Source organism: Choloepus didactylus, chromosome 22 (assembly GCF_015220235.1).
Source record: "Choloepus didactylus isolate mChoDid1 chromosome 22, mChoDid1.pri, whole genome shotgun sequence".
Lineage (NCBI taxonomy): Eukaryota > Metazoa > Chordata > Mammalia > Pilosa > Megalonychidae > Choloepus > Choloepus didactylus.
Window position 1 is genome coordinate 27,111,328 of NC_051328.1, and position 72,089 is coordinate 27,183,416.

Sequence of the window (72,089 nt, forward strand, 5' to 3'; positions counted from 1 at the left end):
TTTTCCGTTATTTTTTTTCACCATATATTAGTTTTGCCTGTCCTAGAACTTGTGTAAACTGATTTATATAGTGTGTGCTCTGTTGTGTCCAACTCCTTTTTGTCAGCTTGTCTATGAGAGTCATCCATGTTGTTCCAAGTGTCAGTCAGTATGGTGGCTCCTCAAAAAGTTAAATACAGAATTACCATATGACTCAGAAATTCCATTCCTAGTACATACCCAAAGAAATTGAAAACAGGAACTCAAAAAAAAATTTTTTTTCTGGAGAAAAATTCCCAGATTGTGAATTTCTAAAACTGCATTTTGTTCTCTCCCTTCATGCAGGTATTGGTAAAGTGCAGCCTTTGGGTGATTCCTGCAGTGTCTGACCTTTTATCTGCCCTTGCTGAGTTAATGACTGTGTCCTGGTGACTACATTGGGCATGTCTGGGAGAGGTAACTCAGATTCTTGTACACCAATGTTCTTAACAGCATTATGCACAATAGACAGAAGACAGAAACAACCCAAGTATCCGTCAGTAGATGACTGGATAAACAAAATGTGATACATCCACACAATGGAATATTATTCCAGTGTAAGTAGAAATGAAGTTCTGAGACATAACAAAACATGGATGAAGCTTGAAAACATTATCCTCAATGAAATAATAAACAAGGCATATACATAGAAATACTGTATGATTTCACTTATATTAAATATCTAGAAATAGCAAATTTATAGAAGCAGAAAGTAAATTAGAGATTATCAGAAGAAGGGAAAGGGGGAATTGTTGCTTGGTCAGTATTGAGTATTTATAAATTTTGGAGATTTTTAAACAAAATCAAACAAAAAAAATGTTTCCAAAATAGTTGCACCATCTTACCTATCTACCAACAATGTATGAGAGTTCTGGTTGTTCCAAATCCTCACTAACATTTATTTTTTTTTAATTTTGCCATTCTAGTGAGTATGTGGGTATGCAGTGCTATGCTATTTATTCTGCATTCCCTGACAACTATAATGCTTTTAAGCACTTTTTCATGTGTTTGATAGCCATTCATATATCTTGCTTTGTGAAGTGTCAGTTCAAGTCTTTAGCCTTTTTAAAGAAATTGAGTAATTATAATCTCTGTATTTGTAGGTATTCTTTGTATACTCTGATACAAGTTCTTTGTCAGATACATGGTTTTCAAATATTTTTTCCCAGTCTGTGGCTTGCCTTTTCATTTAATTAAAGGTGTCTTTTGTAAATTTTAATGAAGTCTTCTTTTATAATTATTGCTTCTGTGTCTCATGAAATATTTACATACCCCCACCCCCAGCCTGTAGAGATATTTCCCACTGGTTGCTTCTTAGACGCTTTATAATTTTAGCTTTTAGGTTTATCTCCATAATTCAGAACCTTCAAATACCTTTTGCAAATTTTTTTTGTCTAGAATTTATCATTGATATCTGCAGAATTGTTTTCCTGATATCATTTACTGCACGATGAACTGAAGTGGAACCCCTCTAGACCTAATTTTTACCATTTTATAAAGTAGCATTGATTTAGATCAACCTATTCCTAATATTTTCCTTTTTGTTTGTTTCTTTGTTTTTACATGCCATTTCTTCTTGCATCTTGTACCTTCTTTTTGGGATCATTGGCCTTCTTCCTAAGGTACATCCCTTAAGAATTATTCAGTGAGTTGTGCTGTTTGAAATGTCTTTATTGTACCTTCATTCTTTAAAGATAATTTCCTGAGAATACAATTATAGGTTTAAAATTATTTTCTTTCAGAATTTTAAATATATTCTGTCTCCTCTATCTGACTTCCATTGTTGTAATGGAGAAGTCAGATATCAGTCTTTTCTTTCATGGTAAATTCTCATTCTCTATGGTTGCTCTTAAGATCATTCTTCATGCTTGGTGTTTTGCAGATTCAGTTTGGTAAGGTATGATGTATGTGTGGATTTCTTTATATTTATTCTACCTACAATTAGTGTACATCCAGATTCTCGGGTTCAAGTATTCCATCATTTCTGGAATTTTTCAATGATTATCTCCTTGAATGTTGAGATTTCTTAATCTTTTTATTATTACTTCTAAAGCTAAGAATACATAGATATTAGACTGTCTCTCTCCTCTATGTATCACAATTTCCTTTTCATATTTTCAACCTCTGTTTCTCTCTTGGCTTCATTCTGGCTAATTTCTTTAATTTTATCTTCTATTTCACCAATTCTCTCCTAATCTCATTCCTATAAACTTTAGATTTTTTTTTTAAATAGAAGATCCAGTTGAATCTTTTAAAAAATCTGTCTGGTCATATTTTGTAGTCATAAAAAATTTGTGGCTCATATGTTCTGTTTCCTCCTTTATTTCTTTATACATATTAAACATACTTATTTTATATTCTAAATTATATAATTCCAATATTTGAAATACTATATTTCTTTATCAGATTTTTCCCTTTGTTATTTCTGCCAGCTTTTGCTCATAGCATTTGGTTTCCTCATGGGTTTTGTGGTTTATCTTGTTATTTTTTCATCACAAGCTCATGCAAACTGGAACTTGTTCTGAGCAAATTTTATGAGGCCGGGATGGAGGATGTATTCTCCTAGAATAGATTTGCGTTTTTTCCTGCCAGGTGCCTGGAAAGAACTGTCAAACAAGGGTTACTTAAATTTCTTAGCTTGTTTTTTTTTCAGTCCTTATACATAGTGTGATTTCAATCCCCATACTTGCATGACTGCTAATTTGTGATTATGGAATTAGGGTAATTTTATATTCCAGTTTGCCTGAGAGAGTCCCATTTAATGCCTTTTCCTGCTGTAATTTTTAATAGTGACCCCCTTCCACTTTCAGAAGATTCCCTGTTTGGGTTATATGTCAAACTATTAGGAATACTAAAAGGAAAGAGTTTTTGTTTCTTCCAAACATAACCAAGGTTAGATGGAGGTTTCCTTATTTCTCCCTTCACAAGCCAGAATTTCTAGTGCATCCTTTCATTTAGAGTGTAATCATCTATAATCCAGATTTTAATTTGGGATTTCCATTCCAGCGTCTCTAAAAAGAAGCTTTAGGTTTCTGGGGATTGGCAGATGCCCTCAGGGCAGTTGCTGGCTTTAGCGTGTTTACCTCTATGAATTCATGCTTTAGCTTAGTTTTTGTCTAAGGATTTCCCTTATTTTAATGTGAGTTCAACTATATATTTAAAAGGTTGCCATAAATAATTTATCCAGAAAATCGAGTTGTTTGTTTGCAGGAAGACACCCCCCCTCCCCGCTGCTCCTGAACAAAATCCCTGGAATCTTCATAAATAATGACCTAACTACGTGTGGAATTGGAAGAGCCAATTACTCTAGAGTTGAGGTAGCCCAGGAACTTCAAAGAGGATGCCTACTTGAGATCTCTCACTTGTCCCTCTTTGTTGAAAATAAAAGGACAATTTACTTGAAGGAAAAACATTTTTTTTTAATTTTTGTGTGTGTGGTATGTTTTATATTCTCCAGATAGAAATAGAGAACATAAAGTATAATCACTTTTATTTTCCTAACAAAAGAAATACACAGGTGCTTGCTTGGAAGATAAAAGATACTATTTAAGGAAACTGAGGCACAGAGAGGCTAAATAACTTACTCATGGCCCACTACCAGTAAGTGATGGAGCTGATATTGGAACCCACAACCAACATTTCTCTAACATTCATGCCCTTTACTGCAATCTCATCTGCCCCTTAGCACAATTATACACATTCCTCTACCTCATCACCTTAAAATGTATGCTTATGAGGGAGAGTACTGCTACAATGATATCTTTTAGAGCTTTCTTAGTATAATGGGGGTTGAGAAATATCTAACAGCCACTCACTAAAGCATATAAAAGGATATAAAGGGATAGAGGAGAAAAAAAAAGAGAATGCCTTATAATAGATTATTACTATGGGGAAATACAGAACTTTTAATCCTAATCATGAATGTGTTTCATTTCTCCATCACTTTTGTCATTGTTCCGTATCCATGGAAGCCTCTTCCCTCTTGGTTTACCTGACAATTTCTTATTTATCCTTTTAATACATCTCAAATATTGTTTCCATTTTTTTAAGTCTCCCACAAATCCCATCTTCCCCATTAGCTTGCTTAGACAGGATTAATGACTCACTCATCTGTATTGCCATATATTTTTATGTCTTTATTATAACACATCAGTTTTTTTATGTAGAATCATAATAAATCACAACTTTTGTAGGTCACAAATGGTTGAATTTTGGGAACATCATTCAGTTCAACCAAAATGTGTATTTTTTATATCCCCCTAGATTTGGGGGCAGGGGTCCATTACCTTTGTTTCTTTAATTTAGTGCCTGCTCATAGGCTCAAAAAATAATTGTTGAATTGAATGAATGCCCATACCCCAGGGGCAATATTAAAAATATGAAACATCTACATCTACTGTGTGGGCCATGAACACATTAAATGATATAGTTGTGCCCATACTATCAGTTATACAACAGCTAGTCTGCCAAGGATATATACAGAATAAGAATTTGGGGGTTGTGGTGAACTACAAACTGGAGTTCTGACCAAATACATTAATTACTTGAGACTTCTCTATAGCAGTGCCACCAACTCTCAGTTTCTAGTGACAGAGGACTTAGGACCTTCTGAAGTACTGTAACTGGTTCTATCTTTGAGCAACACCATTCCTAGAAAATTCTTCCTTCCCTAGACACTAAAATCTATCTTCCTTTAACTTCCAGGCACAGAGCCTAATTATATGCTTAAGGACTTTAGCATGTCTTATTCCTCTCTTAGATGACAGCTCTTCATATATTTGAATATAACTGTCATATTTGACCCCAAGTCATTTCCTCTAAAAACCAAATATCCTCTGTTTCTTTTTTTTGTTTTAATTAAATTCAGTTTTATTGAGATATATTCACATGCCATACAATCATCCATGGTGTACAATCAGCTGTTCACAGCACCATCATACAATTATTCATCAATCGCCTCAATCTATTTTTGAACATTTTCCTTACACCAGAAAGAATCAGAATAAGAATAAAAAATAAAAGTAAAAAAGAACACCCAAATCATCCCCCCATCCCACCCTATTTTTCATTTAGGTTTTGTCCCCATTATTCTACTCATCCATCCATACACTGGATAAGGGGAGTGTGATACACAAGGTTTTCACAATCACACTGTCACCCCTTGTAAGCTACATTGTTATAAAATAGTCTTCAAGAATCAGGGCTACTGGGTTGGAGTTTGATAATTTCAGGTATTTACTTCTAGCTATTCCAATTCATTAAAACCTAAAAAAGGTGATCTATATAGTGCATAAGAATGCCCACCAGAATGACCTCTCGACTCCATTTGGAATCTCTCAGGCACTGAAACTTTATTTTGTTTCACTTCACATCCCCCTTTTGGTCAAGAAGATGTTCTCAATCCATGATGCCAGGTCCAGATTCATTCCCAGGAGTCATATCCTGCATTGCCAAGGAGACTTACACCCCTGGGAGTCGGTTCCCACATAGGGGGAAGGCAGTGAGTTCACCTGCCAGGTTGGCTTAGCTAGAGAGAGAGGGCCACATCTGAGCAACAAAGAGGCACTCAGGGGGAGACTCTTAGGCATAATTATAAGCAGGTTTAGCCTCTCCTTTGCAGTAGTGAGCTTCATAAGGGCAAGCCCCAAGATAGAGGGCTCGGCATACCAAGCCGTCAGTCCTCAATGTTTATGAGAACATCAACAATAATCCAGGTGAGGAAGCCCAACACTTCCACATTTTCCCCAATCTCCTCTGGGGGGCCCTGCATATATATTTTTATTCTCTGCCCAAATTACTTTAGGATGTGTCTCTATTTCACACTAACCTATACAAACCTACCATATCTCACTTCCTATTCAAAGTTCCATGTAATTGTGTTGTTTGAACAAACTGACTGAAGACGTTATATTGTTTAGAAAATATAGATCCTGCACCAAATAAACATCTCTTCCCTTGGTCTCACATGGAAGTTGAAGTTTTAAAACACACTCAGTTCCAACCTTTACCCTTTGGCCCGATTTGCCCTAGTCCTAACCAGATCTGCTTCATTCATATCTCTAATTGAACTCTGGACCCTTTTCCAGCTCTTTTTTTTTTTTTTTTTTTTTAACAGTTGCTGTATGTGGTAATACTGACATTCACATCTGCTGAGCTCTAGCTCTTGCGTTTCAGGTGTCACACAGACACCCAATGTTCTGGAGACCAATCAAGTTATACACAAAGGGATCAGCATCCCAGAGTTTGGAGGTAGCCATTACAATTCAGGAATAGATTTGACTGCTGTAAGAGCTTACAATCTAGGGACCATTACAGTAATCATTCCCCTGATAGGCTGTGCTCTAAGATTCAATTCTGAGTTTACGCATCATAGTTAGTCCATATTGGTGACGCATTATAGTGTTTGCCTTTGTTTCTGGCATGCTTCACTCAAAATGCTGTCTACAGGATCCATTCACCTCATTGCGTGCCTCATAGCTTCACTCCTTCTCATAGGTGCTCAATATTCCATTGTATGCATACACCACAGTTCACCATTCTGTTCCTCAGTAGATGTTCACTTAGGCCACCTCCACCCATTGCAAATCATGAATACTGCCTCCATAAACACCAGTGTGCAAATGTCCATTAATGTCTGTTCTCAGATCTTCCAAGTACATACCCCATAATGGGGTTGCAGGACCTTATGTCCCCCACATACTTATCTTCTTGTGAAACCACCACACTGACCTCCAGAAAAGCTACACCATTCTGCCTCCTCATCAACAGTAAATAGGTACATCTTTCTCTCCATGTTTTCCCCAGCACTTTTACCCCTATTTATAATTTTTCCTGTAATTTTATAGAGATATATTCACATATTATACAATTATCTACAGTGTACAGTCAGTTCATGGTATCATCATATAGTTGTACATTTATCACCACAGTCAGCACTTGAACATACTGATTACTATGAAAAAAAGTTTTCTTCTTTTTTAGTGAATAATAAAAAAGGTAATAAAAAGAAAAATAAAATGACATACAATACAATATAATAGTAAGGACAGAAAACACCACCACTACCAAGAATTGCATATCCCTCCCTTATATCCCCCTCTCATACACATTTAGCTTTGGTATATTGCCTTTGTTACATTTAATGGATACATATTACAATGCTACTGTTAACCATAGACTCCAGTTTGCTTTGATTATGTTTTTTTCCAAATACCTTCCCTTTTTCAACACTCTGCATGGTTGACATTCATTTGTTCTCCCACACGTAAAAACATTTTTATATTTGTACATTTAGTAACAGTCATTGGCCACTCCAGTTTTTGCCAAGTTACACATTCCCAGTCTTTATCATCTTTCTTTGTCTCTGCTGTCACACAATCCCCTATCCCACCTGTTTCAGCTTGACTCACAGACATCTTTGTTCAGTGTACTCACAATATTGTGCTACCATCACACAGTATTATGCTATCTCTTTCTGGATCTATACAGTCAATCCTGCTGAACATTCTGTGGTCCTTCAGCATCAAAGGCCTGATCTCTACCCTTTTTCTGTCTCCTGATAGCCTGTGTTATCAGCTTTTAACTCTCAAAGTTTGCTCATTAATGTTAGTTCATATTAGTGAGACCATATAGTATTTTTCCATTTCTTTCTGGCTAACTTCACTCAACATAATGTCCTCAAGGTTCATCCACATTATCATATGTTCCATGTCTTTGTTCTGTCTTACAGCTGCATAATATTCCATCTTGTGCATATACCACAGTTTGTTTATCCACTCATCCGTTGATGGACATTCGGACTGTTTCCATCTCTTAGCAATCGTGAACAATGCCACAATAAACATCAGTTTACAAATGTCCGTTCGTGTCTTAACTTTCAGTTCCTCTGAGTATATACCTAGCAACGGAATAGCTGGGTCATATGGCACATCTATATGGCTTCCTGAAGAACCTTCACACTGTCTTCCAGTGTGGTTGCACCATTCTGCATTCCCACCAACAATGAATAAGTGTGCCTCTTTCTCCACATCCTCTCCAGCACTTGTAATTTTCTGTTTTTTGATTAATGGCCATTCTAGTAGGTGTGAGATGATATCTTGTTGTGGTTTTGATTTGTATTTCCCTAATAGCCAGTGAAGTTGAGCATTTTTTCATATGTTTTTGAGCCATTTGTATTTCCTCTTCAGAAAAGTGTCTGTCCATGTCTTTTGCCCATTTTTTAATTGGATTGTTTGTTTTCCTGTTGTTGGGTTGTAGGATCCTTTTGTATGTTTGGGATATTAAAACCTTATCTGATAAGTGGTTTCCAAATATTATCTCCTGTTGTGTGGGCTGCCTTTTTACTTTCTGAGAAAGTCCTTTGATGTTTAATTTTGAGGAGATCCTATTTGTCTATTTGTTCTTTGGTTGCTCGCACCTTGAGTGTGAGGTCTAGGAAACCACCTCCTATCATAAGATATTTAAGATATCGCCCTACATTTTCTTCTAAGAGTCTTAGGGTCTTAGCACTAACGTTTAGGTCTTTGATTCATTGCTAGTTAATTTTTGTATAAGGTGTGAGATAGGAGTCCTCTTTCCTTCTTTTGGAAATGGATATCCAATTCTCCAAACACCATTTATTGAAGAGGCTGCTGTGCAAGTTGCTTTGGCTTGACTGCCTTATCAAAGATCAATTGTCTTTAGATGCAAGGGTCTATTTCTGAGCACTCAATTTGATTCCATTGTTTGGTATATCAATTCTTATGCCAGTACCATGCTGTTTAGACCACTTTTACATTTTTAATGTGTTTCAAAGTCAGGTAGTGCGAGACATCCCACTTTGTTCCTCTTTCTCAAGATATTTTTGGCTGTTCGGGTTACCTTGCCCTTCCAAATAAGTTTGATTATTGGTTTTCTATTTCTGCAAAGTAAGTTGTTGGGATTTTAATTGGTATTGCATTGAACCTATAAATCAGTTTAGGTAAAATTGCCATCTTAACTATATTTAGTCTTCCAATCCATGGACATGGTATATTCCTCCATTTTTTAAGGTCCTGTTCTATTTCTTTTAGCAGTTTCTTGTAGTTTTCTGTGTGAAGGTCTTTTGTGTCCTTGGTTAAGTTTATTCCTAAATACTTGATTCTTTTGGTTGCTATTGTAAATGGAATTTTTTTTCTTGACTTCCTCCTCTTGTTGCACATTACTTGTGTATAGGAACCCTACAGATTTTTGCATGTTGATCTTGTAGCCTGCCACTTTGCTGTATTCATTGACTAGTTCTAATAGTTTGCTGTAGATTTTTCTGGATTTTCTGCATATAGAATCATGTCATCTGCAAATAGTGAAAGTTTTACTTCTTCCTCTCCAATTTGGATGAATTTTATTTCTTTTTCTTACCTAATTGCTCTAGCTAGAACTTCCAGCACAATGTTGAATAACAATGGTGACAATGGGCATCCTTGTCTTGTTCCTGATCTTGGAGGGGAAGCTTTCAATCTTTCCCCCATTGAGTATGATGTTAGCTGTGGGTTTTTCATATATTGCCTTTATCATATTGAGAAAGTTCCCTTCTCTTCCTATCCTTTGAGGTCTTTTCATCAAGAAAGGATGTTGAATTTTGTCAAATGCCTTTTCTCCATCGACTGAGATGATCATGTGGTTCTTCTGCTTTGATTTATTAATGTGGTGTATTACATTAATTTATTTTCTTGTGTTGAACCAGTCTTGCGTACCTGGAATAAATCCTACCTAGTCATGATGTATAATTCTTTTGATGTGCTGCTGGATTTGATTTGCAAGTATTTTGTTGAGGATTTTTGCATCTATATTCATTAAAGAGATTCATCTATAATTTTCTTTTTTTGTAGTATCTTTGTCCAATTTTGGTATTAGGCTGATGTTGGCTTCACAGTATGAGTTAGGTAGCTTGTCCTCTTCTTCAATTTTTTGAAGAGTTTGAGCATGATTGGTACTAATTCTTTGTTGAATCCTTGGTAGAATTCACATGTGAAGCCATCTGGTCCTGGGCTTTTCTTTTGGGGGAGCTTTTTGATGGCTGACACAATCTCTTTACTTGTGATTGGTTTATTGAGGTCATCTGTTTCTTCTTGAGTCAATTTTGGTTGTTTATGCTTTTCTAGGAAGTTGTCCACTTTGTCTAAGTTGTCTAGTTTATTAGCATATAGTTGCTCATAGTATCTTATCATTATCTCCTTTATTTCTGCAGGGTCAATAGTTATGTCTCCTTTCCCATTTCTGATTGTATTTGTTTGCATCAGCACTCGCTCTCTCTCTCTCTCTCTCTCTCTCTCTCTCTCTCTCTCTCTCTCTCTGTTAGCCTAGTGGTCCATCAATTTTATTGATTTTTTCAAAGAACCAACTTCTGGTTTTGTTGATTCTCTCTATTGTTTTCCTGTTCTCAGTTTCATTTATTTCTGCTCTAATCTTTGTTATTTCTTCCCTTCTGTTTGCTTTGTGGTTAGTTTGCTGTTCTTTCTCTAGATCCTCCAGGTGAACAGTTGCTTCTTCAATTTTTGCTCTCTCTTCTCTTTTAATGTGGGCATTTAGGGCAATAAATTTCCCTCTCAGCACCACCTTTGCTGCATCCCATAAATTTTGATATGCTACATTTTTGTTGTCATTTGCCTTAAGGTATTTACTAATTTCTCTTGTAATTTCTTCCTTTACCCACTGGTTTTCTAAGGCGGTGTTGTTTAGCCTCCATATATCTGTGAATTTAATGACCATCTGCCTGTTACTTATTTCCAACTTCATTCCACTATAGTCCGAGAAAGTGTTTTGTATAATATCAGTATTTTTAAATTTGTTGAGACTTGCTTTGTGACCCAACATGTGGTCTATCCTAGAGAATGTTCCATGAGCACTTGAGAAAAATGTGTATTCTGCTAATGTGGAGTTCTATAAATGTCTGTCAAGTCTAGTTCATTTATCATACAATTCCACATCTCCATTTCTTTATTGATCCTCTGTCTAGATGTTCTGTCCATTGTTGAGAACAGTGTATTGAAGTCTCCAACTATTACTGTAGAGGTATCTACTTCTCCTTTCAGTGTTATCAGTGTTTGCCTCATGAATTTTGGTGTACTCTGGGTTGGTGCATAAATATTTATGATTGTTATGTTTTCTTGATGAATTGACCCTTTTATTAATATACAGTGTCCTTCTTTGTCTCTTTTGTTTTACTTTTGAAGTCTAATTTGTCTGATATTAATATAGCTACTCCCACTTTTGTCTGTTTGTTGTTTGCATGAAATATCTTTTTCCAACCTTCCACTTTCAGCCTATTTTTGTCCTTGTGTCTAAAGAGAGTTTTTGTAGACAGCATATAGATGGGTCCTGTTTTTTAATCCATTCTGCCAGTCTGTGTCTTTGTATTGGGGAGTTTAATACATTAACATTTAATGTTATTACTGTAGGGGCAGTACTGTCTTCTACCATTTTGTCTTTTGGATTTTATATGTCATATCTTATTTTTTCCTCTCTCTCCTTTCATCCTTCCTGATAATATTCATTTCTACACTCTTCTCCAACCCTCTCTCTCCAGTCTTTTCCTATCAGCCTGTAGCACTCCCTTTAGTATTTCCTATAATGCCAGTCTCTTATTCTCAAACATTCTCAGTGTCTTTTTGTCTGAAACTATCTTAATCTCTCCCTCATTTTTGAAGGACAGTTTTGCTGGATATAGAATTCTTGATTGGCAATTCTTCTCTTTCAGTATGTTAAATATATTATACCACTGTCTTCTTGGCTCCATGGTTTCTACAGAGAAATCTGTACATAGTTTTATGGAGCTTCCCTTGTATGTGATGGATTGCTTTTCTCTTGCTGATTTCAGAATTCTCTCTTTGTCTTTGACATTGGACAATCTGATCAGTAAGTGTCTTGGAGTACATCTATTGGGGTCTATTCTGTTTGGAGTGTGGTGTACTTTCTGAATGTCTAATTTTCTGCCTTTCATAAGAATTGGTAAATTTTCAGTTAATATTTATTCTATTATTCTTTCTGCCCCTTTCCCCCTCTCTTTTCCCTCTGGGACACCCATAACACATATGTTTCTGTGTTTCATGTTGTCACTCAGCTCCCTAAGATCCTGCTCATATTTTTCCATTCTTTTCACTGCTCTTTCATGTGTGTGACTTCAGATGTCTGATCTTCCAATTCACTGATCCTTTCCTCTGCCTATTCAAATCTACTGTTGTATCCCTCCATACATCCATTGTCTTTTTCATTTCCTCCATTGTGCCCTTCATTCCCATATGTTCTGTCATTTGTTTTTTCAAGTTTATGAATTCTTTCTTATGGTCATCCAGTATCCTTCTAATATCCTTCATGTCTTTTGCTATGTCTTCCTTCAGTTAATTGACTTGATTTTTGAATTGATTAGGTTTATTTGAACATCTCCAATTAGTTCTTCCTTCAGCTCATTGAGTTAATTTAGCAATAATTGCTTCAACTCCTGTATCTCAATTTAACTATTAGTTTGTTCCTCTGGCTGACCCATGAGGAAAACAGGACTTCCCCATCCTTCAGCTCCATATAAAGCATGGTTTGACAGCCTGCTGCACATGACACAATGTGATACACTAAGGGATTTCCCATGGTACAAAATGAGAATATAAGCTCAGTTCTGGGAGCCATGCTAGAGAAGGTACAGGCTAGATAACTAACAGCTAGATCTATGACTCTTAACCCTGGCTGTGCATCAGAACTGCCTGTAGAACTTTTTAAAAACACAATGTCTGAGACCTATGCCAGCCCTACTGATTATGACAAGTGAGATGTGGGGTCTTGGAAAAGGGTGTGGGTTATAGCATAAAGTAGTGGTCAAGACTGCATGTGCTGACTGTTAAAAAAGCTGAAAAAAGATCAGACTTCAGTTAGAGATATGAATGAAGCTGATCTGGTTAGGACTAAGGCAAATCATACTAACAGGTAAAGGACAATATTGACTGTGTTTTAAAACTTCAACTTCTCTTTGAGATGAAGGGAAGAAATGTTTATTTGGTGCAAAGATTTATATTTTCTGTAGCACACTATCTAATTTAACTCATATGTTCAGTTTATTTGAACACCATAATTACATGGAACCTTGAATAAGGAAAGAGATTTTGTTGGTTAGTACAGGTTAGTGTGATGCCATGATACATCCCAAAGTAATTTAGGTAGAGAATAAGAGTATTTGCAAAGTCCCCTTGAGGGACTGGGGAAAATGTGGAGATATTAAACTTCCCTACCTGGGGAATTCCTGATATTCTTGCAAGCATTGGGAACTACAAATTTACTGGTCAAGCCCCCAATCTTGGGGCTTGCCCTTATGAAACTTTTTCCTGCAAAAGAGAAGCTAAGCCTACTTATAATTATACCTAAGAGTCACCCCCAGAGAACCTCTTTTGTTGCTCAGATGTGGTCTCTCTCTCTAAGCGAACTTGGCAGATGGACTCAGTCCTCCCCCCTATGTGGGACATGTCACCCAGGGGTATAAATCTCCCTGGCAACGTGGGACATGACTCCTGGGGATAAGCCTGGCCCTGGCATTGTGGGATTGAGAAAGTCTTCTTGTACCAAAAGGGAGAAGAGAAGTAAAACAAAATAAAGTTTCAGTGGCTCAGAGATTTCAAATAGAGTTGAGAAGTCATTCTGTTGACAATTCTTATGTATTATATAGATACCCCTTTTTAGTTTTTAGGGTATTAGAATAGCTAGAAGAAAATACCTGAAAGTGTTTAACTGTAATCCAGTAGCCTTGATTCTTGAAGTTGATTGTATAACTATATAGCTTTTATGGTGTGATTGTGTAATTCTGAAAACCTTGCAACTGACACTCCCCTTATCCAGTGTACAGACAGATGAGTAAGAAAATAAAGACAAAAAAATAAATAAATAATTGGGGGGGATAAGGGGTATGAGATGTTTTGGGTGTTCTTTTAAAATTTTTATTCTTTCTTTTTTTGGAATAAAGAAAATGTTCAAACTGATTGTGGGTGATGAATGCAGAACTATATTATGAAACAGTGAACCATTGATTGTACACTTCGGATGATTATCGGGTATGTCAATATATCTCAATAAAATTGCATTAAAAATACTGCCCCTCCCCCCCCCCCAAATAAAAGAGTGCATGCTCTGGAGCCAGACTGCTTGGATTCAAATCTAGATGCATGTAAATTGCTCAAGCTCTCTATAGCTTCTCATCTCTAAAAAGGTTTAGCCACTTCAAAGGGATGTTGTGAGAATTAAATGTGTTGCTCTAACAACCTAGGACAGTTCCTATCACTTAGTAAGCACTAAATCAATATTATCTATTATTATCTATTTGTATGTAAATATCTACTGCTGGTTTTCATTCACAGGCTGAGAAAGCACTGGTATAGGCCTTGGTTTGACAACGTAGTCACCTGGGTCGAGGAGCAGAGAGCAAGATGATCCTCATATCTTTTTCAAGCAAGAATTCTTAATTCCAAATTCCCTCCTTTCCCATTTATTTATCACCACAGTGGATCCACGCAGGCTTCAGATCTCAATTAGTCATCAGGATAAAACTGCCACTGGAGCAATGCCTGTCTCTTTCCCCTCACTACTTTCACAGAATGCTCTGGATCAGTGCTTCTCATACCTTTGTATCTTACAAGCCTTTTAATAAGGGGATAAACCAATATAGAGTTGCCAAACTTTCATTTTGCCAAGCAAGAGCATTTAAAAGTTGTAATCACATCCCCATATCATAATAAAAGACATTTAACACTAAAGAAGTAGGTCAATTATCATCTCAGGATATGAGATATGACCTCCCTCTTTATGATTTTATCTTGTTTAATTGCTTATCTTTTTTTAATTAAGTATGGGGAAAATGTATTGTTAGTAACCTCATCACTTCCTTTGCTTGAACCTTACTTTAAATTATGGCATGGGCACAGAGAGCCTTTAAATTTGGTAAATTCTAACTGAAAAGGAAAAAAAGAAAAAGAATACCACTTGATTTACAGCTAAGTTTTGGCATATTTATGTTTCTGTGGCTTTACTTTTATTTACTAAATTGGGTTTGTTTTGATATATTTTAATAGAAAATTTATGTAGCTGTAATTTAGAATGAAAATAGCATATTTTCCTCTCCACATATTTCTCATTTTAGCTGTTGAAATTCTGCCGATTAGGCACTGTGAAAGTATGTCAGTAGTTAATGCTAATAGAGACACCGGAGCATTCTCTCCACTCTTAATCTGTGGATAATGGAAGGCCCATCTCTTTAGTACACACAGAAGAAAGAATAGGAAAAATACTGGCTATGACACCAAATGAATTGCCTTCCTCCCACACTACTGTGCCCTTATAACCTAGGGCATGTAGAGCATGCTGGCAGCCATCGTGTTACAGATTTAAAAGTGCTGGAATCTCTCAGTCCTGTAGTGGGTTGCCTGATGGATTGGTGAGTAATGTACTTGAAGAGTGCATTACTGAGCTCTAGACTAATGGCCACCTCTTGCCCATGGCCTTTGTGGTAGATCATTCATTGCGCTGGCTGTTCCAAGGCTGATTAATCCCCTGGGAACACATCCCACTGCAGGTCTCAGTGTGGATTACGCCAAAGTGGGAATGATCTGGTGCACTGGGGACAACACAACTTTGAATTCAAGAATCCTCATTTTAGAAGATGAAATTGGCTTGCCAATCAGTAACGATATATGGCAAATCTTATGTTAATTCAAGATATATCCTGTAAAATAAATGCAACTATTGCTAATTTTCAGGTTTTAAATTCTGCGATGATGAAAAACAATAAAGGACATATCTACAATGTCAACTTAATATATCACTCATCTAAGGAGGCATCACATCACAACATAACTGTATATTGCATTTTATTTAGATTTTCTTTTTCTCAGATGGTTTGCTAATTCCAGAATAACAAATATGAAGTGTCTATACTTTCTACCTATAGAGTAATGTTGACTTTCCCCAGAAAGGCTTACAGTATAATATTTTCTATGAAGAGCCACAAATGGAATTTGATGATAGGATTTTATTCAATGCAAATGTATGATGTAACATTTACTTTTGATTTAGTACAGAAATTTGTCTTGTGTATTTCTTACTGATGAAAAACAGAAAAAAAACACCTTAATATATAGTCTAAGTAGAGGTCTGCACAAATTATAGATTTGCTACATTATTATTAATTATAATTAGCACATTAAAGTAATAATAACACAATAAATATCTTAGGTCTGTCTGGTGCTTTAATTAACACAAGGATATCACGTTTCTTCAAGTTCGATATCCTGAAATTGAGGGTGTGAAGTAAGAAACAAAAAACAAAAGCAAGTAATAGAAAAGGACATATAACTCAGGATTAAGTACAGACTATAATTCTAGGAGAATTTGGAGAAGAGGGATGTCAATCATGACTGCAAGAATAAAAAATATCATTGGGAATAGAAAAGGTAGAACTGTTTCTTAAAGGCTAGAATTAGAGTAGACAGTGGAGAGGTTAGAGTATCCCAGGTCAGTAAAATAGCATGAGCAAAAACTAAAGGATGTATCCTTTTCAGTGCATAATGTCAAGAAATTCATAATCTTGATTTGTCTTATTCCTAGTGATATTAACTTACATATTAAAATAATATTTCTTGTGGAATATTATAATATTTTTATTGTGGAATATAACATATATACATAGAAGTGACAACTTTCCAAGTGCAATTCAACAAGTAGTTAGCAAATTTCAAAGAATGTTATGGGTTCAGTTCCACAGTTTCAGTTATTTCCTTATTGTGAAATATAACATATATGCATAAAGGTAATAACTTTCAAAGTACAATTTAGCAAGTAGTTATATAGGAAATTTCCAAAAATTTTATGAGTTACAGCCCCATAGTTTCAGCTATTTCCTTGTTGTGAAATATAACATATATACAAAAAAATGATAACTTTCAAATTACAATTGAACAACAGCTATAGATTAAGTAGCTCTTAATTAATAGTGCATATCACAGCAAGTCTTTTATGATACTGTAACAAAAAAATGGTACATGATGCAATGGCTTAAGATTTCAGGCCTGCATGATTTGGGCATTCATCTGAGACTTAGGAGACTTGGTTATGGTCTCCTAAGTCTGAAAGAACAAGCTGTGTGACCTTGCTGAGCAATCTGGGCCTCTGTTGGGCTGGAAATAATCAATAAGGTTTCTGGTAGTATTGACTTTCCATGACTCTATGCTAGATAAAACTAAATGCTGGCAGGAAACAAGAGCCATCTTGGGCATCATCCTGCTGATAAATTTAAGTTTAAGTAATAAGATGTTCGTTACATAACAAGGAAATACAAAGTACAGCCAGTTGATCTAAGTGATGCTACTAAGGCACAATTGTGACATCTTGTGATTGTTGAGGGATGTGGCCCTCTTCATGGCTTTGAAAGAACTTTGGATTGGAGGACACTTTTCAACTGGATCCCTTATAGCAAACCAGTGATATTAACTTTAGTTACTTGGTTAAGATGGTGTCTGCAGGGATTTTTTCACTGTAAAGTTATTGTTTTCCCCTTTGTAATTAATAATTATCTTAGGAATAAAGACATTGAGACTCTGCAAATATCTTGTTTCCCCTTGAACTTTTTTTTCTTTTCTTTTCTTTTAATGCAGTTTTATTGAGATATATTCACACACCATATAATCCACCCAAAGAATACAATCAGTGGCTTGTGGTATCATCATATAGTTGTGCATTCATCACCACAATCAATTTTAGAACATTTTCATTACTCCAAAAAAAAAATAAAAATTAGAAAGGACACCCTAAACATCACATACTCCTTACACCCCCTATTTTATATATATATATATATGCCTTTATTCTATTACTCATCTGCCCATACACTGGATGAGGGGAGTGTCAGTCACAAGGTTTTCACAACCAAACAGTCACCCCATAAAAACTATATACTTATACAGTCATCATCAAGAATCAAGGCTACTAGATTATACTTCAACAGTTTCCATTATTTCCTTCTATATATTCTAATCCACTTGAAACTAAAAAACAATATCTATGTAATACATAAGAATAACCTCCAGAATGACCTCTCTATTTGAAATCTCTTAGCCACTGAAACTTTATTTTGTTCTATTTCTTTCCCCCCTTTTCGTCAAGAAGGCCTTCTCAATCCCACAATACCAGGGCCAGGCTCATCCCCGGGAGTCATGTCCCACATTGCCAGGGAGACTTACACCCCTGGAAGTTATGCCCCATGTAGAGGGGAGAGTAGTGAGTAATTGCAGAGTCGGCTTAGGGAAAGAGGCCACATCTGAGCAACAAAAGGGTTCTCTGTTGGTGACCCTTATGCATACTTATAAATAGGCTTAGCTTCTCCTTTGCAGGAATAAGTTTCATAAGGGCAGGCCCCAAGATTGAGGGCTTGGCTTATTAAATTGAGAGTCCCTAATGCTTGAGAGAGTATGAGGAGTTCCCCAGGTGGAGAAGTTTAATATTTCCATGTTTTCCTCAGTGCCTCAGAGAGACTTTGCAAATGCTTTTTTTTTATTTTCTGCCCCAAATACTCTGGAATGTATCAGGGTATTACATAACCTCTATAGAATAACAGGATCTCATTCTCTATTCTCGGTTCCATGTAATTATGTTGTTTAAATAAATTGACCATACAGGTTAAATTAGATAGCGTGCTACAGAAAATTTAGATTTTGTACTGAATAAGCTTCTCTTCTTTTGGTCTCAAATAGAAGTTGAAGTTTTAAAATATACTCAGTATCACCCTTTACCCTGTATTCTGATTTACCTTAGTCCTAACAAAGTCCATTTCATTTCTAATTGAAGTCATCTCTTTTTCAGCAACTTTAGCAGTTGCTTTATGGAGTAATGCTACCTTTCAGAACTGCAGAACTCTATCTCTGGGTTTCAGGTGACACTCAGTTACCCAAAGTTCCAGGGAACTACCAGGCTGTATTCAAAGAGCTCAGCATCTCAGAATTCAGAAATAACCATTAAAACTCGGGAATATTTGTGACTGCTGTAAGAGCTTACAATCTGGGAATGTTTACAATGAGCCTTATTGAGCATTCTGTATTTCTAAATCATCAGTTGAATTGCCCACTCTCTGCCCATGCTCTATCCCCTAATAACCTTTGCTCTTGAATTCAATTCTTAGTATTTGCTCATTGTAGTTAGCTGATATTAGTGAGACCATACAATATTTGTCCTTTAATTTCTGGCTTATTTCACTCAACATAATGTCCTCAAGTTTCATTCACCTGTCTGCATGCCTCACAACTTCATTTCTTCTTGCAGCCACTCAATATTTTGCTGTATGTATAAACCACAGGTTGCCCTTCTGTTCATCAGTCAACATACCCTTTGGCCACCCCATGCATGCAAATCATGAATAATGTCACCATAAATACCACTATGCTAATGTCTATTTGTGTCTGTACTTTCAGTGCTTCTATACATACCTAAGAAGGGAGTTGCAGGATCATATGACAATCCTATATCCAGCCTTCTGTGGAACTACCACACTGTCCTCTGGAGAGGCTGCACCTTTCTATCTCCCTACCAACAGTGAATAGGTATGTCTCTCTACATCTGCTCCAGCACTTGTATCTCTCTGTTTATTTTTTAAAACAGTTTAATTCATACCCTCTAAAATCCATCCTAAGTGAACAATCAACGGCTTCCAGTATAATCACATAGTCATGCATTCCCCACCATTATCTATATGAGCACATTTCCATTTCATCTGAAAATAAAGAAGAGGAAAAAGAATTAAACATCCAGATTAAATTTTAAAAAATAAAAAGGAGAAACACAACAACAAGAATCACATACCCCTCCCTTATATCTCTCTCTTATTAGCATTTAGCTTGGGTATATTGCCTTTGTTACAATTAATGGAGGAATATTAGTGTTACTCTTAACTGTTGACCCTAGTTTGCATAGATTTTATTTTTTCCATATACCTTACCATTTTCAACACCTTGTAATAGTGGCATTCATTTGTTCTCCCTCATGTAAAAACTTTTTTATATTTGTGCATTTAATAGCCATCATTGTTCATTCTAGGTTTTGCTAAGATATATAGTCCCATTTTCTATCCTCTATCTTTCTTTCTGTTGTCATACTTGCCCCTAGCCTTCCTCTTTCAACCATACTACCGCTCAGCTTTGTTCATTATACTTACAGTATTGTGCTATCCATTTCTGGACCTTTACAATAAATCCTGTTGAACATTCTGTTACTCCTTCAGCAACAAATGTCCAATCTGTACCCTCTTTCTATCTCCTGATAACCTGTGTTCTCAACTCTCAGGATTTGCTCCTTATAGTTAGATCATGTTAGTGAGACCATACAGTATTTGTTCTTTTGTTTCTGGCTAATTTTGCTCAACATAATGTCCTCAAGTTTATCCATGTTGTTGCATACTTCTTGACTTTATTCTGTCTTCCAGCTGTGTAATAGTCCATTGTATGTGTTTACCACAGTTTGTTTATCCACTCGCCCATTGATGGACGTTTGGGCTGTTTCCATCTCTTGGCAATTGTGAATAATGCAACTGTAAACATTGGTGTGCAAATGTCAGTTCATGTCCCTGCTTTCAGTTCTTCCGAGTATATACCTATTAATGGGATTGCTGGATCACATGCCAATTTTATAGTTAGCTTCCTGAAGAGCTGCCAAACAGCCTTCTGGAGCAGTTACACCATTCTACAGTCTCACCAACAGTAAAAATATGTACGTCTTTCTCCACATCTTCTCCAGCACTTGTAATTTTCTGTTTCTCTTTTTTGTTAGTGGCCATTCTAATAGGTGTGAGATGATATCGCATTGTAGTTTTGATTTGCATTTCCCTAAAATAGTTTAGGGCAATAAATTTCCTTCTCAGCACTGCCTTTGCTGCATCCCGTAAGTTTTGATAGTTGTGTTTTCATTTTCATTTGCCTCAAGATATTTACTGATTTTTCTTGTAATTTCTTTCTTTACCCACTGGTTGTCTAAGAGTGTGTTGTTTAGCCTCCATATATTTGTGAATTTTCCAACCTTCTGCCTGTTATTGATTTCCAGCTTCATTCCTTTGTTATCTGAGAAAGTGTTTTGTATAATTTCAATCTTTTAATGTTTAATGAGAGCTGCTTTGTGACACAACATGTGGTCTATCTTGGAGAATGATCCATGAACCCTTGAGAAAAATGTATATCCTGCTGTTGTGGAGTGCAATGTTCTGTAAACACCTATTAAGTCTAGTTCTTTATCATATTATTCAAAATCTGTTTCCTTATTGATCCTCTTTCTAGATGTTGAGAGTGGTGTATTAAAGTCTCCAACTATTATTGTAGAGGTGTCTACCTCTCCCTTCAGTGGTGTCAGTGTTTTCCTCATGTATTTTGGGGCACTGTGGCTTAGAGCATGAATATTTATGATTGTTACGTCTTCTTGATGAATTGTCCCTTTTATTAATACATAGTGTCCTTCTTTTTCTCTTTTAATTGTTTTACATTTGAAGTCTAGTTTGTCTGATATTAGTATAGCTACCCCCACTCTTTTCTGGTTTTTGTTTGCATGAAATATCTTTTTCCAACCTTTCACTTTCAACCTATTTTTGTCCTTGGATCTAAAATGAGTCTCTTGAAGACAGCATATAGATGGATCCTGTTTTTTATCCAATCTGTGTCTTTTGATTGGAGAGTTTAATCCATTAACATTTAATGTTATTGTAAATGTAGTACTTTCTTCAACCATTTGTCTTTTGGATTTTATATGTCATATCTTATTTTTCTGTCTCTCTCTTTTTACCCTCTCAGTTACCCTTACTGACAATATTCATTTCTACACTCTTCTCCAAACCTCTCTCTCCTGACTTTTCCTATCTGCCAGTAGTGCTCCGTTTAACATTTCTTGCAGAGCAGGTCTCTTGTTCATGAACTCTGTCAGTGTCTATTTTTCTGTAAATACTTTAAACTTTCCCTCATTTTTTTTAACAGTGACACATATGTAACTTTATTTAATTATCTGTAAGAAGTCATACTCTGGCAGAGTGACATATCGCCTATCTCCAGAGAAATCAGGCAATATGTTGGAAGAGTCCCTTCCCCCAATTCAGAACTGTGACCTGAACTGGGCCCTTGCAGGGTGTCAGCTGGTCATTATAGCTCTTTCACCCACCTCCCACTAATAACCTCTGGCTGGCTGTGACCCCCTCAAAGAGCAGTAGAGAGGAGGCTGAAAACAGTGTTATATGGACAGGGCTGCCCTTTCAGTGTGGTTCCTCCCCTCCCACAAAATGGAGTTCACAGGAGTAAGAATCTTTCTGAGAAATGGGTCCAATATCAATTTAATTTAGCTTCTATTAAGTCTGCTGAGATTAAGGATATATTTATTAGTATGTTATTGTGTTAACACCACAATATTTTATCCCACCCATTTTCTCACCAACTATATAATTTTTAGGTCATTACCTCTTTTCTTTTTTGGGACTGAGGAATGGAAAAATAGCTCTCCTTCAAGAGCTGAGAGGCATTTCTTACGGATGTTTGTTTGGTAAATGACACCAGACATTGCAGTGACAGCAACTTTGCCCCTGCAAAGGAGAGGCCTGGCATTTTGTTTTCTACTTTTCTGTGTTAAGAGTCCAGTAATCAGGCCACACTCACTCTTTGGGAAAAACTTCATGTTGCATTAGAACCTCATTATTCATGGGCTCTGTGCTGGTTTGAGTGTACTGTGTCCCCAAATGCCATTATCTTTGTGGTCATGTGTGGGGCAGACATTTGGTGCTGGTTAGATTTGCTTGGAGTGTGCCCCACCCAGCTGTGGGAGATGATTCTGATAAGATGTTCCCATGGAGGCGTGGCCCCGCCCATTCAGGGTGGGCCTTGATCAGTGGAGCTATATAAATGAGCTGACTCAGAGAGAGGAAACTCACGGAGTGCAGCTGGGAGTGATGTTTTGAAGAGAAGCAAGCTTGCTAGAAAGGAACGTCCTGGGAGAAAGCCATTTTGAGGCCAGAGCTTTGGAGCAGACGCCAGCTGCCTTCCTAGCTGGCAGAGGTTTTCCAGACGCCATTGGCCATCCTCCAGTGAAGGTACCCGATTGCTGAGGTGTTACCTTGGATGTTTTGTGGCCTTAAGACTGTAACTGTGTAGCGAAATAAACCCCCGTTTTATAAAAGCCTATCCATCTCTGGTGTTTTGCATTCTGCAGCATTAGCAAGCTAAGACAGGCTCCTAGCAGAATGTATCTATCCCTCCTTTTTATTTACAGAACAGTATGTGAATTTACTTAGACAGAAGGAGGTGATGGCCACCCTTCTAGCCTTTCTGTATAACAGGCACCCTTCTATTTGCCACAATCAGAGATTCAAACAGCAGTTATGACTTTCCACATTCTCCAGTGTTGCTCTCTCCTGAAGTCCTCTGCAAATCTTCTTGCCCAATTTGGAAACAAAAGAGAATGCAGGAGTCTACCCAACCTAGAAATTGGTTCTATACATTTTCTCTAAAAACACTATTGAAAATGCAAAAAAAGAGTTCCACCTCGCCCTCCTTTTTTTTGCTGAAGCATAAAAAAAGAAAGCATATCTAAAATCACAGAACTATGTACACACAAAGTGCACAAGTGTGCTCACATACATGAAGATAGGAATCAAAGATCTCATCAGGTACATAGTGGGGGAGAGCACAGGAAAAAACTGACAGAAGATATGGAGATCTAATCAGCTAAATGTTAGAATGTTATAGTAATGGCATGGAAGTGGTTCTTGATACATTCAAAAAATTGGGCAGGTGGGCATAGAGAATGATAAATCCAGGCTGCCAGAGGGAGATTCAGTTAAAGATAGTAGATCCATGAGTTAAACATAGTAGATGCCAGTTTTGCTGGATGAAATGTTGTATTAAGGAGTAGTGGTTTGAAGAAGTTTGGACTCTGCATCTGCTTAGCAGGACACCTCCATGGTCTGGGGTCTGTCCATGGCATCAGGAGACTCAGGGGCTTCTTGAATTCCATCTGATTGATTGCTGGTGAGAGACTGGCTGAAGGGACTTTCTGCAGAGCTCATGCTACTTGAGGTTGAGTAGTTTGTGATTGGATGAGCTGGGTCATATTGGCAGCTGGTATGTGGCACATTCCCTGCAAAAAGTACTTGAAGGCCTCAGTGAGCTTCCCAGGCTGAACCACTTGGGGCAGTCCCCCTCAGTCTTCCATCTTTAGCAAAGTTGTGTTTACAGAGTCCAGGCAAGATTGCATTCAACCACAGCCTCACTGCAGATGAACTGTTCCCAACTACCAATAATGTGGCACATTTTAATATTTTTCCTCTGTTATAATTTTGGCCTAGCATGGGTCTTTCAATCTCTAGTTCTCTGCATACATTATAAGAATACAAGAAGAGCTGTAGGTTTTCTTGGTTGATATCTTGGGCATTATGCAGTCTGTAGGTTTATATCAGGTCCAGGTTGGCCTGCAATTCTTCCTGCCCAAAATGATGAGCCAAAATAACATCCACATCAATGGTTGTCAGGCACGAGAGTTTGGAAGCTTCCCAGTCAATCCAACCTTTAGCGCAAGGGTCAATGTTAATAAACACAAGGCCTTCCACAAACTCTGGATGATTGAGGGCAGATCTTGTGAGGACATAAGCTCCAGCTCCAACTCCAATCCCAAAGATGCCTTTCAAATTTAAGTGGGTATGAACAGCAGGCAGCATTTTGGACAACTCATCCATGTGGGGTACTAGTACCCTGCTGGGAAAGGGGGTGCACCTTACTCCTGGCCCGGGGCATCCACATGACAGACAACAAAGTCCTGGGTGATCTCTTGCATATCTTGAAAGTTAAAGAATGCATTGAAACAGGATTTATGGTGAAGGCCAATGTTGTGGTATGTCAGAATAACAGGTCTGTTTCCTTTCAGTATGCTATAGTAATATGGGCCATATCATGAGGTCTGGCTATAAATGTTGGTTTATAAGTACCTGCCTGAGACCCTGTTTTCACATTCTTTGGGTGTCTACCTAGAAGTAGAATTGCTGGTCATATGGTGTTTTAGTTTGCTAGGCTGCTGAGAGCAATATACCATGAAATGGTTCAGCTTGAACAATGGGGATTTATTCACTTACAGTTCACATCTGGGAAAATGTCCAAATCAAGACATCATCAAGACAATGCTTTCTTCCTGAAGACCAGCTGCCAGCGATCCTTGGGTCATCTGCCATATGGCAAGGCCCATGATAGTGTCTGATGAGCTCTCCCTTTTCTTCCAGGCTTTGTTGCTTTCAGCTTCTTGCTTCCATGGCTTTCTCTCTCTTTCTCTCTGTGTTCATCCCATTTATAAAAGACTCCAGCAAGAAGATTAAGACCCACCCTGAGCCACACCTTAACTGAAATAACCTCATCAAAAGGTCCTAATACAATAGGTGTACACCCACATTAATGGGTTTGCTTTAAGAACATGATTTTATGGGGTACATACAGTTTCAAGTACAGGTAGTAATTCTAATATTTAACTTTATGAGGAGCCACCATATTGTTTTCCACAGTGGCTTCACTCTCTAAAACTTATTTTCTACGTTGTGTTTTTTTTTCTTTTTTTTTTTTTTTTTTTTTGGTGTGTGTATGTGTATGTGAGTGTATGTTTTAATACTCATCCTTGTGGGTGTGAAGCAGTATCTCATAGTGATTTTGATTTGTAGTTCACTAATGGCTATTCATGTTCAGCATCTTTTTACATGCTTGCTGGCCATTAACACATCTTCTTAGGGAAAATGTCTATTTAAGGCCTTTGCCCTATTTTGTTGTTGTGTTGTAAAAATTCTTTACACAAGATATTAAGACCTTATCTAATATATGGTTTGCAACTATTTTCTCCCATTCAGTAGATTGTCTTTTTACTTTCTTCATAATGTCCTTTGCACATATGTTTTTTGTTTGTTTGTTTGTTTGTTTGTTTGTTTTTTATTCATTTTATTGAGATATATTCACATACCATGCAGTCATACAAAATAAATCGTACATTTGATTGTTCACAGTACCATTACATAGTTGTACATTCATTACCAAAATCAATCCCCGACACCCTCATTACCACACACACAAAAATAACCAGAATAATAATTAAAGTGAAAAAGAGCAACTAAAGTAAAAAAGAACACTGGGTGCCCTTCTCTGTCTGTTTGTTTGTTTCCTTCCCCCACCTTTCCACTTATCCATCCACAAACTACACAAACGGGAGTGTGATCCCTATGGCCCCCCCAATCCCACTGTCCCCCCTCATAAGCCACATTTTTATACAACTGTCTTCAAGATTCATGGGTTCTGGATTGTAGTTTGATAGTTTCAGGTATCCACCACCAGCTACCCCAATTCTTTAGAACCTAAAAAGGGTTGTCTATATTGTGCATAAGAGTGCCCACCAGAGTGACCTCTCGGCTCCTTTTGGAATCTCTCTGCCACTGAAGCTTATTTCATTTCCTTTCATATCCCTCTTTTGGTCAAGAAGATGTTCTCCATCCCATGATGCCGGGTCTACATTCCTCCCCGGGAGTCATATTCCACATTACCAGGGAGATTCACTCCCCTGGGTGTCTGATCCCACGTAGGGGGGAGGGCAGTGATTTCACCTGCCAAGTTGGCTTAACTAGAGAGAGAGGGCCACATCTGAGCAACAAAGAGGCATTCGGGAGGAGGCTCTTAGGCACAATTATAGGGAGGCCTAGCATCTCCTTTTGCACATATGTTTTTAATTTTGATAAAGGCCAATTTATTGTTTTGTTTGTTAGTCTTGCTTTTGGTGTCATATCTAAGAATCCTTTACCAAATCCCAGGTCATGAGATTTGCCCCTATGTTATCTTCTAAGAGTTTTATAGTGTTAGCTTTTATGGTCTTTAATCTATTTTGAACTAATTTTTGTATGTGGCGTTAGGTAGGGGTTCAACTTCATTCTTTTGCATGTGGATATTCAGTTTCCCCAACACTATTTGTTGAAGAGACTATTCTTTCCCCATTACATGTACTTAATACTTTTGTCAAAAATCAATTGGCCATGTAAGTGTGGGTCTATTTCTGGACTTCCAGTTCTGTTTCATTGGTCTATATGTATTTCTTTTTGCCAGTACCACTCTGTTTTGATTACTGTAGTGTTGTAGTACAATTTGAAATTGGGAGTATGTCTTCCAACTTTGTTCTTCTTTTTCAAAATTGTTTTAGCTATTCAGAGTTTCTTGCAGTTCCATATGAATTTGAGGATCAAATTTTCCACTTCTGCAAGAAAGGCTTCTGGAATTTTTAACTTACAAATCATTTTGGGTAGTATGATGGTTTGGAGCTATGTATCCTAGAAAACTATGTTCATAAACAGTTCATTCCTATGGGTGTGTACCCATTGTAAGTTGGCAGGTTTGATGAAGTAACTTTGGTTATAGTGTGGCCCAGCTTAATCAGGATGGGTCTTAATCTTCTTACTTGGGTCCTTTATAAACAGAATAAAATTCAGACAGAGAGAGAAAGCCATGGGAAGCAAGAATCTGAAGAGTAATGGAATTCTAAAGAGAAGGGAGAGGCCAGGAGACAATGCCATGCGCATTGCAATGTGACTGAGCCAAGGACAAAGGATCACTGGCAGCCAGCCCTAGAATGCCAGTCTTTGGGGAGAAAGCATTGCCTTGCTGAAGCCTTGATTTAGAATTCTCCTAGCTTCGAGACTGTGAGCTAATAAATTCCCATTGCATGGTGTTTGCTTGAGCATCCAAGGAAATGAAAACAGGTAATATTGGCATCTTAACAATATTAAGTTGTCCATTCCATGGACATAGGATGTCTTGCCATTTATTTAGGTCTTCTTTAATTTCTTTCAGCAATATTTCATAGTTTTCAGTGTACAAGTCTTTTATAACCTTGGTTATATTTATTCCTAGATATTTTATTCTTTTAGATGCTATTGTAAATGGAATTTTTTTAAATTTCCAATTTGGATTGTTCATTGCTGTAGTATAAAAACACAGTTGATTTTTGTGTGTTAATCTTTTATGCCACTATGTTTCTGAAATCATTTATTAGCTCTACTGATTTTCTTGTGGATTCCTTTGGATTTTCTATATATAGATCATGTCTTCTGCAAATGGAGAGAGTTTTACTTTAAAAATTATTTCCTTTATGCTGCTTATCACATTGAACATGTAAGATCACACACACACACACACACACACACACACACGTCTCAAAATAAGTATTTTTCTTGTTTGCATTCCCAATTCAAATTATGAGTTATGTCTACAAGGGCTTATGTTGAAACTAGTCAAGAGGAAAAACAAGGAATGAATGGACATTGTATTCTTCCACAGCATGCTGCTTTCAACTGTGTTAGACACTTTGAATTTAGCTGCTCTTACTTGGTGGTACAACATATTTAGATTGTGGGAACAATCACTTATAAACTAACACAACTTCTGTGCTATACTGACATCATTCCATTTACCAATCACATAGCTACAAAATCATATAGTGAAAGAAATATTTTCAAACATCTATTTTCAAAATGCTGTCTCTATAACATGAGTATCTTTCAAAAAACAGTTACAAAAGAAGCCTGTCTGGAGAATCCAGGAAAGTTTCACACCAGAGAAATTGATCTGAAATATTGAAAAGGAGATTTCTAGAGGAGTGGGGTGTAGAAATCATTTCATGCACAGGGAATAGCAGGATAAAGGTAAAACGTTTTGTAGGTCAGGCAAGAATGGGAGGAGTTGATGTGAATAGTGTATAATGTAACACTGGGGAGGGGGTAAAAGAGGCCAAATAGGTAGGCTAGGTCAAAAGTGATAAAGATCTTTTATGCTAGGCAAAGAAATTTTTACTTCATTTTTTAGGCCAGGTCTTCTTACCTGATACCCCTTTGCCACCACCTATCCTGTGTGTTTCAGAGATGGGCTTCAGGGGAGTCAGTAAATACAGATATTGCATGAAAAAATAAATCCATGTTAATTCTTTTCAAGGATTTGTTGTTTTTGTCTATGTTGTTGAGTTTATTGGCATAAAGTTGTTCATGATATTCCCTTGTTTTTCTTTTAGTGTCTTAGAATATATAGTCGAGTACCATCTTTTATTACTGATACAGTAATTTCTGCATTCTTTTTTTTTTTTATTCTTTTTAGGGGGTTATCAACTTTGTTAATCTTAATAAACCAACTTTTGATTCATTGAACCAACTTTAGTTAATGAACCAACTTTTGATTTTCTCTATTGTTTGTCCATTTTCTATTTCATTGATTTCCACTCTTATGTTTATTATTTCCTTCATTCTATTTAGTTTGGGTTTACTTTGCTCTTCTTTTCTTTGCATCAAAGTGGAAGCTTAGACCATTGATTTTAAGACTCCTTTTCTTAAATAAGCATTAAATCAATGATTTTTCCCTCTAAGCTTTACTTTAACTGCTTATTAATACCATATTCCTCATACATTGTGTTTTCATTATCTGCCAGTTCAAAATGTTTTCTCATTTTGGTTGTGATTTATTTTGACCCATGGGTTATTTAGAAGTGGACTGTTTAATTTCTGAATATTTAGGGGATTATCCTAGATAGCTTTTTATTATTGACTTCTAACCTAAATCTATTTTAATCATATAACTTACTTTGTATGAATTTTAATCTTTTGAAATTTAGTGAGACATATGTTGTATCTAGGTGAGTGTTCCATGTGTACTTGAAAGTAAGGTATGTTTAAAAATATTATTTTTTTAGTCTTTTTAATTTTTGCTACATGATCATTGATGTTTTATTATTAAATACATATACATTAACATTTTTAGTCTTCTTCATGAATTGATCCTTTTATCAATATAAAATGTCCTTTAGCAATACTACTTGTTTTGACATCTACTTTGTCTACTATTAAAACAATCACACTAGCTTTCTTATTATTTGTTTTGCATGGAATATCCTTTTGTTTTCAACACATCAGTATCCTTGCATTTATGTATATCTCTTGCAAACGGCATATAGTTGGATTTTTTGTTGTTGTTTGTTTGTTTCTGACCATCTCTGCTTTTAACTGGAATATTTACACCATATTCATTTAATGTAATGTTGTTCCATCTGTTCTTTTTTCCTTTGGTCCTCCTTTCCTACTTTCTTTTGAATTATGTTTGAGTATTCCATTTTATCTTTTTTATTGGCTTTTTAACTATCTCTTTTTCAAAGGTTGCTCATGAACTACAATATGATTCTTAACTTATCACAGCCCATCTTGAATTATTATTATATGAATTAACATATAAACTAAGAACATTCAACATTATAATTCTATTTCTCCCCCTCTAGTCCTATGTGGTATTTTTGTCATATATTTAACTACTACATACTTTATAAACTCTATATTAAAATATTGTTATTTTAGTTTTCAACAGTCAAATGTCAAAGGAGTTTGAAAAAGAAAAACGTATTCTTTTTGCAGTTTTTGTTTTGTTTTGTTTTGTTTTGTTTTTTACCATTTGTAGTGCTCTTCATTCCTTCCTGTAGATCCAAGTTTCTATTTAGTATCATTTTCTTTCAGCCAAAAGAACTTCCTTTTATATTGTTACAATGTAGATTTTCTGGTGGCAGATTATCTCAGCATTTGTTTATCAAACAATTCTTTATTTTACCTGCATTTTGAAGGATAGTTTCAATGGATGTAGAACAGACCATTTTTGTCTTTCTGAACAAAAAATGTCATTTCATTTTATTGTTTGTTTCCACTGTTTCCTATGAGAAGTTAGCCATAATTCTTATTGTTTCCTTGCTGGGATTTCAATTACATATGTGTTAGACTGCCTGATATTGTTCCACAAGTCACTGATCCTCTGTTCACTTTTTTTTTTTTTTTTTTGATATTTGTTCTTTTACTTCAGTTTGGATCATTTCTGTTGATTTGTCTTCAAATTCCCTCATCCTTTGTTTTGCAGTGTCCAATCTGTGATTGATCCCACTGTGTTAGTTTCCTAGGACTGCTATAACACATTACCACAAACTGGATGACTCAAAGCAACAGAAATTTATTCTCTCACAGTTCTGGAGGCTAGAAGTCTAAAATCAAGGTGTCAGCAGTGCCATGCTCCCTCTGAAAGCTCTAGGGAAGAAGGCTTCCTTGCCTTTTTTAGTTTCTGATAGTTGCCAGAAATCCTCAGCTTTGCTTGGCTTGTGGCAGCATAGCTCTAATTTCTGCCTCCATATTCTCATGATACTCTTCCCTCTTCATCTTTGTACTCTGTATCTTCACATGGAATTCTCTCTGTATGTTCTGTGTCTAAAGTTCCTTCTTCTAATAAGGACATCAGTCATTGGATTAGGGCCTGCCCTGATCCAGTATGATTTCAGCTTAACTTGGTTACATCTGCAAAGACCCTATTTCCAAATAAGGACATAGTCACAGGTACCAGGACTTAGGACTTGAACACATATTTTGGGGAGGACACAGTTCAACCCACAGCACCCATTCAATATATTTGTTCATATCACATATTTTATTTTTAGTTCTAAAATTTTATTTGGTCCTTTTTTAAAGTCTCAACTTTCTCTATGGAGAGTCCCTTTCTGTTCACCAATTCTGCCCATCTTGTCCTCTGAATTTTTAACATATTTATATTAATTTAAAAGTCTTTAGTGTTTTTTTCTCTTCATTTTGCATCAAATTTTCTTGTCCTTTACATGTCTCATGACTTTTAACTCTATACCAAGCATGTGCATAGGAGCATGAAGACTGAAGTATACTTTGTTTTATGTTATTTAGGTTTTTCACCAAAAGGGTGAACTCTTTCCTATATCTGGAAGCTAAAGTGAAGAGGTGATGACTCAGATTTCACTAGGGGTCTAGTTAATATGGGACTGAGCTAAATATTTAATAAAGATTAATCTCACCCCTGATAGCCCAGTCCTCAATCTCTCAGGCTTCCTCCACTGAGCAACTAATATAATCTTTTTTATTTTATCAATAGTTGAGTTTTTAGGGGATTGGCTTGCAGTTCAGCTAGTTTCAGTTCACCTTTGTATTTAGTTGCTCTAGGGCACCAGGTTCCAGGAATTACAAGAATGTAAAAGATTATTCAAATTCTTTATTCTTTTCAGCTCAGCCTTCATTGGTCTTCTCTCAACAAACTTTGGGGTAGGGGAAGGAGGATTATCATACCAAGTGAATTACTGAGTGTATGGGGCTCCTCCAGACTCCAGTCCACCCCATCAGCTTTCAGTGGTGCTATTAGCTGGACTGACTCCCACTTAACCCCAAAAAGACTCCCCATGTGTTATAGGCCTTTGTCTTTGCCTACCTACATCAAAACCTAGTGTTTTCCCCTAAGGAAGCTGCTATACCTTGCAATTTACCATTGCAGGGTTCCTTTTTTCTGGAAATGAATTCATCAAGGTTATTGTTCTAGTTTGCTAATGCTGCTGGAATGCAAAACACCAGAAATGGATTGGCTTTTATAAAGGGGGTTTATTTGGTTACACAGTTACAGTCTTAAGGCCATAAAGTGTCCAAGGTAATGAAAAACAATCAGGTTCCTTCACTGGAGGATGGCCAATGGTGTCCGGAAAACCTCTGTTAGCTGGGAAGGCACGTGGCTGGCGTTTGCTCCGGAGTCCTGGTTTTAAAATGGCTTTCTCCCCAGACATTCCTCTCTAGGCTTCAGCTTCTCTCCAAAATGTCACTCTCAGTTGCTCTTGGGGCATTTGTCCTCTCTTAGCTTCTCTGGAGCAAAAGTCTCCTTTCAAAGGCCGACTCCAAAATGTCTCTGTAAGCTGAAGCCCCTCTCTCAGTGTCCCTCTTGGTTGTAGCAAGCTTGCTCCTTCTGTCTGAGCTTATATAGTGCTCCAGTAATTTAATTCAGATCCACTCTGAATGGGTGGGGCAATACCTCCATGGAAATTATCCAACCAAAGTCTTGTCCACAGTTGATTGAATCACATCTCCATGGAAACACCCAAAAGATTCCAAAATCTAATCAACACTAATATGTCTGCCCACACAAGATTGCATCAAAGATAATGGCGTTTTGGGGCATAATACATTGAACTGGCACAGTTATCTTGCATCTAACACTCTCCTTAAGAATCTCCTATATTAGTATGATTTTTATTTTATATGTTTTTTGTTGTTGTTAACATGTAACAAAGGCCACCCATGGCCTTTTACATCCTAGCTAGATGTGGAACTTTGTATTTTTATTCTTACATGCATTTTATGGCTGTTCCTAGAATCTCAAAGAGATCTAGAAAAAAAGAAAAATTAAGAAATACAATTGTAGGGAATGAGTTACTATTGAAGAACTTTAGGCAAAGGAATGACATAATTAGGTGTAAGTTTTAAGAAAGTTCCCTAGAGACTGTATGGCCCCTGAATTAACGTGGTGAGTGAATAGACACAGTGAATCTTATTATAAATTAATTATCATCTGGAAAAAAAGCCAATAAACTGAACAAAAGTTATTGTGGGGAATATAGAAGAGAGAACCAATCAGAGAAATCATAGTCTGTTCCTATGTGTTTTGTTCACCTCCTCATCAACCTGTTGGTGAGGGAGAGATTCCCACCCATGGGTTATGGGGATGATCAAATACATGACACCCAACACTGAACAGATTGAGATCAATGGTGATTTATTAGTCTCAAACTCACAGCCTCGGGGAGAAAGACATTGTACACTAGGCAGGGCCATATAGGAGTTGCCTTTGGAAACAGTGAACAAGCACGGGCTGTGGGAGGCAGGCTTTGTAGTACCAAGGGAATATGGTGACCCCTGGTTCCTGCAGGAAGATGTGATTGGCTTGCTGAATAATTCTACTGGCTGGCAGGGAACTGAAGCCCATTACTCAAGGATAAGCAGGTTGTTTGGCTAAGGTATCTTATCCATGAGAGCACAGTGGGGAGGGATGCCTTTTAGGCCATTTGATGCCCCCCAGATTTTCCCCAGATGTCAAGGCACACATATTGGGCCTTAATTTTAGGACCTATACCACAGTATAGTAGCAAGGCATTGCAGTAGAATGCAGATTATTGATGGGAAATAAGGTTGCAAGATTGTTTAGGTCTAATTTATTAACCTGACAGAGGAGTGTTTTTTTGTTCGTTTTTGTTTTGTTTTGTTTTGTTTTGTTCAGTAAGTCCTGAAGATTTTTTAGCAGGGAAGTATAGGGATTAAAGTAACGTTAGTAATGTTTTAAAAATATGCACTAGAAATTCCAAAAAGAACAGATTAAAGAGGAAAATAAATTTAAGGAAGGGATAGACAGCTGGGAAGGATGCTGGCACAACATACAAGGACTTAGTAGACCCTTAACTACAGCGATATAGTAGGAATGGAGATTGAAGAATAATGGTAAACAATAATAGTTGTGATACGTTTATTTCTTTCTGTAACATGAAACGGCACATCACTACCACTCAAAGGATTAATTTGAATCTGTATCAAGTTTCATCATATTTAAAGTTACTATGCACTTAATAGCATTTGGTACCATATTACTAAGTGATTATTCAATATGCAATAGAAGAATGAAAGGAAAACAAACCAATTTAAATTATTAAAAGCTTGATAGCATCTGGCTACAATTAGAATCCAGATCAATAAATGAACCTTGTAAATCTTGAAAAGTGTTCCCTATTAAAAATACTTTAAATGGGAATAGAATTATGGTTTCAAAAATGCCAAAGTCTAGTGCAATTGAATATATTATTATAAAAGGTAAAGGATTTTAATCCTGATTTTCAGCTACTATCATGAGAATATTTTTCCAGATATAGTCAAAATCTTCTATAAACAGAGGCTTTATCCAGTCCAAATAGGAATTCTGGACCACTCTAAAATAGAAAACAGTAAGGCCTCTCCATCTTTGCTCTACAGTAGGATTCAGAAAAGTTTTTTTATAAAGAGCCAGATAATTAAAATGTTAGATTTTGGGGGCCATACAGTCTCTGTCACACTACTCAACGGTGTTATAGCATGAAAGCATAGACAATATGGAAATGAATAAGTATGGCTATGTTCCAGTAAGGTTTTATTTCTAAAACAAGCAGAGGGCCAGCTGTGGCTTGTGGACCATAGTGTGTCAACCCTGGTTTTAGAGAGTATATCTGTATAGCAGAATCCTGGAGGCTTAACTCTTCCATTATGGTCTAGAGCAGTGCTAGCCAATAGAAGTAAACTGTGAGCCACGTATGAATTTTAAATTTTCTAGTAGCCACATTTAAAATAGTAAAAAAAAAAAAGTAAGATTAATATTAACAACATATTTCTTTAACCCAATATATCCAAAATATTATTTCAAATGTAATCAATATAAAATTATTATTTTATTACATTCTTTTTTTGCTCTAAGTCTTCAAAATGAACTATGTATTTTACACATACAGCACAATTTGGACCAATAGTCTCATATAGATAGTGGCTACCATACTGGATAGTGCAGCTCTAAGGTTCATGGCCTGTATGCTATGTGGCTCTGTATAACACTGAATCTGACTTAGTTTCCTATCCTTTCTTATACCCACAAAATCCTTTTGTATTCTCTGGGACTCATGGTCTGTCATTAGAAAAAACAAAATCTCCTCTATCATCAACCTCTTCGCAAAAATGTTCCTTTCAACTCCTTGCCTTGACTGAAACCTTGTTATCCCTTAGAACCCTGCTTCTCCCCCTGCCCTCTCAAGTGGTCACTAATTTTTCTCACATATCCTCAGGACCTTGAGGTGAGGTAGATGTTCTCCTTCCTACTCAGCTCTGTTCAGAGACTTTCTCCTTTTCCTTCTCTCAAAACCCCACTCCTTTGAATCAGAGTTCAATAGATGTTACCTGCTACCTCTCCTTTTTTTGGTCATTTGCCTAACCACCTGGCTAACAAATTTATGTGGTCAGCACCTTACTTACTGTATTCCTCAGCATCCACATGCTAATCATTTCCTCTACTCCTCAGATACCCATTACCAAAATCTTGATTTAAGAATCCCATTTAAAAATTTTTTCCAGATCATTCAAATGTCAATATCCACATGCCAAAAATTCTTCAACCCAATCATATCCCACCCATCAAAATCATTTTCACCTTCTGCATATAATCACTCCTTACCTACCAGTCTTATATTCCATGGTCCATCACTATAATCAGTGTTCTGTGCCCCTCTTTCCCTTGTTATACTTGCCTGGTAACCCCAACCTTGGTGAATCCAACACACAACCTCCTCTCACCTGCACATGGACAACTAAATGTGGTTAGAGAACATACAACCATGCTGACTGGTTCTATTTAAAATTTTTTACTACAAATCTCGTATCATCCTCAGTATTATACAGTCTTAGTTAAGTTCACATCTTATTTCATTGAGAAAACAGATACTATCAGAAGAGAACTGGTTCCTCCCACAACCAAATTTACCACCTGTAATCTCTACCTTCCCTCCTATTATAATGAACAGTATCTCTGCTGCTATCTAAGACAAATGCCTCAACTTGCGTATTGGATCCCATCCTTTCTTTACTCAAAGACTTGGTTTCTGCAATTATACACTCTGTTTTACATAGCAACCATAACAGATCTTTCTTAACAGTGTACAAATGTGCTCTGCTTGCTCCAAACTTAAACAAAACCTTCCTTCACCATAATATAACTCTCCAACTGCCAGCCCATTTCTCTGCTCTCCATTATGAGAAAATTCATCAGTTAAATTGTCTCTACTTACTAACTCCATTTCTTTTTTCTCCATTCCCTATTTTGTCTATAATTCACTCCAGTCAAGTTTGTGTCCTTATCATTCCACTGAAACTCTCTTGTCAAGGTGGCTAGTGACCTCCATTTGTCAAATCAAATAACCAATTCTCAGTTCTTTCAATAGTTCTCAAACTCTTGGCAACATTTTCTACAGTTGATTATTCCCTCCTTTTTCAAATGTTTCTTGTTGGTAGTGATGATATTTTCTGTTTATTCTCCTATGACACTTGTCACTCCTTTTCAGTCTCCTTTGATGCCTTCTCTTTCTCTTCCTCCTAACCTCTATTTTTTTTTTTTTTTTTTTGGAGGGCCTCAAAGCCTTCCTTGGGCCTTTTCTCTATCTGAGGTGAAATCATCCAGTTTCATGGCTTGAAATTATATCAACAAACTTATGATTGCAAAATGTATGTCTATCTTCAGCCTACACCTCTCTTATGAGTCCAAGTCTGTCTACTTTTAGATAATTAATGGTCATTGTTATGGATTGAATTGTATCCCCAAAAAGATATGTTCGAGTCCTAACCCCTGTCCCATGAATATGATCCTATTTGGAAATAGGATCTTTGAAGATGAGTTAAGATGATGCCAAAGTGGATTAGAGTGTCCTCCTAAGGAGAGGAAATTTGGACACAGAGAGAGCCTTGTGACAGAGGCAGAGACTGAGTTGTGCCACAAGCCAAAAATCATCATGAACTGCCAGCAAGCCACTTCCAGAACCCTACAGACTTCAGAGGCAGTGAGGCCCTGCTGATGCCTTGATTTTGGACTTCCAGCCTCCAGAACTCTGAGACAATAAATTGCTGTTGTTTTAAGCCATCTGGTTTGTGGTTGTTTATTACAGCAAACCTAGGAAACTAAGACCATCACCTCAAATTTAAAACCTGGCCAAAATGAAACTTTTGATTTCATCCTCAACCCATTACCTCTGCAATCTGTTCTGTCTTCTGCTACTCAGTTAAAGACATCACAACTCACTGCCTCATGCAATTCTTCAACAAGACTTAACAGCTCTACCCTCAAAATATATCCTGAATCCCTCAACTTCTCACCACCTCCACTGCTACCACCTTAGTCCAAGACATCATAATAATCTCTGGCTTGGACTTTGGCAATAAACTCCTATCTAGTTTCCTTGCTTTCATTCTGCTCCCTTATCCCCACCCCCAAGTCTATTCTTTACAGAACACTAGGAGTGATCTTAAAGCATAAGTCTGTGCTTAAAATCCTTTAGTTGTTTCCATCATGCTTAGAATAAAATTCAAACTCCTTTAAGTGTTTACTTTTCCTGGTTCATGAGTCCTGCTAATCAGCTAATTTGCCTATTTCTCCCCCAACTCTTGCCCCTGTTACTCCATTCCAGCCACATTGCCTGTATTAATTTTTTTTTTTAATATGCCATGCTTGTTCTGGTCTCAAGCCCTTTATATTCTGTCTTGAATGCTCATCCCCAAGATCTTCACAGGACTTGCTCTTTTACATCATTAGTGTCCTGCTTGAATGCCAACTCCTGAGTAATAGATCACCCTGTTTCAAATAATTCCCCTTAATACTCTATTCTTTAACATGGCTTCATTTTCCTTAATAGCACTTACAGCTACCTTAAGTTATATTTTAATGGCTTATTTCTTTTCCTTTACTCCCATAACTAGATAGTAAGTTCTATGAGTGAAGGGACATTATCCTTTTCATTGCTGTATCTCCTATATTCTAGAGCAGGACCTGGCAGAGAGTGAGTACTGAGTAAATGAATCTGAAAGATTTCAGGAGGTAAGTCAAGTGGAGAACCCAATCAGAATTAGTTGTTTGGTTTGACTTCTAGGGCTAACCTGGGCCACCTTGAAACAGAGAACTTTCTCAGAATGAAAGGCTCCCTTACAAAGTAATTCTTGCAGTTTAGTTCATACCAGCAAGCTTGTTCCAAATGCTTGTTAGTGGTTGGATGCAGAAATTCTCATAGTCCTGCTAATCAGCTAATTTGCCTATTGCTATTGATAGTTACTAGCTATTAGTTTCTGCTGCCCAGTGTCCAGCTAACTTGCCTTACAAGAGCTTGGTTTTAAATCAAGAATTTTCTTTGCTTGCTTTGACATCTCCTTGCTTGGCTTTTCTTTCTTTAACAAGCACAACAGCATGCTGCTGCATCTTCAAAGAGTAAATTAATTCCATCCACAAAAGGGTCAAGTGCTAGAAAGTGCATAGCCATGCAGTTTGCATGGCAGGATACAGAAGATATGATGCTAATAAGATTCTAAGATGAGAACAGCAGACTATCTCTGGGGATTCAGATGAAGGGGCCTGTAAATTTTAAAAGAAATGGTCTCCGAAAACTAATGATGTCTGCTTTCCAATTCATTAATAATGTGGAGTGGGGAGATGGGAGTGAGATCCAGGCCATGCTTTGAAATATCAAAATGTAACGAGGAAGAAAACAGTAAGAGCAATCTCAATGGGATCATAAAGCTGGGAGAAGGAGGCAAACTGTAAGAAGATGTTGTAGCAGTGTATGGAAGGGAGGGAATCAATCTACCCCATGCGTGTATATTTATGTGCATATTGTACCTTTATCTATACACAAGTAGATAAAAAAGTTTTTCTGCTAGAAAAAAATATTGCAACATTGATAAGTCTTTTTCAATTTTAATATTTAAGGTAGCTCAGAAAGAATATTACAAGTATAGTAAAAATGCATCTAAGCTGTCTGCCTTTCCATATTTACAAATCCTGCCCTTCACCTTTTTGCACTGCATACAAGGAACTGAGTAACAAGAACCTCAACCTTGTTTGTAGTTAATAGTGGAAAAAAAAAAACCCTCAGGCAAAGCCTAATGAACCAAGAGCAATTCTGAGCTCTCCTCTGTAATATCTGCCTAGGCAGTGTCTTTCCAAGGGCTGCCTGGACATATCGTGTGACCTTGCTGCTTTACATCATTAAAATTTCCCATTACTGGAATGGTGTTTGCATGGAGGGGCTGTTCTGCAGATATTATGACTGAGTTTCTCCCTATCGCATTTGGAGTTCACACTAATAGAAAATGCCTCTCTGCTTGAACAGTTCCCCCGAGCTGGGAGGTGTGCGGCAGGAGGAGAGTTTAGCTTTGGCTTTTATTTTGATAAAGCTATTATGTTTTGCAGATTGAGGTTATGGTCTTTTCTCACATCTCTGTATTTTTTCTGCACGATATTTTCTGATCTCCCTTTTAAACCCCCATTAGTTACGATTGAAACTCTGAGGTAGCAGCCTGTCTTGAAGCCATGATATCGTCAGCTTTTCTTTCGAGCCACTAAATAGACTGACTGATTCAGTAGTATTCAGTCATATGGAACATTTCCAAGGGGCCTAGCCTCAGAAAGGAGACCCTTGTGTGCTAGACAGAGCCTAGAGGGCTACTGCAACCCCCAAGGGACTAAATCTTAAAAGCACAGCCTCATTCTTCAGAGCCATAGCTTCTCTTGGCCACATACTCCTGAGCTGCTTCTTTCTGAAGGTGGCTGGCTACACCATAAGGCTATGGAGTTGGGCAGAATTGGTGGTGTTTCCAAACTCCAGGCCCACCCTCAGAGTGTTTTACTACCCTCCTAGGAAGCTGCTGTACTTATCCTGTTCCAAACTCTGTTTCATCCATAGTCACATTGCTGCACTTTCATCAGCTCTGATCTTAGGATTTTAACAGGAAGTTTCACAATAATGAATCCTTTTGTCCAGAGGGGGCAGAAATATTTAAAAGTACTGGTTTCACAGCCACAAACTCTTTAGAACCAGCTGAAAGGAAAAAGGTTTCTTTGAGAGGTCTCCCAAGTCTCTAAGCAAACCACTATTGACTGAGAGATTTTGAACCTATAGCTAGTATCTAATTTCTAAAGCAAGATAGTGTGGCCATTTGTTTATCCATGGCTTTCCTATTTTAAATAAGCACAGTGAATTCTTCCCAATAAATATTTCCAAAGTCGGGAGGGTAGCCCAGCCACATGCCTCAAACACTTCACTTTGTTCACCTTCTCTTGAATGTATGGTACATGGAAGTCTAGAATGGGGAGTGTCAGGGAGAGGGGATTGTAGAGGTGAGGAATTTATTTCCCCAGGAAATCTCATTAGTGATGCAGTGCCTGTTTTTTCACTGAGCTTTCTGCTCCTTGGTTTTGTTTTCAGCTGAGTAACTGAGCCCGAAAGCTGTCTGGTGACTCACAAAAGGTCACACCGAGAGTCAGGGGCATGGACCAGAGCACGCTGTCTACCAATGATTGATGTGTATTAAAGCTGTCTTGAGTTGCTTATAAACACAGCAAGAATCCTGTTCTCATTTCATCAGTGCTCTTGACCAAGACTTGATTTACTGTTTTGAAATCAGCTGCTCCTTCAGTTTGCTACAGTAGCTTCTTTAAGAGCTTCTCATACAGTTGATGACAATTTGGAAAAGCTCACATATTCAATATATTTTTAAAATTGACTTTGCAGTATTCCACGTACCAAGGCTTTATAAGCAGTCTAATTGTTCTCTGAGTGTTTGCTGACCTAAAGGAAAGTGTTGATGAATCAGACCCTCCTTTTCTATCTATGAGGGTATTGAGATGTGTATTCAATATTGCAGCAAATCACTACTGAAAATTGGTTCCATGTCCCTGAGGCTACTTAACTCAAATGGTGAAACAGCAGAAGTACCTACTAGAGAAGACCAGCCAGCCCTGCTATTTCTTGATGAGATTGCTTTAAAGTTTGTTCTGAGAAGGGATCAAATTGGATCAGAGTGTTATAAGTGACACTACAGTGTTTCTTCCTGTAAAGACTAATAATCATCTATACCAATTCAATGGGTTTGTCATTTGATACATAGGCCATATGATATTGAAGTTTAAGACATGTTGATATGACTGAGACATTAGTTGTATGATCTTAAAGATGGGTATACACAGAATATATGACTTATCTGAGACACAGCAACAGTTAAAAACAAATCTCTATTTCTGATCAATTTAACTGTTACTTTTTGATGGCTTGGCCAAGTTGAACTACTCCCTGACCTCCCAATAGCCACTTGCACATCTCTACCCAGGAATGTCCACTGGGGCGATCTTCAGAATATCTTACAACCCATTGGGCGGGTATAGCAACCATTCAGAATGGGCTCACTAATCACACAAAACAGATGCTGGCCATAAACAGCTGGTGCTTCTGTACCAGAACATCCAACTGAGCATCATCAGCCCTGCTCCCCATTCCTCTCCATCTGTACAAATTCCACCTATCTTTCAAGGCTCATCGTTAGTCTTAATTCTTTTATGAAGACTTTCCTGGCCACATCAGTAGACAGTACTATTTCTTGATTCTGAATTCCTTTGGTACTTATAGTCTCTGCCTCCCAATTTCCCCTAAATCATGTGCTATCATCTACTTTTTTATATTCCTCATAAGACAGTGTTGTGCAAATGTAGGCATGTCAAAAATATTTTTGAACAGAGAATGTTCAGCTAAAAATACCCAGAGGTGATGCTTCAAAGTACAATATTTGGTGGGGGCTGATTTGAATTTCTTTTGTGGGCTTTAACATTGTATCCAAATAGCCCATTTTCTTTCAGAGAAGCCACCAAGCAAGTTACATTTCAGCAAAGAAGGAAATCATGATGATACTGACACCAGTGCCTTTTCCACTGTCACTTTTTTTCATGTACTCTGCATATTTTCCAGATGGTGAGAAACTTTACTTCATTCTTGTTAATTTGGTGTTGAATTGTGATTGAGGTATGCTATGGAGATAGAAACCAGTTTTCACCGAGAACTATGGAGAGTTGAATATATTACAGCAATTCTGTGTATATTAGCTCATAGTTTCAGATTTCAGCATATGTAATTTTTCTTTAGAACAGAAAAAATAACATATTCAGATAAAATTATAAAAAGTCCCCAAGCATTTGGGTTTTTGTTAAAAGTTTAGTTTGATTATTTGGAACTAGGAACATGATTTTTTTTTCCCATAGAAATGTTATGAAGAGAGTCAAGTTTCCCAGACAGCCCTACAGTGAGTCATCAACAAAACCTCCAATAGTGAAGGGAGTCTAGGCTCTGCCAACAGAGTTTTAGGAAAGAAAAGTGGAGATCGGTTCTCTGAGAAAGGCTTTAGAGAAGGAACCCCCAAAGCGTCAGATGTTGTCCCCAGATGATAACTAATGTTTTTTTTTTTTAAATGAAGCTATAGTGAGATATAAGAGGTCTTGTAATCCAAGTACAAATACATAGAGAATTGACAATTGCTTCTTATAAGCAACTAGGATAAATCGAGTAGAACAGTAAAATGACTATCTGAACAGAACTAGAGTTAGTTCTCGTGGCTCTGCTACAAACTCTCAGGTTGACCTTGAACACGTCACTGCACTTCTTTGGTCCTATGTTTCTTCAACTATAAAATGAAGGGCTTCACTATTAAAGGCTCATTTTGGCTAAAACATACTATGACAATCATCTTTTCTATGACACCATCTCCATCCAAATTTCTGTTATGTCCTCTTCATGCTGCCTCTGCATCTTCTTGGATTTATTTCATTCTTCTGAATCCAGCCACTCCTTCAACTCCACCCATTTTCTCTCACCTTTTTATTAGAGCACAGAGGAAAAATACTTAGATCTACTTATTATCATAGATCACATTTTATTTACTATTTACTATATTCTCTGATTTAATTCTCTGACTTAAAGACCCTTGAGAACAAATATCATTCCTTCTTTTGTTCATTTCCATAATATATTTCAAAGCACTTGATAGATTTAGAAAATATTTAATGAAAATGGTGGAACTTCTGGGGAAGATGGTGGAGTAGAGGGCTACAGGACTCACTCCTCCTACAAAAATAGCTAGTGGACAGGCAGAAAAACTATTTGAAATGACTTGTCTGGGGCTCCAGAGGCCAGGAGGGCACTGCAAAGCATCCAGGGAAGAGCTGGAGGAGGAGACTGAGAAACAGCAGTAAAGACTGAGTAACTCCTCTGCATGCCAGCGCCCACTCTGATTCTTATGGTGAGCCTACTCAGGTCCAGTCCCTGGCTGGCTGCTGCAGATGAAGAGGGATTTGTAAGCCCGTCCCCAAGAATGGTGGGGGGAGAGGGCTGCATAGCCAAGTACTGATTATGGCTTTTGATAGGTGAATTTAGATAACTGAGTCCCAGCACTGAACCTGTTTTAGCCTGCATGAGACAGGGACTGCCACAGCCATTATTGCAACTCTGCCTCTGACAGAGGCAAAGGCAGTGGAGGTTTAAAGATGCAGGGCCTCCCTAGGGATGTCAGGAAATGTTTGCTGAAGAGTGTCATCTACTGGGTAGCAAGGAAAGCACAACTTCAGGGAGCTACCAAAAAGGCTTTTTGGCATCTTTCCTGACCCTCTCCCCAGGGCTCTTTGGAGCTGGTCTGTGCCCCTTTTATGGGTCCCTGGCCCTGCTTTGGTTGGAAAATACTCACTAGGGAAAGTCCTCTGTGTGGTGACTCTCCTCTCAGAATTTGCCCTCCAGGCAAAAACAGCTAGGGGCAACAAAAGGAGAGTAAAAGATGTATACATTATAGAGGTAAAACAAAAACAAACAGAGGAGGTGGGGCAGGGTGGCAGCCTAGAGAGGTGTGGGAATTTAGTTAGTCCTCTAGAATAAGTAGTAAATAGCCAGGAACAACTGGTAAATAGTCTGGAACAATTGTTGGGGGCATACGTGACTGGATACACATTGTACTACAGTCTAGAGTGGGTGGAATGGCTGAGATCTCAGCATAAACTGTAAGTAAAGCTCCCCAAACTGCAGAGTGCTGCCCCTCCCCTACTGGCATGGCAGGCTGAGCTGAAATACTTCCCTGTGGAAAAAAGAAGCAGGTTACCTGGAGCGAGAGAAAATAACTCAACCAAGCTCCAATCGTAGTTTTAATTAACAAATTTGACTACTGAATATGAGCTACAAGCACAGATAAACCTGGAGCAAGCAGGAAAGGAAACTGAGGTTCCTCCCAACAGAGAGGTGCGAGTGCTGACATAAAAAAAAATACACAAATAAAAAAAACCAGGCTTTTGGAGGCAACTGAGCTCAGAATACTGGAAAACAGCTGTGTCCCAAGAAAGGGGGCGGAGATAACCAGGTACCATCACTGGTTAGCCGGCCAAACTGGGGAACTAGGGACTGGCTCTGAAAAGGGCTTTCTCTCTTTATCCTTTTTTTTCCTCTCATTCAAAGTAGCTCATTAGTAAAGCCTCAGGCATTTTCAATTGTTAGCCTGACACAAGCAAGGATGGAGTTAACAGAGTCAGAGAGACAAAGGAGGAGTTCAACCATAAAGATAACTCCCTAAATGGAATATCTTCCCTAAGAAAAGGGGGGTGCCCAGCTCAAGTGGCTGTCCTCCCTCAGAGAATTCAGACCCCAGAGCCTGGGGAGGGAGGAAAAAAAAAAACAGAAACAACTTAAGCTTGGTTTCTGACACCCTCAGCCTGGCCAGGACATGGTCCACTGAGAATTAAAGGGACCTCCTCTCTTTATACCAGTGGGGATCTGCAAGCTGACAAGCACCAGCTTCTAGGCAGGATAGGAAAAGTACAGAACCTAGAGGCCTCACAGGAAAGTCTGTCAATCTGCTGGGTCTCATCCTCAGAGAAACCTGATACAGAATAAAGCCTCCTCCTGAGACCTGGGTGTGTTTGGTTAGGAAAATCTGATTGGGGTAATCAAGGAAACCAGATGCCTAGACAACAAAAATTGCTAATTACATTAGGAAAAAATGAAGACATGGTCCAGTCAAAGGAACAAACTTACACTTCATCTGAGATACAGGAATTGAAACAACTAATTATAATCAAATAAACCTCCTAAATGAATTCAAAAATCAAACCAATGAGTTAAGGGAAGATACGGCAAAAGACATGAAGGATATAAAGAAAATATTGGACAAACACAAGGAAGAACTCAAAAGTTTGAAAAAATAATTAGCAGAACTTATGGGAATGAAAGACACAATACAAGAGATGAAAAATACAATGGAGATATACAACAGCAGATTTAAAGAGGCAGAAAAGATTCATGATCTGGAGGACAGGACATCTGAAATCCTACACACAAAAGAACAGATAAGGAAAAGAATGGAAAAATATGAGCAGCATCTCAGGGAATTGAATGACAACATGTAGCACATGAATGTATGTGTCATGGGTGTCCCAGAAGGAGAACAGAAGGGAAAGGGGGCAGAAAGAACAATAGAAGAAATAATCACTGAAAATTTCCCATCTCTTATGAAAGACATAAAATTACGGATCCAAGAAGCACAGCCTACCCCAAACAGAATAGATCCAAATAGACATTCACCAAGACAATTAATAATCAGATTATCAAATGTCAAAGACAAAGAGAGAATTCTGAAAGCAGTAAGAGAAAAACACTCCATCACATACAAGGGAAGCTCAAAAAGATTATGTGTGGATTTCTCAGTAGAAACCACGGAGGCAAGAAGGCAGTGGTATGATATAATTTTTTTATCTTCATTTTATTGAGACATATTCACATACCACACAGTCATACAAAACAAATCATGCATTCAGTTGTTCACAGTACCATTACACAGTTGTACATTCATCACCTAAATCAATCCCTGACACCTTCTTTAGCACACACACAAAAATAACAAGAATAATAATTAAAGTGAAAAAGAGCAATTGAAGTAAAAAAGAACACTGGGTACCTTTGTCTGTTTGTTTGTTTCCTTCCCCTATTTTTCTACTCATCCACCCATAAACTAGACAAAGGGGAGTGTGGTCCTTATGGCTTTCCCAATCCCATTGTCACCCCTCATAAGCTACATTTTTATACAACTGACTTCGAGATTCATGGGTTCTGGGTTGTAGTTTAATAGTTTCAGGTATCCACCACCAGCTACCCCAATTCTTTAGAACCTAAAAAGGGTTGTCTAAATTGTGTGTAACAGTACCCCCCAGAGTGACCGCTCAGCTCCTTTTGGAATCTCTCTGCCACTGAAGCTTATTTCATTTCCTTTCACATCCCCCTTTTGGTCAAGAAGATGTTCTCTGTCCCACGATGCCAGGTCTACTTTCCTCCCCAGGAGTCATATTCCACATTGCCAGGGAGATTCACTCCCCTGGGTGTCTGATCCCACGTAGTGGGGAGGGCAGTGATTTCACCTTTCAAGTTGGCTTAGCTAGAGAGAGAGGCCACATCTGAGCAACAAAGAGGCATTCAGGAGGAGGCTCTTAGGCACAACCATAGGGAGGCCTAACGTCTCCTTTGCAGCAACCATCTTCCCAAGAGTAAAACCTATGGTAGAGGGCTCAACCCATCAAACCACCAGTCCCCTATGTCTGTGGTCATGTTAGCAACCATCGAGGTGGGGTAGGCCAATACCCCTGCATTCTCCACAGGCTCCTCAAGGGGGCTCTACATATTTTTTTTCCTTGTTTATTTTTTTTAACTTTTCCTTTTTTTTTTTAAATCAACTGTATGAAAAAAAAAATTAAAAAAAAAAACATACAATAAAAGAACATTTCAAAGAGACCATAACAAGGGAGTAAGAAAAAGACAACTAACCTAAGATAACTGCTTTACTTCCAACATGTTCCTACTTTACTCCAAGAAAGTTACCTAATATAGCAACATTTCTGTGAACTTCTTCCTACTATATCCATCAGAAATTAACAGACCATAGTCATTCCTGGGCATCCCCAGAATGTTAAATAGCTTATCTGTTCTTCTTGGATTATTGTTCCCCCTTCCTTAATTGCTCTCTATTGCTAGTTCCCCTACATTCTACATTATAAACCATTTGTTTTACATTTTTCAAAGGTCACATTAGTGGCAGCATATAATATTTCTCTTTTTGTGCCTGGCTTATTTCGCTCAGCATTATGTCTTCAAGGTTCATCCATGTTGTCATATGTTTCACGAGATCGTTCCTTCTCACTGCCATGTAGTATTCCATCGTGTGTATATACCACATTTTATTTATCCACTCATCTGTTGAAGGACATTTGGGTTGTTTCCATCTCTTGGCGATTGTGAATAATGCTGCTATGAACATTGGCAGGCAGATATCTGTTTGTGTCACTGCTTTCCGATCTTCCGGGTATATACCGAGAAGTGCAATCGCTGGATCGAATGGTAGCTCTATATCTAGTTTTCTAAGGAACTGCCAGACTGACTTCCAGAGTGGCTGAACCATTATACAGTCCCACCAACAATGAATAGGAGTTCCAATTTCTCCACATCCCCTCCAGCATTTGTAGTTTCCTGTTTGTTTAACGGCAGCCATTCTAATTGGTGTTAGATGGTATCTCATTGTGGTCTTAATTTGCATCTCTCTAACAGCTAGTAAAGCTGAACATTTTTTCATGTGTTTCTTGGCCATTTGTATTTCCTCTTCAGAGAACTGTCTTTTCATATCTTTTGCCCATTTTATAATTGGGCTGTCTGTACTATTGTCATTGACTTGTAGGATTTCTTTATATATGCAAGATATCAGTCTTTTGTCAGATACATGGTTTCCAAAAATTTTTTCCCATTGAGTTGGCTGCCTCTTTACCTTTTTGAGAGATTCCTTTGAGGTGCAGAAACTTCTAAGCTTGAGGAGTTCCCATTTATCTATTTTTTCTTTTGTTGCTTGTGCTTTCAGTTTAAAGTCTAGGAAGTGGCCGCCTAATACAATGTCTTGAAGATGTTTTCCTACATTATATTCTAGGAGTTTTATGGTACTTTCTTTTATATTGAGATCTTTGGTCCATTTTGAGTTAATTTTTGTGTAGGGTGTGAGGTAGGGGTCCTCTTTCATTCTTTTGGATATGGATATCCAACTCTCCCCGCCCCATTTGTTGAAAAGACCATTATGACTAAGTTCAGTGACTTTGGGGGCCTTATCAAAGATCAGTTGGCCATAGATCTGGGGGTCTATCTCCGAATTCTCAATTTGATTCCATTGATCTATATGTCTATCTTTGTGCCAGTACCATGCTGTTTTGACAACTGTGGCTTTATAATAAGCTTCAAAGTCAGGGAGTGTAAGTCCTCCCACTTTGTTTTCCTTTTTTAGAGTGTCTTTAGCAATTTGAGGCATCTTCCCTTTTGAAATAAATTTGATAACTAGCTTTTCCAAGTCTGCAAAGTAGGTTGTTGGAATTTTGATTGGGATTGCATTGAATCTGTAGATGAGTTTGGGTAGAATTGACATCTTAAAGACATTTAGTCTTCCTATCCATGAACATGGAATATTTTTCCATCTTTTAAGGTCCCCTTCTATTTCTTTTAGTAGAGTTATGTAGTTTTCTTTGTATAGGTCTTTTACATCTTTGGATAAGTTTATTCCTAGGTACTTGATTTTTTTAGTTGCTGTTGAAAATGGTATCTTTTTCTTGAGTGTCTCTTCAGTTTGTTCATTTCTAGCATATAGAAACAGTACTGACTTGTGTGCATTAATCTTGTATCCCGCTACTTTGCTAAATTTGCTTATTAGCTCTAGTAGCTGTATCGTCGATTTCTCGGGGTTTTCCAGATATAAGATCATATCATCTGCAAACAATGACAGTTTTACTTCTTCTTTTCCAATTTGGATGCCTTTTATTTCTTTGTCTTGCTGGATTGCCCTGGCTAGCACTTCCAGCACAATGCTGAATAACAGTGGTGACAGCGGGCATCCTTGTCTTGTTCCTGATCTTAGAAGGAAGGATTTCAGTCTCTCACCATTGAGTACTATGCTGGCTGTGGGTTTTTCATATATGCTCTTTATCATATTGAGGAAGTTTCCTTCAGTTCCTACCTTTTGAAGTGTTTTTATCAAAAACAGATGTTGGATTTTGTCAAATGCTTTTTCAGCATCTATTGAGAAGATCATTTGATTTTTCCCTTTCGAATTGTTAATGTGTTGTAATACGTTGATTGATTTTCTTATGTTGAACCATCCTTGCATGCCTGGAATGAACCCCACTTGGTCATGGTGTATGATTTTTTTAATGTGTCTTTGGATTCGATTTGCAAGTATTTTGTTGAGGATTTTTGCATCTATATTCATTAGGGAGATTGGCCGGTAGTTTTCCTTTTTTGTAGCATCTTTGCCGGTTTTGGTATTAGATTGATGTTAGCTTCATAAAATGAGTTAGGTAGTGTTCCATTTTCTTCAATGTTTTGAAAGAGTTTGAGTAAGACTGGTGTCAGTTCTTTCTGGAAAGTTTGGTAGAATTCCCCTGTGAAGCCATCTGGCCCTGGGCATTTATTTGTGGGAAGATTTTTGATGACTGATTGGATCTCTTTGCTTGTGATGGGTTGGTTGAGGTCTTCTATTTCTTCTCTGGTCAGTCTAGGTTGTTCATATGTTTCCAGGAAATTGTCCATTTCCTCTACATTATCCAGTTTGTTGCCATACAGTTGTTCATAGTATCCTCTTATAATTTTTTTAATTTCTTCAGGATCTGCAGTTATGTCACCTTTTTCATTCATTATTTTGTTTATATGGGTCTTGTCTCTTTTTGATTTTGTCAGTCTAGCTAGGGGCTTGTCAATCTTGTTGATCTTCTCAAAGAACCAACTTTTGGTGATATTTATCCTCTCTATTGTGTTTTTGTTCTTTATGTCATTTATTTCTGCTTTAATCCTTGTTATTTCTTTTCTTCTACTTGGTTTAGGATTGGTTTGCTGTTCATTTTCTAGCTTCTTCAGTTGATCCATTAGTTCTTTGATTTTGGCTCTTTCTTCCTTTTTAGTATATGCGTTTAGTGCTATAAATTTCCCCCTCAGTACTGCTTTTGCTGCATCCCATAGGTTTTGGTATGTTGTGTTCTCATTTTCATTCATCTCTATATATTTAGCAATTTCTGTTGCTATTTCTTCTTTAACCCACTGATTGTTTAGGAGTGTGTTGTTTAACCTCCAGGTATTTGTGAATTTTCTAAGTCTCTGTTGGTTATTGACTTCTAATTGTATTCCATTGTGGTCAGAGAATGTGCTTTGAATAATTTCAATCTTTTTAAATTTATTGAGGCTTGTTTTATGTCCCAGCATATGATCTATTCTGGAGAAAGTTCTGTGAGCACTAGAAAAGTGTGTGTATTCTGGTGATTTGGGATGTAATGTTCTGTATATGTCTGTTAAATCTAATTCATTTATCAGATTGTTTAGGTTTTCAATTTCCTTATTGGTCTTCTGTCTGGTTGATCTATCTATAGGAGAGAGTGATGTGTTGAAGTCTCCCACAATTATTGTGGAAACATCAATAGCTTCCTTTAGTTTTGCCAGTGTTTCTCTCATGTATTTTGTGGCACCTTGATTGGGTGCATAGACATTTATGATTGTTATTTCTTCTTGTTGAATTGCCCCTTTTGTTAGTATGTAGTGGCCTTCTTTGTCTCTCAAAATATCCCTGCATTTAAAGTCTATTTTATCTGAGATTAAGATTGCTGCACCTGCTTTCTTTTGGCTGTAGCTGGCAAGAAATATTTTTTTCTATGCTTTCACTTTCAATTTCTTTGTGTCCCTGTGTCTAAAATGAATCTCTTGTATGCAACATATTGATGGTTCATTTTTTTTGATCCATTCTGCCAATCTATATCTTTTAATTGGGTAGTTTAATCCATTTACATTCAATGTTATAACTGTGAAGGCATTTCTTGAATCAGCCATCTTATCCTTTGGTTTATGTTTGTCATATATATTTTTCCCCTCTCTCTATTAATATCCTTTATTGTACCCATACCAAATCTCTTTAGTACTCAACCTTTCTCCAAGTCTCTCTGTCCTTTCTTTGTTTCTCTGTCTGTAGGGCTCCCTTTAGTATCTCCAGTAGGGCAGGTCTCTTTTTAGCAAATTCTCTCAGCATTTGTTTGTCTGTGAAAAATTTAAGCTCTCCCTCAAATTTGAAGGAGAGCTTTGCTGGATAAAGTGTTCTTGGTTGGAAATTTTTCTCACTCAGAATTTTAAATATATCATGCCACTACCTTCTTGCCTCCATGGTGGCTGCTGAGTAGTCACTACTTAGTCTTATGCTATTTCCTTTGTATGTGGTGAATTGCTTTTCTCTTGCTGCTTTCAGAACTTGCTCCTTCTCTTCTGTGTTTGACAGTGTGATCAGAATATGTCTCGGAGTGGGTTTATTTGGATTTATTCTATTTGGAGTTCGCTGGGCATTTATGATTTGTGTATTTATGTTGTTTAAAAGATTTGAGAAGTTTTCCCCAACAATTTCTTTGAATACTCTTCCTAGACCTTTACCCTTTTCTTCCCCTTCTGGAACACCAATGAGTCTTATATTCGGACATTTTATATTATCTATCATATCCCTGAGGTCCATTTCGATTTTTTCAATTTTTTCCCCATTCTTTCTTTTATGCTTTCATTTTCCATTCTGTCATCTTCCAGGTCACTGATTCATTGTTCAACTTCCTCTAGTCTTGTACTATGAGTGTCCAGAATCTTTTTAATTTGGTCAACAGTTTCTTTAATTTCCATAAGGTCATCTATTTTTTTATTTAGTCTTGCAATGTCTTCTTTATGCTCTTCTAGGGTCTTCTTGATATCCTTTGTATCCTGTACTATGGTCTCATTGTTCATCTTTAGTTCTTTGAGTAGCTGCTCTAGGTGCTGTGTCTCTTCTGATCTTTTGATTTGGGTGCTTGGGCTTGGGTTATCCATATTGCCTGGATTTTTCATATGCTTTATAACTTTCTGTTGCTTTTGGCCTCTTGGCATTTGCTGAACTTGATAGGGTTCTTTTAGGATTTGTAGACCAATTGAAGTCCTTATCTCTAATTTATCAGATCTACAGCTTCGTGGAGTACACTTTGTCTAACTAACCAGCAGGTGGCGTCCAAGAGCCACCTGTTCTCCAAAAGCCAGTTCTCCCCTGCTTTGCCTTTGTGGTGAGTGGGGGAGTGAGTCTTGTGGGGTCCAATTGGTGTACCAAGCTTGCGTGTGTAGTTGGTGTTGCCTGCCCTGTATATGGGGCGTGTTTCCGTGCGGTCAGGGAGGGGGGGTGGCTCTAACAATCAAATGTCCCTGGTGATCCTGGAGTTTTAAAGCTGCTGCAATAGTCTAATCCTTCAGTTCAGTCCAGCCACAGTTTGTCTCTGCCACTGACCCACAAGTCCTTGGTATTGGCGTATGGCTCCTGAGACTTGCGAGTGGGTCCCTATTCCAGGCCGTGCACCCCCTGGTCCTCTGTTGAGGGATGACTGTGCTATGTCACAGGTGAGTGCCGTCCCCCCAGGACAGTTCTGGGCTGCTGGGCTGAGTATGGAGGCTCCCAGTCTGCTGAAATGATGGCTGAATGGGGCTTTGTTAATTCACACTGCTCCACCTTCCCAACTCTGGGACAATCAGCTGAGGTTGCAGGGAAGGCTAATGTCCACGCCCAGTTTTGTGGTGTGTGCCTGTTATTTGAAGCACTTCTGTCACACTGGGTTGTCTGGGGCAGCTCTGTGCTATGGAGCTGGCGATGGGCAGGAGCGTTTCCTGTCCACCAGGATGATGGCTGTGAGCGGACACCCCCCTTTTCTTGGAAAGTTGTGGTGTTTAGTGAATTTTCTCAGCCACTGGATTATTGCCTTTTGTCTCAGAGCTCTCAGTTCTGCTCTTGTCTTGATCTGCCCGAATTGCAAGTCTTTGAGGCTTTCTGTATTAGGCTTCTAAGAGTAATTGTTTTAGAAAAAGAAAAAAGGATTAAAAAAAAGGGGGGGGCCCTCCTCACAGATCTAATGGGTTATTGAAATGCTAAGAGACAAAGCAATTAGGGCCATTAAGGAAAGGTCCACAGGGCAGAGAGATCAGTTTTTCTTCGGGAGTCGCATATGAGCCTCAGGGCCTGAGCTCTGCCCTTCCCCTTTCTATGTTCACCAGAACTCCAAAAATCCTCCGCTTTTATTTTGGAGTTTTTCATGCTGTTTTTTCTATGCCTGTCTCCTCTCTGCTGGGCTGGCTGCTCTGAGATTCTCTGGTGTCTGGTCTCAGTCTATCTATGGTTGGAGTTTGGATCAGTAGAATGAGTTTCCGATAAGAGCTGCCACTGCAGTTCTCCCTTCTCCTTCCCGGAGCTGACAGCCCCTCCTCCCATGGGACTGAGCCTGGCAGAGAGGGGTGTGGGTCCTCTGGCCACAAAAACTTACAGATTTCGCTGATCTCAGCAGTTCCATGTTTTCCTGAGTGTTGTATGAAGTATGCCCAAAGTCAGATTGCTCTGTGGTGTCCAGTCCATGCAGTTCCTGGCTTTCTACCTACTTTCCTGGAGGAGTAACTAAAGCATACAGCTCACCAGTCCGCCATCTTGCCCCACCTCTCGGTATGATATATTTAAGCTACTGAAAGAGAAAAACTGCCATCCAAGAATTCTGTATCTGGCAAAACTGTCCTTCAGAAATGAGGGAGAGTTTTAAATATTCTCAGACAAACAGACACAGACAGTTTGTGAACAAGATACCTTCTCTACAAGAAATACTAAAGGGAGCACTACAGACAGATAGGAAAAGACAGGAGAGAGAGGTTTGGAGAACAATATTGGGTGCTAGTAGCACAGTAATATAAGTACACTGAATAAAGATGACTGTGAGTACAGTTGAAAGAGGAAGATCAGGGGCATGTAGGACACCAGCAGGAAAGATAGAAGATAAAGACTGGGACCGTATAACTTAGTGAATCCTAGAATGGTCAATGATTGTGATTAAATGTACAAATATGTTTTACATGAGGGCCAACAAACGTCAACTTTGCAAGGTGTTAAAAATGGGGTGGTATCAGGGAAAAAATACAACCAATGCAAACTAGAGTATATATTTAACAGTAACATTGTAATAGGCTTCCATTAATTGTAACAAAGGCAATATACCATAGCTAAATGTCTTTAAGACAGGGTATAAGGGAGGGATATGGGATTCTTGCAGTTGGTGTTGTTGTCTGACTTTTTTATTGTATTTTATTTTAGTTTTTTTGTTGTTTTTTAGTTGTCATTTTTTTCTTTGTTTTTTTTTTCTTTTTACTTTTTTCACCTCTTCTTCTTTCTTTGTGGAAGAAATGGAAATGTCCTTATAAAGACAGTGGTGGTGAATGCATAACTGTGTGATTATACAGGGAACCATTGAATGTATGGTGTGTGAATAAAACCATCTAAGAAATAAACAGAGGGATACAATTGCTGGAGAAAATGTGGAGAAAGGGATGTACCTAATCACCATTGATGGGGAAGGAGAATTGTGCAGCCCATCTGGAGGGCAGTGTGGTGGTTCCATAGGAAGCTATGCATGGGGTTGCCATATGGTCCTGCAACTTGGTTATTGGGCATGAACTTGGAAGAAATGAAAAGAGGGACATGAATGGACATTTGCACAGTGGGGTTTGTGGTGTCAGTATTCATGATTTGCAGTGGATGGAGGTGGCCTAAGGGTAAATAAACTGATGAATGGAATGGCAAACTGTGGTGTATACATACAATAGAATATTGAGCTGCTACAAGAAGGAGTGAAGTTGTGAGGTGGGTGGACACTGAGTACAATATGTTGAGTGAAATAAACCAGAAATGAAAAGAAAAACATTATAATGCCTCACTAATATGAACTAACTATAATTGTGCAAACTCTGAGAATTGAGTCTGAGAGCATAGGTTATCAAGGGAAGGTTTATTGTGAAGGTTCCTAGATTGTAAGCTCTTACAGAAGTTACATCTTTTCCTGAGTTGTATTCCTGGTTATTTCTGAATTCTGAGATGCTGAGCTTTTTGTGTATAACCTGGTCAGTCCCTGGAACTCTGGGTATCTGTATGACCTGAGACTCGGAGCCAGAGTCCGGCAGCTATGAATGTCAGCATTGCCCTATACACCAAATATTAAGGAGCTGAAAAAAGAAATCAGACTTCAATTAGAGATATGAATGAAATGGACTTGGTTAGCACTAAGGTAAATCAGACTAAAGGGTAAAGGATGATAGTGATGGTGTTTTTAAAACTTCAACTTCTGTGTGAGTCCAAAGGAAGAGATGTTTATTAGGTGCAAAATCTACATTTTTTGTAAAACACTATATAATTTAACTTTTATGGTCAGTTCATTCAAACAACATAATTACATGAAATGTTGAATATGGAGTAAAATCTGGTTGGTTTGTACAGGTAATGTGAAGCCCCAATGCATCCCAGAGTAATTTGGGAAGAGAATAAACATGTATTTGCAAAGCCTTCTTGAGGGACTGGGGGAAAATGTGGAAATGTTAAACTTCCCCACCTGAGGAATTAATGATAGTCTCATAAGCATTGGGGGCTGCCAATTTAGAAGGCCAAACCCTCGATCTTGGGGCTTGCCCTTATTATGAAGTTTGTTATTGCAAAGGGGAGGCTAAGCCTACTTACAATTGTGCCTAAGAGTCTCCCCCAGAGAGCCCCTTTTTTTGCTCAGATGTGGCCTCTCTGTCTAAGCCAACTCTGCAGGTAAACTCACTGCCCTCCCACTTATGTGGGACATGACTCTCAGGGGTTTAAATCTCCCTGGCAACATGGGACATGACTCACATGAATGAGCTTGGCCCCAGCCTCATGGGATTGAGAAAGCCTTCTTGGGCCAAAAGAGAGAAGAGAAATGAAACAAAATACAGTGTGAGTGACTGAGAGATCTCAAATATAATCAAGAGGTCATTCTGGAGGTTATTCTTATGCATTTATATAGGTATCCCTTTTTAGGTTATAGTGTACGGGAATAGCTAGAAGGAAACACCTGAAACTGTTGAACTGCAACTTAGTAGCCTTTATTCTTGAAGAAAATTGTATAAATATATAGCTTACACTGTGTGACTGTGTGATTGTGAAAACTCTGTGGCTCCCACTCCCTTTATACAGTGTATGGACAGATGAGTAGGAAAATGGGGACAAAAAGTAAATTAATGATAGTGAGGGGTGGGGGAGATGGGATGTTTGGGGGGTTCTTTTTTACTTTAATTTTTACTATTTTTCTTTTTTGTGTATGGTAATGAAAATATTCAAAAATGGAATGTGGTGATGAATGCACAACAATGTCATGGTACTGTGAACAACTGATTGTACACCGTGTATGACTGTATGGTATGTGAATGTATCTCAATAAAATTGAATTCAAAACAAAACAAAACAAACAAACAAAGAGAGAGATGAAGATTCCTAGAGAAAGAACCAAGGAAAGGAAACTTTCTTCTGAGGGTTAAGCAACTGCACAAATAGTGCAAACTTAAAAATTGTACCGCATACTCAGGGCAAGAATCAGATGAAGGAGAGCTGAAAAGATCTGATCAGTTAAACACAGGCAATTCTAAAGGACTAGAACAAGTTGAACCAAGTGTCAAAAAGAGTCTTTTAGAAAAGCCAATCAAAAATAAAACCCTAGGCAAAAGAGAGAAATGACCTTCAGAGTACACTTATTGGGATAATCAGATGCCCTAGACATCAGCAAAAAAATTACAAGCCATACTAAGAAACAGAAATAGGTCCCAATCACAGGAACAAATTAAAACTTCAGAGGTGATACAGAATTTGGAACTAATTAAAGTTGTTCAAATAAATCTCCTAAATCAATTCAAGGAGATGAAGGAAAATATGGCTAAAGAGATAAAGCATATTAAGAAGACATTGAGTGAGCATAAAGAAGAATTTTAAAGTATGAAAAGAAACAACAGAATTTTTGGGAATGAAAGGCACAATAGAAGAGATTAAAAATACACCAGAGGCATACAACAGCAGATTTGAACAGGCAGAAGAAAGAATCAGCAAAACAGAACTTAGGATAATCAAAAATCTTACAGACAGAAGAACAGATAGAGAAAAGAATGGAAACAATTGAGCCGAGTCTCAGGGAGTTGAGTGGCAGCTTGAAGCACACAAACATACATGTCATGTGTCTCCCAGAAGGATAAGAGAAGGTAAAAGGGGCAGAAGGAATATTTGAGGAAATAGTGGCCAAAAACTTCCCAACTATTATGAGAGACATAAATATACACGTCCAAGAAGCACAACATACTCCAAACAGAATAAATTCTAGTAGACCACCTCTGAGACACATATTAATCATAATGTCCAATACCAAAGATAAAGAGAGAATTCTGAAAGCAGCAAGAGAAAATCGATTCATCACATACAAGGGAACTGCAATAAAATTAAGTGCCAATTTGTCCTAGAAACCATGGAGGCAAGAAGGCAGTAGTATGATATACATAAGGTACTGCAAGAGAAAAACTAACAGCCAAGAATTCTTTTTAGACAGAAACTGAGAGAGTTCATTAACAAGAAACCTTCCCTACAAGAAATACTAAAGGGAGTTCTGCAGGCTGAAAAGAAAGGACAAGATGGAGAGGCTTGGAGGATAGTGTAAAAATGAAAATTATAAGTAAGGGTAATGAAAATGATAAAAAGAGAGACAAAATAAGATAAGATATATAAAAACCAAAGGATAAAATGGTTGAAGTAGGTACTGCCTTTACAGTAATAATGTTGAATTTTAATGGATTAAACTCCCCAATCAAAAGACACAGATTGGTAGAATGGATTCAAAAAGTATGATCCATCTATATGCTATCTATAAGAGACTCACCCTAGACCAAGAACACAAATCGGTGGAAAGTGAAAGGTTGAAAAAAGATATTCCACACAAACAATAACCAAAAAAGAGCTGTGATAGCTATGCTAATATTGGACAAAATAGACTTTAAGTGAAAAACTGTTATGAGACAAAGAAGGACTACACACACACATAAATATATATATATTTGAGTTTCCTTTTTTTTATTGAGATTGTTCACAAACCATACAATTATCCAAAGATCCAAAGTGTACAATCAGTTGCCCATGGTATCATCATACAGCTGTGCATCCATCACCACAATTTTTTTTCAATTTTTAGAACATTTTCATTACTCCAGAAAAGAAATAAAGACAAAAAAAGGAAACTCCAATCCTCCTATACCCCTAACCGCCTCCCCATCCATTATTGATTCATAGTTTTGGTATAGTACACTTGTTACTGTTGATGAAAGAATGATAAAATACTACTAATTGTAGTACATAGTTTGCAATAGGTATACATTTTTTTTCCTATATGCCCCTCTATTATTAACTTCTGGTTATAGTGTCATACGTTTGTTCTCGTTCATGAGAGAGATTTCTAATATTTGTACAGTTAATCTCGCACATTGTCCACCACAAGATTCACTGTTTTATACTTTCCCATATTTTGACCTCCAACTTTCCTTCTGGTGATATACGTGACTCTGAGCTTTTGCTTTCCATCATCTTCACACACCAATCAGTACTGTTAGTTATTCTCACACTGTGCTACCATCACCTCTCTCCATTTCCAAATATTTAAGTTCACCCTAGTTGAACATTCTGCTCATAATAAGCAACCAGTCCCCATTCTTTAGCCTCATTCTGTATCCTGGTAACTTATATTTCATGTCTATGAGTTTACATATTATAATTAGTTCATATCAGTGACACCCTGCAGTATTTGTCCTTATATGTCTGTCTTATTTCACTCAATATAGTGCCCTCAAGGTTTCTTTATCAACCCATTTTTTGAAGACGATTTTGTTCACACATCATACATTCTGTCCTAAGTAAACAATCATTGGTTCCCTGTATAGTCATGTATTTATGTATCAGTACCATCACCATTATCTATATAATGACATCTCCATTTCTTCCACAAAGAAGGAGGAAGAGTCAAAGAAGGTAGAGGGACAAAAGAAAAAGAAGAAAGAGGAGAGAGAGAGAGAAAAAAAGTGACATCTAGAAAGCAACAAAAGGAAAGATAGCATTAAACTAAAGTAGAATAAAGAGTCAGACAACATCACCAGTGCCAGAGGTCCCATACCCTTCCCCAATATCCCACCCCCCATATGCATTTAGCTTTGGTATATTGCCTTTGTTATATTAAAAGAAACATAATACAGTGTTTCTATTAATTATTGTCTCTAGTTTGCATTGATTGTATTTTCCCCCAATCCCACCCTATGTTTAACACCTTGCAAAGTTGACATTCATTTGTTCTACCTCATGTAAAAACATATTTGTACCTTTTATTACAATTGTTGAGCACCCTAGGTTTCACTGAGTTATACAGTCCCAGTCTTTATCTTTCCTCTTTTGTTCTGGTGTCCCACATGGTCCCAACCTTCCACTTTCAACCATGCTCACAGTCATCTTTGTTCAGTGTACTTTCATTGTTGTGCCACTATCTCCAAAAATTGTTTTCCAAACTTCACTCCTGTCTTTTCCTTTCTGTCTGCAATGCTTCCTTTAGTGTTTCCTGTAGAGCAGGTATCTTGTTAACAAACTCTGTCATTGTCTGTTTGTCAGAGAACATTTTAAGCTCTGCCTCATATTGGAAGGACCATTTTGCCAGATATAGGATTCTTGGTTGGTGGTTTTTCTCTTTCAGTATCTTAAAGATATCCCCCCACTTCCTTCTTGCCTCTATGGTTTCTACTGAGAAATCCATACATAGTCTTATCCAGCTTCCTTTGCATGTGATGGACCGCTTTTCTCTTGCTGCTCTCAGGATTCTCTCTTTATTTTTGACATTTGATAATCTGATTATTATGTGTCTTGGCATAGTCCTATTCAGATCTATTCTGTTGGGGGTACACTGCACTTCTTAGATCCGTACTTTTATATCTTTCATAAGAGATGGAAATTTTCATTGATTATTTCCTCTGTTATTGCTTCTGCTCCTTTTCCCTTTTCTTCTCCTTCTGGGGCACCAATGATATGTACACTTCTGCATTTTGTTTTGTCCTTAACTTCCCTGAGACATTGGTCATATTTTTCCATTCTTTTCCCTATCTGTTCTTTTGTACATGGGCTTTCAGATGCCTTGTTCTCCGGTTCCTGAGTGTTTTCTTCTGCCCCTTGAGATCTGCTGTTGTATGTTTCCATCGTGTGTTTCATCTCTTGCATTGTGCCTTTCATTTCCATAGATTCTGCCAGTTGTTTTTCGAACTTTCGATTTCTACCTTATGTATGCCCAGTGTTCTCATTATATGCTTCATCTATTTTGCCATATCTTCCCTGAACTTTTTGAATTGATTTAGTATTAGTTGTTTAAATTCCTGTATCTCAGTTTAAGTATAAGTTTGTTCCTTTGACTGGGCCATAACTTCATTTTTCTTAGTGTAGTTTGTAGTTTTCTGTTGTCTAGGCCTCTGGTTTCCTTGGTTACCCCAATCAAGTTTTCCCAGACCAGAACAGGCTCAGGTCTCAGAAGGAAGCAATAGTTTCACGTGCCCCTGAGGGTGTTTCTTAGTAGATTGACACACCCTGTGAGACCTCAGGTCACTGTGCTTTTCTGCCCAGCAGATGGCACTAGCCAGCCTGTCACTCCCTCCTGGTATAAGGAGGTGTGGCCTGTGGCTGTTTTCCCCTAGGCTCTGGGATCTGGTTCTGAATGGAGGGTGGGTAGTAGAGCTGGGTCCCACCTCTTTCCTCTTAGGGAAGATACCCCCCAAAGGGAGATGTCATTAGCATTTGAATAGACTCTGCCTGTGCTATCTCCACCCTTGTCTGGGCCAGAGTGCTGGGAACTGAAAATGGCTGAGGCTTTCTCCACTGAGCCAAAAAAAAGGGATGGAAAGACCCCTTCAGGGCCAGGCCACAGCCACTCTCCGTCTCTCCAAGGTCAGTCATCACCAAAAGCCTCTGTCTGCTTGTTGGGGATTCATAGCTTGTTTTGAGCAGTCCACACTTGTTAATTAAAACCCCAGTTGGTGCTCAGCTGAGCTATACTCGCTTGCTGGGAGACAGCTGTTCTTTAGCATCTCAAGGCTTTGCAGTTTGGGCCATGGGGGGAGTGGGCTCCCAGCTTGGATCCACAGTTTTTACTTACAGATTTTATGCTGTGATCTCAGGCATTCCTCCCAATTCAGGTTGGTGTATGATGAGTGGACAGTCATGTTTGTCCCCCCACAGTTATTCCAGATTATTTACTTGTTGTTCCTGGTTGTTTATTAGTTGTTCCAGGGGGACAAATTATCTTCCACTCCTCTCTATGCCACCATCTTCTTCCGTCTCTGTGTTTCCTTTTTTTGTCTTTATTTCTTTTCTGGAGTAATGAAAATGTTCTGCAACTCTGCATAGGAGCACAGAGCACAGGAGAATAGCCATGGTGGCTGCCCAGCCATGGGCGGTGGCTGGAGGTAGGTAACTCTCACTGGGGTCTTGCATTCCCAGAGCCTCTCATGCTCCTGACTCAGAAGGACACTATATATTAGTAAAAGGGACAATCCATCAAGAACAAATAACCATTGTAAATATATACACACCTAACCAGGGTGCCCCAAAATACATGAGGCAAACACTGGCGAAACCAAAGGGAAAAAAATAGACATCTCTACAATAGCAGTTGGAGACTTCAATACACCACTCTCATCAATAGATAAAAAGTCTAGACAGAGGATCAATAAGGAAACAGAGAACTTGAATAAAACAATAAAGGAGCTAGGCCTAACAGACATATACAGAACATTGTACACCAAAACAGCAGGATATACGTTCTTCTCAAGTGCCCATGGATCATTCTCCAGAATAGACCACATGTTGTGTCACGAAACAAGTCTCAATAGCTTTAAAAAGATTCAATTATTCAAAGCACTTTCTCTGACCATAATGGAATGAACCTGTAAATCAATAATAGGTGGAAAACTGGAAAATTCACAAATATATGGAGGTTAAACAACACTCTCTTAAACAATCAGTAGGTCAAAGAAGAAATTGCAAAATAAATCAGTAAATACTTCAAGGTGAATGAAAATGAGAACATAACATACCAAAATTTATGGGATGCAGCAAAGGCAGTGCTAAGAGGAAAATTTATAGTCCTAAAATGCCAACATTAAAAAAGAAGAAAGAGCTAAAATCAAAGATCTAACTGTACACTTGGAGGAACTAGAAAAAGAACAGCAAACTAATCCCAAAGCAAGCAGAAGGAAAGATTAGAGCAGAAATAAATGAAATTGAGAATAAAAAAAACAAAAAAGAATTAACAAAACCAAAAGTTGGTTCTTTGAGACGATCAATAAAATTGACAAACCCTTAGCTAAATTGACAAAGAAAATGATGATGTTGACATCTTGCATTAAAAAGCAGTACCCCTTTTTTATTCTTTTAATATTTCTAAATTCATAGAAGACCCAGATTAAATATTGCTACTTGTGCATTCATTTGTCATTAACTCTGTGCTAGTACTAGAAGTTACAGTTAATACAAACCAATGCTAATTACTTTCATGACACTGCCAATTAAAGCCATTCGTGACTGTGTTAATTTGGTTCAACTTATATAATATTTCATCATGAATTGAGAAACCACTCAATTATATGTCAATGTGTATGTGTGATTACCCTCTTATAGAAATATAGATAACAGTTTTGTTTCAAATTTGCTGCTCAGACTTTCTGTCACTGCTTACCTAAGTCTGGCTGTTGTAGCTCAAGTCTTGTTCTTTTCATCAGATAAGAGTGCTGTTGGTATCACCTAAAATTTAGATAAATATCTTGAAAACTCCATTTTTTCCATATAGGCCCTCTCAGGATTATAGAACAACTTCCAAGCTTGTGCTTTCACAAGTAACTTATGTTCTTAATTGCTGTGCCATTGGATCTGGGAAGAGTTGCAAGTAATGTGTTAAAAAAAAAAAAAAAAAAAAAACAAGACTATGATCCAGTATCTGTTCTTTCCTTCCATAGTAATGGGGTTATAGCCAGCTTCATGGCTGGTCACATTTCTTAGCCTTCCTTGCAGTTAGTTGTGACCATATTAGTACGTTCTTTCCAAAGGAATGTGAGTGGGTGTAATGTGTACCACTTCTAGCCTGGGACTTAAGAAAACAGACGAGCTTTCTTTTTCTTTCTACTGCTTGGGAAAAAGAGAATTCTTGTATGTTTCTCTGCTTTAGTGAGCTGTAAAAGAACATCCTTTCCAGTATGCCCCTAGCAGACTGCCTCTTATATCTAGAAGACATGCCCATACCTGGCTCCAAGAATATCTGGGAAATTGAGTGGCCAGCTAGTTTAGCCTCTATGGTTGGAGTAGGCAAGGGAAAAGGGGGTTACAAATGGGCAGCCAATAAACTGTCTGAAGTAATGACACAACACAAGCAGTTAGAAGAAAAAAAAAAACAATAAAATAAACCCAAGTTGGATGGAAAAATTAAAAAGTTAAAAGCAGAAAATAATGAAGTAAATGAAAAGCCCAAAATGGCTAATTAATAAAACAGTTAGCTGGTTCTTTAAATATCCAACATAACAATAAAATCTCTGGAAATTCTGATCAAGGAAAAATAGAGGAGACACATATAAACAACATAAGAGAGGGTACATAACTGCAGATGAAAAGAAATTTTTAAAAAATGTTAAAGAAAGCACAATATGAATTCGTTCCAACTAATTTGAGAATCTAAATTAAAAGACTGATTTCTCTAGAAAAAGATAAATCAAAAGGATTGATTCCAAAAAAGGTATAATGGTACAATAGAAGAAAGTGAAAGAGTAATCAAACATTTATCCTTTAAAAAGCCCTCAGATCATATGGTATTATGGGTAAATTATATTAAAACTTAAAAGAAGAGATAATTACAGGGTTATATAAATTTTCCAGAATGTAAAAATGATGGAAAGTTTCCCATCCAATCTATATGTCTAGCATAATCTTGACAATACCAGTGATAAAACAGAATAGGCCAATTTAATTTATGAAAATGTATATAAATCTTAAATAAATATTAGCAAATCAAACTCTTCACTGTTTTAAAAGAATGTGTTTCTAACTGATATAAGATTCAAGTGTTGGATCAATTAAAATTTCTTTCTGTAATGCAAGGATAGTTTAACGTTAAGAAATTAATTTAATTCATTACATTATCAGATTTAAGTACAAAACCAATATACTCATCTCAAAAGATGCCAAAGAACAGTCTGATAATACTTATTACTAATTAAAAGCAATTTTAAAAAATCATAGTAAGCTGGGAAAAGGAAAAAAAATACATCAATCCAATAAAGGTATATCAGAAACCTATAATAAACATTATGCTTAAAGACATTTGGCAAAACTGGCTAGCTGTATCCCATTATCCATTCTCTTCTTCTGTACTAATAGAAACCTTGAAATTTAGCTGGGCTCATAGATGCCTGGGATAAAAACTACTTTTCTCAGTTTCCCTGGCCACTAGATGTAGCCATGTGACTAGTGAACAACAAAATTTTAAAACTCTCAGAAGAGAATATAGGAATATATTTCCCTATTTTATGGTGGGGAAGAGACTTCTTAAGCCAGAAACAATACTTAGAAGTCATAAATGAAAAAATGGAACGTTGGATTTCATAAAAATTGAGACAAACTGAAAGAAAGTATGTGCAATATATTAATAATCAGAATATATAAAAAGACCCTAAAATCAATAAGAAAAAATCCAATACAAAAATTAGCAAAAGATTTAAAGAGGCAAATATAGAATAAGAACTAAAATGGCCAATACACTTATGAAAAGTTTCTCCATTCATTATTAATCAGTTACAATACAAATTTTAAAAAGAGAGTGAGATTAGCCAACAGATTGGCATTTTAAAGATTAATACTTGGTGAGAGTAAGAGCCCATGGAAACTGATAGTATCATATACCAATTACCTCTCTCTTACTTTCCGATTTGCTCATTACAGCCCTGCCACACTGGACTCCTTTTTTTTTTCCCTCCTACACATTAGCTACCTGTCACTTTGAGACTTTGTTAATCCCTCTACCTCCAATGCTTTTCCTTCAGATTATCTGTGTGGCTTACTCCAGTACTTCCTTGAGGCTTTTCTCAGAGAGTACCTTTTTAGTAAGATACCAATACCATCTGATTTAGACATGCAACCCAACCCTATCACTACTGATAATCTTTTTTTTTTTTTTATTTTATTTTGAAATAAATTCAAACTTACAGAAACAGTTGCAAAAACAATACAAAACCCATACACAGCATACCCTGACCTCCCTCCCCCGATACCCCAATCCATCAGCTTTAACATGCTGTCACACCACCATTTCTTTCTTTCCCTCCCTCCCTCCTTCCCTCCCTATCATCCATCATCTATTGCTCTGTCTTCTGAACGTATGAGACCAAGCTGCACACATCCTTGAACAAACACTGTAATTCACATATACAATTCCCATGAACAAGAACATTCTTTTATGCAATCTCATTAAGCGCAGCTAAGAAGTTCAAGAAATTCAATATTGATACAAAGCTTACATTCTATATTTCCCTCTTTTTTTTCCTTATGACCCAACTGTTCCCCTGTGAGCCTCCTCTCCTCCATCCTCAGACCCTATCCAGGATCATCCTTGGCATTCAATTGTCATGTATTTAGACTTTTTTTTTTTTTTTCCAATTGTGGAAACATATATACAGCCTAAATCTTCCCATTCCACCCCCTCCGTAGCATTCCATTAGTGGGATTAATCACATTTAGAATGTTGTAATGCTATCACCTTCCCACCATCCATTACTAGAAATTTCCCTTCACCTCAAACAGCAACCCTACGCTCATTTCTTAACTCCCCATTGCCCCTTCCCCCACTTCTCATAACCCATACTCTACTTTTCATCTCTATGGTTATAGTCTCTGATACTTTCTTTGTGTTTACTGTGGGGCTTAAATTTAACCTCTTAAATCCATAACAGTCTTGGTTTTCTTTGATACTAACTTAACTTCAATAGGACCCATAAAATATGTTCCTGTACTCCTCCATTCCCCTGCCTTTATGTAGTTCTTGTCAAAAATTACATATTTTACACTGAGTCCAAAACCACTAATTTCTCATTAGAGTTTATGTATTTTATACCCTGTAGGAAGTAAATAGTGGAGTTACAAATCAAAAATTATTGACTTCTATTTGCATTCCATTGTGGTCAGAGAATGTGCTTTGAATATATTCAATTGTTTTTTTTTTTTTTTTTAATTTATTGAGGCTTGTTTTATGTCCCAGCATGTGATCTATTCTGGAGAAAGATCCATGATCACTAGAGAAAAATGTGTGTCCTGGTGATTTGGGATGTAAGGTTCTATATATGTCTGTTAAACTTCTCTCTCTCTCTCTCGCTCTCCTTTCTTTGTTTCTCTGTCGGTAGGGCTCCCTTTAGTATCTGAAGTAGGGCAGGTCTTTTATTGGCAGTCTCTCAGCATTTGTTGGTCTGTGAAAAATTTAAGCTCTCCCTCAAACTTGAAGGAGAGTTTTGCTGGATAAAGTATTCTTGGTTGAAAATTTTTCTCTCTCAGAATTTTAAATATGTCATGCCACTGCCTTCTCGCCTCCATGGTGGCCGCTGAGTAGTCACTACTTACTCTTTTTTTTTTAATTTAATGCATTTTATTTTGAAATAAATTCAATCTTACAGGAACAGTTGCAAAAACAGTACAAACCCCATACATAGAACTCTATCATACCCTGACCGCCTCCTCCAATACCCTGATCCACCATCTTTAACATCCTGTCACACTGTTTCTTTCCTTCCCTCCCTCTCTCCCTCCCTCCCTCCCTCCCTATCAGCCATCATCTATTGCTCTGTCCTCTGAACATATGAAAGCAAGCTGCACATATCTTTGAACAAACAATATAATTTACATATACCTTTCCCATGGACAAGAACATTCTTTTATGCAATCTCATTAAGTGCAGCTAAGAAGTTTAAGAAATTCAACATTGATATAAAGCTTACATTCTGTATTTCCTTTTTTTTTCCCCCTTGTGTCCCATCTGTGTCCCTTTGAGCCTCCTTTCCTCCATCCTCAGATCCCATCCAGGATCATACTTGGCATTTAATTGTCATCTATTTAGACTGTCTTTTTTTTTTCAATTGTGGAAACATATATATAGCCTAAATCTTCCAATTCCACCCCGTCCCTAGACTTCCATTAATGGGTTTAATCACATTTAGAATGTTGCAATGCTATCACCTTCCAAACATCCATTTCTAGACGTTTCCCTTCACCCCAAACAGCAACCCTACTCTCATTTCTTAACTCCCCATTGCCCCTTCCCCACTTCTTGGAACCCCTACTCTACTTTTTATCTCTATGGTCATATTCTCTGATACTTTCTTTGTGTTTACTGTGGGGCTTAAATTTGACATCTTAAATCTATAACAATCTTGTTTTTCTTTGATACCAACTTAACTTCAATATGACATATAAACTATGTTCCTATACTCCATCATTCCCCCACCTTTATGTAGTTCTTGTCAAAAATTACATATTTTACATTGAGTCCAAAACCACTGATTTATCATTACAGTTTATGTATTTTAGGTCCTGTAGGAAGTAAATAGTGGAGTTATAAATGAAAAATACAGTAGTATTGGTATTTCTATTTACCATGTGATCTTTACTGGAAATCTTTATTTCTTCGTGTAGTTTCAGTCAATTGTTTAGTGTCCCTTCCTTTCAGCCTGCTCAACTCCCTTTAGCATTTCTTATAGGACTGATTACTGGTGATGAAGTCCCTCAGCTTTTGATTATCCGGGAATGTTTTCATCTCCCCCTCATTTTTATCCTCCAGGTTTTTGTGAATTCTCCAAGTCTCTGATGGTTATTGACTTCTATTTGTATTCCATTGTGGTCAGAGACTGTGCGTTGAACAAATTCTTTTTTTTTTTAAATTGAGGCTTGTTTTATGTCCCAGCATATGGTCCATTCTGGAGAAAGATCCGTGATCACTAGAGAAGAATGTGTGTCCCAGTGACCTGGGATGTAATATTCTATATATGTCTGTTAAAATTTTCTATATCTCTCTCTCTTTTCTTTGTTTCTCTGTTGGTAGGGCTCTCTTTAGTATCTGAAGTAGTGCAGGTCTTTTATGAGCAAAATCTCTCAGCATTTGTTTGTCTGTGAAAAATTTAAGCTGTCCCTCAAATTTGAAGGAGAGTTTTGCTGGATAAAATATTCTTGGTTGGAAATTTTCCGCTCTCAGAATTTTAAATATGTCATGCCACTGCCTTCTCGCCTCCATAGTGGCTGCTGAGTAGTCATTACTTAGTCTTATGTTGTTTCCTTTGTATGTGGTGAATTGCTTTTCTCTTGCTGCTTTCAGAACTTGCTCCTTCTCTTCAGTATTTGAGAGTCTGATCAGAATATGTCTCGGACTGGGTTTATTTGGATTTATTCTATTTGGAGTTCACTGGCATTTATGCTTTGTGTATTTATATTGTGTAGAAGGTTTGGGAAGTTTTCCCCAACAATTTCTTTGAATACTCTTTCTATACCTTTACCCTTCTCTTCCCCTTCTGGGATACCAATGAGTCTTAAATTTGGACATTTTATTTTATCTGTCATATCCCTGAGATCCATTTCAATTTTTTCAATTTTTTTCTCCATTCTTTCTTTTGTTCTTTCATTTTCTGTTCTGTGGTCCTCAAGGATGCTGAGTCATTGTTCAACTTCCTCTAATCTTGTATTATGAGTATCCAGAGTCTCTTTAATTTGGCCAACAGTTTCTTTTATTTCCATAAGATCTTCTTTTTTTTATTTAATCTTGCAATTTCTTCTTTATGCTCTTCTAGGGTCTTCTTTATGTCCTTTATATCCTGTGCCATGTTCTTCTTCATGTCCTTTATATCCTGTGCCATGCTCTCATTCTTTGACTGTAGTCCTTTGATCAATTGCGCCAAGTACTGTGTCTCTTTTTTATTATTATTAATAATAAATTTTATTTTAAAATAAGTTCAAACTTACAGGAACAGTTGTAAAAACAGTACAAACCCCCTACACAGAATTCCATCATACCCTGACCCCCCCGACCCTGATACCCTGATCCATCACCTTTAAGATCCTGTCACACCACTGTCTCTTTCTTTCCCTCCCTCTCTCCGTCCCTCTCTCCCTCCCTAACACCCATCATCTATTGCTTTGTCTTCTGAACATATGAGAGCTAGCTGCACATATCTTTGAACAAACAATATAATTCACATATACCTTTCCCATGAACAAGAACATTAATTTATGCAATCTCATTAAATGCAGCTAAGAAGTTCAAGAAATTCAGCATTGATACAAAGCTTACATTCCGTATTTCCTTTTTTTTTTTCTTTTCTTGTGTCCCATCTGTGTCCCTTTGAGCCTCCTCTCCTCTGACCTCAGATCACTTCCAGGATCATCCTTGGCATTTAATTTTCATCTATTTAGACTGTCTTATTTTTTTTTCAATTATGGAAGGATATATATAGCCTAAATCTTCCTATTCCACCCCTCCCTAGCATTCCCTTAGTGGGATTAATCACATTTAGAATGTTGCAATGCTATCACCTTCTGACCATCCATTTCTAAAAGTTTCCCTTCACCCCAAACCAAAACCCCTACTCTCATTTCTTAACTCCCCATTGCCCCTTCCCCCACTTCTTGGAACCCCTACTCTACTTTTCATCTCTTTCGTTATATTCTTTGATGCTTTCTTTGTGTTTACCATGGGGCTTAAAATTAACCTCTTAAATCTATAACAATCTTGTTTTTCTTTGAAACCAACTTAACTTCAATAGGACACTTAAACTGTGTTTCTCTACTCCTCCATTTCCCCACCTTTATGTAGTTCTTGTCAAGAATTACATATTTTACATTGAGTCCAAAACCACCGATTTATCATTACAGTTTATGTATTTTAGATCCTGTAGGAAGTAAATAGTGGAGTTATAAATCAACAATACAGTAGTAATGGTCTTTATGTTTACCATGTGATCTTTACTGGAAATCTTTATTTCTTCATGTGGTTTCAGTCAATTGTTTAGTGTCCCTTCCTTTCAGCCTACTTAGGACTGATCTACTGGTGATGAAATTCCTCAGCTTTTTATTGTCTGGGAATGTTTTCATCTCCCCCTGATTTTTATCTTTCAGGTGTTTGTGAATTCTCCAAGTCTCTGATGGTTATTGACTTCTATTTGTATTCCATTGTGGTCAGGGAATGTGCTTTGAACAAATTCATTTTTTTATTTTTTATTTTATTGAGGCTTGTTTTTATGTCCCCACATACAGTCCATTTTGGAGAAAGATCCATGATCACTAGTGAAGAACATGTGTCCCAGTGACCTGGGATGTAATATTCTATATATGTCTGTTAAAAGTCTCTATATCTCTCTTTCATTTCTTTGTTTCTCTGTCGGTAGGGCTCGCTTTAGTATCTGAGGTAGTGCAGGTCTTTTATTAGCAAAATCTCTCAGTATTTGTTTGTCTGTGAAAAATTTAAGCTCTCCCTCAAATTTGAAGGAGAGTTTTGCGGGATAAAGTATTCTTGGTTGGAAATTTTCCACTCTCAGAATTTTAAATATGTCATGCCACTGCCTTCTCACCTCCATGGTGGCTGCTGAGTAGTCATTACTTAGTCTTATGTTGTTTCCTTTGTATGTGGTGAATTGCTTTTCTCTTGCTGCTTTCAGAACTTGCTCCTTCTCTTCAGTATTTGAGAGTCTGATCAGAATATGTCTCGGAGTGGGTTTATTTGGATTTATCCTATTTGGAGTTCACTGGGCATTTTTGCTTTGTGTATTCAAATTGTGTAGAAGGTTTGGGAAGTTTTCCCCAACAATTTCTTTGAATGCTCTTTCTAAACCTTTACCCTTCTCTTCCCCTTCTGGGACACCAATGAGTCTTTAATTTGGACGTTTTATTTTATCTGTCATATCCCTGAGATCCATTTCGATTTTTTCAATTTTTTCACCATTCTTTCTTTTGTTCTTTCATTTTCTGTTCTGTGGTCCTCAAGGAGGCTGAGTTGTTGTTCAACTTCCTCTAATCTTGTATTATGAGTATCCAGAGTCTTTTTAATTTGGCCTACAGTTTCTTTAATTTCCATAAGATCTTCTATTTTTTTATTTACTCTTGCAATATCTTCTTTATGCTCTTCTAGGGTCTTTTTTATGTCTTTTATATCCCATGCCATGCTCTCATTGCCTGTCTGTAGTTCTTTGATTAATTCTGCCAGGAACTGTGTGTCTTCGGATCTTTTGATTTGAGTGTTTGGGTTCGGGTTCTCCATGTCGTCTGGTTTTATCATATGCTTTAAGATTTTCTGTTGTTTTTGGCCTCTTGGCATTTGCTTTACTTGATCTTTAATTTGTTAGAATTGCAGCTTGGTGACATACACTTTCTCTAACTAACCAGCAGATGGCATCTGTGAGTCACTTATTCCCCTCAAGTCAGTTCTCCCCAACTTTGTGGTATGTGGGGACCTGATTCTTTTGGGGTCCAATTGGTGCACTTAATTTGGGTGTGTTGTCGGTGCTGTCTGCCCTCAATGAGGGGCGTGTGCCTTGAGTGATTAGGGAGGAAGGGCAGGTTTAACAATCAAACCTCCCAGGTGTTGCCAGAGATTTAAGGC

General features: G+C 37.5%; 1 pseudogene; it reads right to left on the reverse strand.

Moving 5' to 3' along the window:
* Nucleotides 1–23,953: 23,953 nt before the first annotated feature.
* LOC119518737 lies at nucleotides 23,954–24,956 on the reverse strand (annotated as a pseudogene).
* Between the last annotated feature and the right edge of the window lie 47,133 nt (nucleotides 24,957–72,089).